At 34.4% G+C, this 72,089-nt stretch overlaps 4 protein-coding genes across 5 annotated transcripts; 1 reads left to right on the plus strand and 3 right to left on the minus strand.

The window, feature by feature from the left end:
- Positions 1 to 2,408: 2,408 nt before the first annotated feature.
- LOC127797681 (cation/H(+) antiporter 14) lies at positions 2,409 to 6,750 on the minus strand. Its single transcript, XM_052330783.1, has 3 exons — positions 5,333 to 6,750; positions 4,263 to 5,264; positions 2,409 to 3,935 (listed from the first exon to the last, which is right to left on the minus strand). Exons 1-3 carry the CDS (start codon positions 5,588 to 5,590, stop codon positions 2,691 to 2,693), a joined length of 2,505 nt encoding a protein of 834 aa, XP_052186743.1. The 5' UTR covers positions 5,591 to 6,750; the 3' UTR covers positions 2,409 to 2,690.
- A 138-nt stretch (positions 6,751 to 6,888) lies between these two features.
- Positions 6,889 to 14,629, minus strand: LOC127797682 (U2 small nuclear ribonucleoprotein B''). Of its 2 annotated transcripts, XM_052330785.1 has the most exons (6): positions 14,455 to 14,629; positions 11,986 to 12,158; positions 8,848 to 8,941; positions 8,194 to 8,276; positions 7,202 to 7,497; positions 6,889 to 7,087 (listed from the first exon to the last, which is right to left on the minus strand). In XM_052330785.1, the coding sequence occupies exons 1-5, from the start codon at positions 14,528 to 14,530 to the stop codon at positions 7,225 to 7,227; spliced, it is 699 nt and encodes a 232-aa protein (XP_052186745.1). In that variant the 5' UTR covers positions 14,531 to 14,629; the 3' UTR covers positions 6,889 to 7,087; positions 7,202 to 7,224. The 2 variants fall into 2 exon arrangements, with proteins under 2 accessions (XP_052186745.1, XP_052186744.1); XM_052330784.1 differs by having other exon boundaries at positions 7,078 to 7,497.
- A 507-nt stretch (positions 14,630 to 15,136) lies between these two features.
- LOC127796161 (RNA-directed DNA methylation 4) lies at positions 15,137 to 21,736 on the minus strand. The gene is made up of 10 exons (XM_052328158.1): positions 21,474 to 21,736; positions 21,274 to 21,354; positions 20,754 to 20,845; positions 20,497 to 20,568; positions 18,542 to 18,583; positions 16,668 to 16,822; positions 16,457 to 16,575; positions 16,062 to 16,149; positions 15,905 to 15,978; positions 15,137 to 15,814 (listed from the first exon to the last, which is right to left on the minus strand). The coding sequence occupies exons 1-10, from the start codon at positions 21,574 to 21,576 to the stop codon at positions 15,528 to 15,530; spliced, it is 1,113 nt and encodes a 370-aa protein (XP_052184118.1). The 5' UTR covers positions 21,577 to 21,736; the 3' UTR covers positions 15,137 to 15,527.
- Positions 21,737 to 25,116: 3,380 nt separating this feature from the next.
- Positions 25,117 to 33,956, plus strand: LOC127796937 (protein NUCLEAR FUSION DEFECTIVE 4-like). Its single transcript, XM_052329338.1, has 5 exons — positions 25,117 to 25,344; positions 25,491 to 25,800; positions 25,899 to 25,960; positions 31,309 to 32,480; positions 33,454 to 33,956. The coding sequence occupies exons 1-5, from the start codon at positions 25,117 to 25,119 to the stop codon at positions 33,887 to 33,889; spliced, it is 2,208 nt and encodes a 735-aa protein (XP_052185298.1). The 3' UTR covers positions 33,890 to 33,956.
- Positions 33,957 to 72,089: the final 38,133 nt, after the last annotated feature.

Here is a 72,089-nt window from a genome sequence, read left to right on the forward strand (position 1 = left end):
TAATATCTCTCTAGTTTAATTTAATTAGTCCTCTAATTAGATTGATTGCTTAAACCATATATACGTTTGTTCCCTCTATACAATCAATATATGGGGAACACACACAAAGAAAAGTACATATATTTTAATATATATAATTATGCTAAATCACATCCTCTAGTTGCTTCTAAATTAAGTTATTTATTAATTATATAACCTTTAAATCCATTTATAATTTGAGGTTCCTCACTTTATTTATAATAGGTGATGGGAGGGACGTGCGTATTAATTTGTATGCATGCAACATTTATTTGGTATTTTTATTTTTTTATAAAATTAAAACTATTCTCACCATTTTAAAATCATAATCTTTTAGTATAAAGATAACAAGGAGTTAAATAAGTTTTAAATATAATCCTAATAGAAAGAACAAATTGCCCTTTGATTCTATGTCAATTTTGGTTATGTAAAAAGAGGATGAAAATGTTTTTTCTTTGGATAATGATTTTTTAATGAAATCAAAAGCCAATCGATTTCGTCAAATGAAATAGATTTTGCACATGAATTTAAAACTTAAAAGGCTTTTTCTTCTTTTGTTTGCCAAGTAAAAAACTTGGACATTGTTGAGAAAGAAGTGTTAGTTTGATAAGTTTGTGAAGATATATATGAGACTAATTGGTGTTAGTCAGTTTGTTAGCTAGTTAAGCATGCAGTTTAATTAGCTTACCACAGTTAGTCTAGTATAGTACGTAGTTAGTGAGTAGTTAGAGAACAGAATCTTAATTATTATTTTAAAAAGCTCAAGCTCATGTACGTGCTGTCTATTCTCTTTTGATTAATGATTCTCTTCAATAGCAGTTTTAGGAGATCCTCTTCACTTACACAGTTGGTCTTCTTCTTGATAATTAAGTTTGCTCGAATTCAGCTTAATATCTTCACAAAGTTGCTGTGTTTCTTTGTATTTAATTGGGTTAATTAAGCTGTGTTGACAGCTAGATCTGTTAATTATAGTTTGTTATTGGGTTAAGGTTTTAGTTAACCTGTACATAAGGTTCGATTGTATTTAGTTTTTCATTTTTCTTTGTTTTCTCTTGCTCTTTCAAACATTTGATTTTGGTGGTATCTATCATTGTCCTTTTTCTTTTGTTTGGATTGAATTAAAATGTATATATAGATAAAACAAATGAGAGAGCAGAAAACAGATTATTTGAAACAAATTAAGGTCTGACTCGAAAACAAACTAATATTTTTATTGAATACGCTCTGATAAAATGCGATTTTCCAACTAACCTTAGCTAGCTAATAATACACCCTTCAACTCACTGCTGTCATTGTGGTTGTTCTAATTAATAATAATAATGTTCCTCAAACTCTACATCCACCCACTATTCTTAACTAGTTTAATATCTATCCAAAAATTATTATAAAAAATATCCTAGTTTAACAAAGAGAAATGGGTCGTTATTATCACTTCTATTGTATTTGGCATCATCATCTATTTAACAAAAGGAAAATCTTCTTTTTTCCTATACCTTCTATCGTTATCCAGCATCTTCTTCTTCCTCTTCAGAGACTGCTCCTCTATATTTTCCTCCTCCAGACTTTTCTCTCCCTATGTTTCCTTCTCCAACATCTTCTCTGAAACTGACCGCCGATTTTCTTCTCCAGAATCTTCTTTCTAGAGTAAAAATCGCCCTTCCTTCTCTACAATCTTTCACCGTCGACCTTGAAATAGTATAAAACAGAAGAACAGAGTGAAGAGAATTACAAAGAAGGAGATAAGAGAGATATTAAGGGGTGTGTGTGTGTGTGTGGTGTATGTGTTTGGGTGTGAGTGAGAGACAGAGATATTAAGGTGTGTTTTGGTGTAATCTCACTTACCAAGAACATTATCTAGTTCTTAATTTCTTCTGTAAAGATGATGTTTCATTTTTAGTGACTCTTGAATGCCATTGTCTGGCTGTACCTTTATCCTTGTTTCTATATATAGCCAAACAGTCTAGCCAAGTTTTAAGTAATACTGTCTTCTTTAGGGCTGGCAGACTGGCAGTTTGTACCCCCACAAAAGTGAACAAGATGGCTTCTTCTTCTTCTTCATCTTCTTTTTTTTTTTTTTTTTTTTTTAAATTAAGCCAAAAGTTGCTTAGGAATTGTTGCAATGTTACTTTTAGCATACACTAGACTGTTGACTCGTGAGTTGCAGATCTAAGGTGGGTTGTAATTAAAGGATTTTTGATACATTTGTGTCAAATTAATAATAAACGTTGTATCGATCTTAGCTAGGGAAAGAAAAGAAAGCCAGGCCGGACAGCTTCAAAAAAGACATTTTTAAAAATGTTTATATACACACAAACTTTGTGTATTGTATCAATACCTTAATTTGCTCGAGCATAGATATGAAGTTGGCATGCTGATTTGGGCTTGGAGTTCAAAGTAACGTTAACACGTGTAGACTCTTGCTTTTTTCTTTTTTTACAACAAAAATTTCATAGTAACGCTAATTAAATTAAAAAATGCTTTTAAGCTTGTGGATAAATTATATTTCCTTGCCATGCTTGCAATAAGGTAGGTAGTGTATAATTTCTCACTGATAATGCCTCCCCACCATTACAGTGGGCAGCCATTGCTGTGGAATATCCTTAATTCCTATGAAATTTTAGTTTAGTTCCAGTCCTTCCTTTAGTACGTACAATTTATGTAGAAGCCTGCATTCAGTGCATTGCATGATCAGTATACATATAAGAGCGATATGGATCAAATCCTGAACCTAAACTAACACTACTCCTAGTACTGCCACCAAAATTTAGCCACTTTAAGGACCTTTTTACCGGAAAAGCAGCTCTTGGTGGCTGTTGTTGCACGACCAAAACTGAAAACCCGAAATCAGAAGTCACCAACAAATCGCCTATAACTCCGAGCTCGGGGCACTCGCTCCATTCTATTAGGCCCGACACAAGAGGCGAATCGGGTTCATGGTGTCTACCAACCACGAACAAGTCGAAATCCTCCTTCATAGATCTGATCACTCTTGTAGTTCCCTCAGCATCTTCCACCATTTCCTCTTTGAAAGTAACCTTGCCCTTACCTTTGGAGTCAACATCAAACTCATTCATGAAACTTACATCGAATTTGTCCTCTATCGTTGTCCTCACCCTACCATGAGGCAATGCCTGCCTGATCCATACTGTTGTGAGGGTGACTTGGGGATGATCCGCCATTCTTCTGGCGTATGTGAGCGCCTCGCGGTCATCAGCACCGTCAAGGAAGAGCATGGCCACCCGAAACAGCGACCGCCTGGTCGAAAGCGACCAGCTGCCACCCATCTCCTGAGTCCGGTCCACCAGTACTCCGACGGAGCAGGGGGCCTTGTTGGTGACATTTTGGTTCACGACCCTTATGCACGGGAAAACAGCCCCCACTGTTCCATCAATGGTCCACTGCTTGTGATAGGGCACAATCACTAAGGTTACCCTTTTATCCACAGCCAGCATGCAAATATCATCATGCATGCTGGAATAAGGCGCCAAGGCTGTGAAATGCTCCAAGCAGAGGCTCCCCCGAACGCTCTGAGTGTACTGATTGAAGGCTTCTACGATGCGGCTAGAATGGTCGTATTTGGAGCTGAAGGTGCCCTTTTGATAATTGGGCACCAATACTGAAATAGCCCTGCCTTTGAGCTCCATGAGGCTCAGGACGAAGACCGAAAGCGGGTTGTCCTTGGTGGGATTGGAAGCTTCAAGCAGGTTAATCATGGCCGGGACATTGTCTTCTGTGTGTATGCAAACCAGTATTCGAAGATCAATATCGTGATTGCGAATCGACTGAAGAAGGGAACCCCTCGTTGGGATCATGTACCTTGTGGATGGATCGTAGAGGTGCCCTACCAGGGGTCTGGCTAGCCCTGATACAATCAGCATTGTGATTATCATAAGCGTATATTCTTTCTTGTCCAGAACCTGTACATGAACGAGTGAAGATACATAATATATACGTAAGATGAGATTGGATTTGTAGCTAGCCCCAGGGCAATCCCTACACATCTAATTGGTAATTTAGAAAAAAAAAAAAAAAAACCACCACCTTAACTTATGCTACAGATCAGGGCTATAGGCTTTTTCTCTCATAACTGTTTGGTTTGCGGGAAAATGTGGAGGGTGGAAAAGGGGGGCAAACAGGGAGCAATCAGATATGGCTTTTTCCCCACAAATTAGTGGCTGAAAACAAGTTTATGCATTAGATTATATTCTTACAATATGAATATATATAGGCAGAGATAGATTTACCCCATTATCGCGCCAACGATCACAGAGATGAATGTCGACGATGCCTTTGCAGCACATGATCAAAGCAAGAGACATAGCATCCACGCCCGGCAATCTACAGTAAAGGCCGGTGAGAAGAGTCCCCAAGAACTTGCCGATGTAGCCAAACGCGATGACAAGCTCTATCACCATCCCTTTGCTATTCCTCACCGAAAGTAAGTCCATGCTCATCCCTGTGAACGCATACTTCACCGGCAGAAACAGCCCGCTCGACACCGCCTCCAGCTTATACACCAAATTCTCCCCCACCGGCGGCCCCTCAGGCACTGCCAAGCCCAGCACGAACGCCCCGTACCCAGCGTTGGTGCCCATAATTTCCGAAAGCAGCCCGCATATCAACACCAAGCCGAGAATGGATATGACGTGAGAATCTGTCATCAGCTTCTGTTCATCTATCTGCCGTGACATCCTCAGCAGCCATGGCCGGAACACGTACGCGACGATGACTACGTAGATGAGGCCCCAGAGAATGGACCAGAGACCGCTCCATTCTGAGGTCCGCAGAGCTAGGGCTAACTTGGCCCCCACCCTCCCCACGAATACGCACCACATGTCAGCGATCATGGCGGTGAAGGTGGCCAGGCGGCCCATCTCCGAGTTGAGAATGTTGAGATCGGCGAGGATGCTGGTGATTACCGGGAACGAGGAAACGGAATTCAAGGTGATGAGAAGGGGGAGAGAGTGAATGAGGCCTTCGTCGACGGGCGTCATCCTGGACAGGGAGAACCAGGCGATGGAGGCGAGGAGGTAGGAGAGGGTGAAGCCGATGGTTGCTATTAGCAGAGAAGTCCTGGTGACCTTTTTGAACATGCTTGCGTCGATCTGGACTCCGAGTAGAAAGAGATGAAACATGAAGCCGACATCGGCCACCGTCCGGAGAATCAATCTGCAGCCCGGAGGAAGCAAGTGCTCTCTGTAAGTTGTGTCTCTTGCCAGAAAGGATGGCCCCATTATTATACCTGCCTGAAGAATTCAAAAATCGCACATTATTAATGAATTAGAAGGGATGAAGATAGAGTTGAATTACGTACGATGATTTGAGCGGTCATCTGGCTTTGTCCGAGAGGCTTTAGAAAGAGGTGAAGAGGTCGAGAGATGAAGAAGATGAGGATTAATTGGAGCATTAGAACAGGGGTGCTGAAGGCTAAAGGTGAGTTTCCGAACCATATAGAGCCAGAGAAGGTGTTCATACTGGCAAATTGGCACACCATCATCTCGTCGTGGTACGGCCCCGGCACCACTCCCGACGACGACGACGACGCTGCTCCTTCTCTGATCTCCGGCGCCATCTTCTAAACCTCTATAGAATTCAGCTCCCAATAAAGTTAGAATTTAATGGGAGATCCAGCAACCAGAGAAAGAGGCCCGAAGATAATAAACAGATCAGAACCAGTGACAATAATATTGAAGCATAAGACGTCGAGAAACAATGAGAGTTTTAAGAGGAATTTGCAGAAAAATGATGAACAAATCAATCTTTTCGCCTAATCATTATTTTAAAGTTTTGATTTTGCAAAGCTTTAATTCTTCAGCTTTTGGTTGGGTTCAAAGAGAGAAGTGCGGAGAGGCCAGAGAAATCTGAATTCAAGGGTGTTCGTGTCTGGTGCTTTGGCCATTGCCATTCGTGAAGTGTGGCCATTTGCCATTCATTCATGAAGCTGGCAGCTGGGTGCCCGGTAACGCAAATGTAGACAATTCAAGCTTTCTCAGATACAGATATTATTAGTTTTTTCTGCTTGCTTAAATTTCATCCTAAATAAATTGGCTTTATTATTATTATTTTTTAAATAACGTAAAAAACTCAAAAGATTCCCAAATCACAGTCAATCTCCGGCCCAACCATCCCACCTTCCCTAAACCCACAAACCGCCTGCTCTTGCATCAAAGTTTATTTTTATTTTTTTGTATTAATTAGAAATTAAAATAAATAGATAAAATGTTATCAGCTTTTATTTGCAGTAATTGATTGATTGATTTTGTGTTACATATTTTCTACACATTTATAAACATAACTTGCGTTTGGAATTTGTAGGGTCTTAAAATATAAAAACAAACATGCTATTTAGCAAAAAAAAAGAAAAGTACAAAGTTATTGTTGTCCTTTATATTAATGGTTCATTAACAAATTATAAAAGCATGCAGATGATCAAGAAAATATCCACCAAACAACCCCATTTAAAAAAATATTTACATACAAACCCGTGGTCAAGAAGACAAAATGCTGTATTATTAAATAGTATTCAATCCCAGTGGATCCCTATTCTTGGTTGAATCACCAGTCATTAGGGGCTAGGTTCTAACAACCGATCAGTGGTTCAGAACGCTATTTGAATCCTCCTTTTGTGACATTTTTTTATGACATTTTATGTATTAATATAGTATGCATTTCCAATGACATGACATAAAATATAACACATCAATACAGATATCATAAGTAAATATCTAAATAATATTTCCATTAATCCTGTGTGACCAGCCTGTCCAGTCCCATTTTCAGAACGGTGATTGAACACAAACCATCAAAATGAGGTTTAATTTGCCAAACAATCTAAAGCCCCCGAACAGAATCAAGCCAGCTTCCATGAGATTTTGGCGCAAATGGATCAGTCCATTGTTTTGTTTTTAATGATAACACAATTACCCAAATGCCTTTCGACAGTCCAATCGAACCATCATTTTTGTACTTTTTCAAACAAACTGCTCTCCCAATTCATTCTATATATAGAGGGAGAGCATTACGAGTTACCTCAACTTGAAATCAGACAAATGAGCAGTTTCTGCAGACACTGGAAAAGATGATGCGGTAATTAGTTAATTCCCGTAACTACATGCGGTAAGTGTTTTCAAATGTTGCAATCTCTCAGAAGGCACCTAACCAAATAGGGAAACACAACACTTACATTAAGGGAGAGGTGGATTTTGGTTACTTCTTGGCAAAAGTGATAGCCATGGGATTCTGTGGAGTGATTTTGAAGCCCTGAAGGGCCTGCATGGCAACCGATGACTGCACGTCATCTTCAAATTCTACAAAAGCGATACCTGGCTTTGCTTCAATCATCCGGACTTCCCTGAAACCGGGATATTGTTGGAAAAGCACTTGCAGCATCATACTTGTTGTCTCATGGGGCAAGTTCTGTATAAAGAGTATATTGTTTGGGGCTGCAGCTTCAGGCGCGCCTGGCTTTCCAAAAGAAGCCTGCATCTCACAAGCGTCAAGCAGTTCACTAGAGTCAGATTGGTCCGAAAATCACATGGGCAGCCACGATCAAAGCCTCTAAGAAACATGTACTTATGCCAGGGGATATACAATATGGCACAGGATATGCATTGCCAATGAGCACAGATGTGGAATGAAAACTTGAAATCTAGACTGGGAATTCCATTTTTCCAGGCCACAAAGCTAACCAAATTGTGATGGCAGAATTTATAGAAAAGCTTACGCATCAGAAATATCATAAGATTCATGAAAGAGTAGCAGTTTTCTAGAAGTTGATATGACTGCAAGATCCAATAGGCAAGGGCACTAACTGGAACAACAAATTTCCACATGGGTTAAAAAATCTTAAAATAACAAACGAACACATCTGAGCATCCCTCGCATCAGAGCTGACATAAAGAGTACACCAGCCCATCCTTTGGGGATGGCAACATAAATGATTCAGTATTGAAAGGTTTATTAATCACATTAATTGTCTTCTAAAACAAATAGAAGATCTCTGAATGGCTGAATAGATTTCTTAAGATTCAGTGTGGAGTGAACTTTAGCAGAGGAAATTTGAATTAGAGGGGTAGAGTTGAATCAAATCATGAGATCCAAATTGTGAATAGGAAGATTCTGATCTGACAACTACCCCCGTGAGAGATCATATCAATATAGATGCAGAAAACTTACAGTTGGGCCGCCATTGATGTCAGTTCTTGTACCATTGGCAGTAGCAGTTTGCTTAGCTTCTTCAGCACGTCTCTTTCTTTCAGCTGAGGGAAACACAAAGAAGAGTAGTCAACCTCAACCAGACAAAAACATTGAAACTCCAGGCATCAAACTATAACGGATTAAATCAATTCATTAAACCTTTGATACTTTTGGCCAATTTTCCAAATATTACCAGTTCAGTTGTAAAATCAGTAGGATTGTGCACAGCAGCATATAATAGTGGTTTGTAAAAACAATTTTGCAACAATAAGAGTATCTAGTCCCTCATCCAATATACTTCTACTAACATCACTTCAAAACTTATCACGTACAACCACTAATAAATTTAGTTTGTGTACTTGGTCAGGTAATGTTTATAAAATTTCATGCAACTAAAAGAAACATAAACTTAGATATATAGTTCAATATACACAACCTAAAGGTCATATAAGTAATTGTATTCGCATGAAAAAAGAAAAAGTAGGTCAGTCCTTTAGATTTCTGATATACAATTTAAGACGTGAAACAGAAGTTTGAAATAGCATGAGTATATATTCTGAACTTTCATATTAGCATTATTTCAAACCAAAAGACTGAGATGGTATATGAAGATGGCTTGTATCATGTATGCACCTTTTTCCTCTTGCTTCTTTTTCTTGTCTCTTGCAACAAAGGTTCCATCTTCTTTAGCCACACAATCTGACTTTGTTTTTGCATATTGTATCCGCTGCATGTTATCAACATTGAATTAGTACAAGACATCATCATATTAGAAATACTATAACAATGGTCACAAAAACACAATATAAAGGTACAAACAAATACCCACACTGGATATCAGAATCCCAGATCCCTGTAGTAGATCAGAGATTGCAAAGGAGATAGTACCCAGTGCTCTCTGAAAGTGCATCATGAAGGAATTCCATTGCACAATACATAATCAACCCATCCCCACCCTGATCAGCAATCTATCAAACTTTTTACACCAATTACTTGAGATGGCCACTACCTTACATTTGTAGACACTCTCCTAAGTTATTTCCATTACTTGAGATAGCTAGGCATTTATGTTTGCATATGCAGGGAAAATGACAACTTTAGTGAACATCAGAAAGATAAAGGGCACAGCGAAAGAATAATTTAAACACAGGAAGCATCATGTCACAGTCGTAGGGGTAGGAAGGGAATATTAATAAATTACAGTTGTAATAATTATATTTATTAATTAGTTATATTTGTAACAGTTAGTTAGATGGTGGTTGTTGTAATAGTCAGTTATTATAGTACTTAGACAATTAAGAAGAGGCTATACATGTAACCTAAGGTGATGGGAGAAGTGGGGGGAAAAATAACAGAAATCATCTTTTGCCTCTCTCTCTCTCTCTCTCTCTCTCTATTCCTATTCTATTATATGTCCAAAATTCCATAATTGTCCAAGCCCAACTCTAAGGACTTGACATTGTGGTATCAGAGCCAGGCGAGCTGGCTATGGGGTGATCGACAGGTAGTCTCTCAGTGAAGGGTAGGCTTTGAAGTGATTGGCAAAGTCTGTGTAGGTGATTGGAGAAGTACAGTGACAACAGTGGTGAATTGCGATGGCAGAAGGTATCAGATTGAAACAATTGGAGGGGCAGATGGAGACTTTGGAGCATGGGTTGCCACAAGCCCAGGAAACGTGGCCCAAAGTAGGGAGGACATGGCAGAATTAAGGGAAGTTGTGCGAAGGGCGTCAGAGAAAAACCAAGAAACAATTGAGAGGTGTAAAGAAATGGAGCAGCAAGGGCAGAGGATTAACAGCAAGATCAACATGCTGTCCTTCCTACCCCAATTCCAGTTGTCACCAGAATTTCCGCCCATGTAGACCTCTAATCCGATCCTGCCACACCAGCGCAATTGTCCAAGAATGCAGGGGGTTCTTGGAGTAAAGGACCAGCCTACAAATCAAGAGTCACAGGTGAGGGATATCCAGCCTTTGACTCATACTCATCCTCCGATGCCAAGATTGGAGATCCCAATGCTTGAGGGGATGAAACCAAGGTAGTGGACAAGGAGATGTGAAAGATTTTTCCAGTTCTATAGGATCCCAGAAGAGCAGAAAATCAATGTGGTTGTGGCTTACTTGAATGATGCAGCCAATTCTTGGTATCAAGGCTGGATCCAAAATGAAGGAAATCAGGGAAGTTGGGTAGAATTCGCGAAAGGATTATGTAAGTGATTTGGTGAAAGAAGCATGGCCGATGTGATCGAGGAATTTAGTAAATTGAAGCAAGAAGGGTCGATGGTGGAGTACCAAGCGAAGTTTGAAGAATTGAAATCTATTGTGTATATTGTACAACCGGGATTGACAGAACAATATTTGGTGTCCAGTTTCATTAGCAGTCTGAGGGAGGAACTAAGATTAATGGTGAAGAGGATGATGCTGACATCCGTGAGGCAAGCAGTTGAAAAGGCAAGATTGCAAGAGCTCACGTTGGAAGTGATCTACAATAAATATACAATGGCAAACAGAAATTCAGCCTTCGTTCTATCAACCTTTGGAAGGGGATCAAATGAATGTGCATTCTAAGGATTTCCCTAACCCTACTGCAGCTAAATCAAGTACTATGGAGCAGCAGCGGAAGTTAGGATTATGTTATAGGTGTGGCACCAAATTCAGCCCCGGCCACCAATGTCAAAAACAGTTACTCAACATGGAAGGTACAGAGGAAGAAAATGAAGAAGAACTAGCTGGAATTGGGTGAAGAACAGGGTTAACAAGTGCAAGTTCTTGGGGACAAGAACTCTCTCGAGAAGGGGGGAATTGTCACAATCTTAGGGGTAGGAAGGGAATATTAATAAATTACAGTTGTAATAATTATATTTATTAGTCAATTACATTTGTAAGAGTTAGTTAGATAGTAGTTGTTATAATAGTCAGTTATATGTTATTGTAATAATCAGTTATTGTAACATTTAGACAGTTAAGAAGAGGCTATACATATGTAACCTAAGGTGATAGGAGAAGTGGGGGGAAAAATAACAGAAATAATCTTTTGCCTCTCTCTCTCTCTCTCCCCCTCCCTATTCTATTATGTGTCTAGAATTCCATAATTGTCCAAGCCCAACTCTAGGGACTTGGACAATTAATCAATTTATCATTCATTCATATTCAACTTTGCATAGAGGCCATAGAAAATTCAATAGACTTTAGGAAAATGAAAAAGGGATCAACTGAAAACAATCAATTAAAGAAAATATTCAAGTCAACATAACTATGGTTACTGCCGAATAATTCCACTCCAAGAGAAGGATTTCACAAATAACTGTCTATATATTAGGTGTTTCCACTAGCCCTTTCCTAAACTTTCAGCAACCCAAAAACATCAAAAGTAGACCCTATATGCTCGTCATGATTCTTTACAGAACCTCATAAAGGCTAAGTAGAATATAATAACTTACAACTTTCTTTCATGATTAAAACCTAAAATCCCATATCTCACTGAATTCTTTTAGCCACATCAAGCTACTAGTAAAAAACCTGAAAAATCTAATGCTAGTGGCCTAAATAAATGTAGATGATACAGCTCCCATAATTTTCTGCAGCTGGACTGCATAAACTTTGGTATTGGAGCTCTGAGTATATTAATAGGTGCTGGTATAGCATCAAAGACATAATGAGGCCAGCCTAAGAATGAATTTAGGCCCTACAAGTTAAAAGTTCAAAACTTTTAACTGACACAAACATGTTAGCAAATGAAGCATTGACCAGAAATTTGTGTAATTTATACCTACCATTGGTTTATCATAAAACGGAAAGTTTTGCATCTGTCGCACTGCATTACTGGCAGCAGTCACTTCACTAAACACAACCCATGCTTGTCCTCTAAGCTTGGGAGTTTTCAACGCAACAACATCCAGAATTCTTCCATATTGTGAGAATAAGCCATAAAGAGATCTCTTCAATTCTGCACACACATGCACACACACACACCCCCCCCCCCAAAAAAAAATAAATAAATAATAATAATAATAGTAATAAAACACAGAAGAAGAAGAAAGATTGTATTAGTTCAATTGCCAGCAGTTAATTAACACATTATGTATGAATAAACTTATTTGAAGAAGCACTAAGAAAGGGTGGCATAAAATCCAATGAAACGCCAATTATATCTCCAAAAATTTTTATATTCTCTAAAACAATCCAAACAACATTAATAATTACAGAAATTTACTTTAAGCATAAAGAAGTTAATGGCAGATATGAATTCAATGCTTTATTTACATGGCAAAATTATGTTTTTTCCTTTGATAAATATAAAACAAAAGGCAACATTAATAACACCATAAAGGACAAAGGAAACAGATCCGCTACTGCAAGAACAATGATGGACTAAAGTGTGTAGGTGTAGTTTCTGACAAGAAAGCATCCACATATGAAAATATAAGAAAAAGACAGAGATAAGTATATTCAAGAAGATCAGAAAGAATCAGAAGAAACCAGTTAGCTAGATTGATGATATAACCAGAAATGAGTTAGTTAGGTTATTTAAGTCGGTTATGTAAGTGTAGAATAGACTTTGTGTTGGTTTTAAAATACCCTTGTAATTTCCGCCCCAACTCTCTATAAATAGACAGATAGGCGGACTGTTATGATCATCATGATCATTCATTTTACTTTCTGAATACGAGAGAATTGCTGCAAGAGGAAAGGCTTGATTAGAAGAAGTTCTTTGTAATCTCAGTGAAGGCAGTGTACTTGTGTGATAAGAGTGTGTAGATGGTTTCTTGTGCACTGATTCTTGATTGGAATTCTAGTGAAATTACTCTCGGACCACGGCTGGATGTAGGGCTGTTTCCACAGCCTGAATCAGGATAAATCCTTGTCTCTTTTGTGGTTTGGTTATCTCTTTCCCTTATTTTCTTACTGTTTTATATACTGGTTTTCATTTCTGTTGTTTGTGTTTGATATCTCGAGAGTGTTTGTGTGAAATTGGCATTGAATTGAGAAGATCCTAGTGCTCCTAATCATAACAGATAGGATAGAGGCATGGCAAAAAGTAATAAAAAGAATATGCCCATGCTGTGTACAGTAAACTATTCATTTACAAATTTAAAAATTAAAAAAAAAAAAAACAATACCTTTGCACCTTACCTTAAATCCTACTTTGGAGTTTGGTCCTTATACTTTTAAGAGCAAAAATTTAAACCTTGGATTTTAGGTTAGGTTAAGATATGACAAAAAATAGAAATACATGGAAGTCTAGAATTCATGTAGCCGACCCCACATAGTGGGATAAAGGCTGGATATGTTGTTGTTGTTGTATGGAAGAGCATTGTTCTATTGACCTTCTTAGTGTTAATTAAAAAAAGAAAAAAAATAGAGACCATCTTTTATAGACTACTCCATTTGTCAATTAATGTGTTTCTAACCGTCTAACCTTCCCTAACTTCAGTATCCACCACTACCATTGCAACCCATAGTAGTCAACATGAGGTGCATCCAAGCACATTGAACATTTAGCTGCATAGAGAATCAGAGATGCACCACAATAAATGGGAAGCAAGACACCATCCTCACGGCACATGCCTTAAATAAAAGGGAGCATAAGCAAGTTTAGTGGTTCAAACCCGTGATAAGCAATCAAGGGCAACCTTGAAGCCGTCTAACTAAATGATTAGAGATTAGCAGGCAGTTTGCCAGCTCTAAAATTCGTCTACGCTACCATTATACTCTTCCAGCCTGATTCTAACCAAACCAGAATTCCCTCTATTTTCTGGGAAGTTCAAGGAATGAAGGAAAAGATGACAAAGTTTCTAGGTATTATTCCCATTGCTTGAGGTCACACATAAGGTAGAACTGACAAGGAAGAGAGAATAAACCCACTTTTTAAAGCCAAATTACTTATGGTTGGGAGTCTGATCGTTCACGAGTCCTAATTTCCGAACAATTTCTAAGCCGCCAAGACAGGCACTAATGACCATACATGCAAATTCTAGAAACGTGCTCCGAGACGAGAAGCGCAAGAGCAGCAAGTGAAAACCTAGACAAAATGAAGCTAGTTCTGAAAATGGCAGAACATATCAAAGTAGAGACTTGTCCTAAACCGAGTGAAGAATTCATTCTGCCAGAGTTTGGAGCCACAACATATACAGAGTTTCAAGGGGCAATATGGATTCTCATTTTTCAGGGAAAAAAAAAAAGATAGCACGAGAGAACAATCAATCAATGACAAAAACCAAATTAACAGGAGGATCCTTTACCTTCTTTCTTGACCTTCTCGTTCAGATTCTTTATGTATATAGTCTGATTAGGTGGAATATCTCCAGTGAGCATCATCGCTCTCTACCTCTGTCTGCGGAAGTACACAGAATCTGTGCGAGAGAGAGAGAGAGAGAGCGAGCTGGAAGGAAGGAGAAGTTCTGAACCAACTGAGCCCTAATCGAATAAAAAGAGGTACCTTTGTTATATATAGTTTGGGCTGAAGGACAAGATTAGGATGGGCATGCCAGCCGAATTTCGAACCGAGTGGGCCGCATGGTTACGTCAATGGGCTTACCAACACCAGTAAGGACGAGTTTTTGATGGGCCTCCTCGGAACAAATTAAGTAAATTACCGGGAAGCCCCCAAATTGATCTCATGACCGAGAGGGTTGAATTGTCCCATTATTACCCAGCATTACTTGATGAGCCCCGAGGGTAGGATCGTCTCATTCACCCCTCATATTGCAAGGGCTCAAAAATGAACAGTAAAGGGTAAATGAGACAATTTAATCCCTCCGCTGCGGCGCTGCCCATTTCGCTTCCCCCCACTCTCCCTTAATGTATTGTCTCATCCTTTTTTATTCATTGTATATCCTCCAAACATTAAAAAAAAAAAACCTCAAAAGAAATAATGAAGTTACAATTACATAGCAACTGGAAATATAATTAGCCCTCGAGAAATACTGAAAAAAGGTTTCCCACGTACCCAAATAAATTAAAAAAAAAAATTTCTCTGGTCACTTCACTTACTGAGAGAGAGAGAGAGAGAGATTGACACTGAAATTCCGCTCCAATCAGAAAAGTGAAACTTCCAAAAATAGCATTAGCCAGCCACCAACTAGCACTATCCAACTCCTACAGTATTAAACCTTGAATATATGCGAATGTGTCGTCTTTTAAGGAGGCGGGCATTTCCAAAATGCAGGATTTATCTAAAGTTGTCTTGAAAGAATTATGTACAAGAATTAGTTTCATGGAAATTAGCTGCTGCTCACCAATCAACATAACCCTTGATTACCTACTCACAAGTTCAAGCCCAATTTTGGCGTAAAACAACATCCTGGTCAAGGACTTAAACAACGATAGCATCATCATCACCCTCATTATATTCCTCATCATAATAAACATCACCGTCTTCAAAATCATCGCCATAAATGTCATCTTCATACATGGAACCTGCATGATCTGACCAGTTTTCTTTATCTTCAGGATCGGAGGATTCACAAGCACTTGCACGATCATCAATCTCTTCAGATTCATCACAGGAGGTTTTACTTTTGCTTTCCTCATCATCTTCTGATGTTTCTACATTCTCCGATGTCTCCTCGTCAGGATAATCGTTCATAGGATTATCTTCGGCTAAGAACCCAAGAATATAATCATAAATACAAGAACATGCAATGGGAATATATTGAATTGCTGTAAAGAAATGATGCAGAAACTCTATACCATTAGAATCATCAGTTTCGTACTCGGAGTCAGCCGGCCCATCATAGAACTCATCATCTTCATCCACCTGCACCCTGCACCAAAGACATCCATCAATATAATGAACCAAGTTATAAACTTAAAAATTTATGAATATGTCAACCTATTAATTCCTTACAAAGGAAAAAATGAGTTCGAAGCATCTTCTGTTATTTTGACGTCATCCTTCATGGCATAAAAATCATAGACATAGCAATCATTCGATGCTGCAGAGCAATTAGAGAAATACATGAAAATGGGGAAAACAAAAAAAGGAAAAAAAAAAGAATTTGCAAGAAGGATTTAATTGTCAGGAATAGTAATGATAATTATGCAATGTGTCCTGAGAATTTTCTGTAACATTTGGCTGAAGGCAAAATATGCCTTTACTCACGCTTAAATTGCACCAAAAGACTCAGATCAGAAATGAGAGAGAAGAAGAGCTGAAGGCAAAATATGCCTTTACTCACGCTTAAATTCCACCAAAAGACTCAGATCAGAAAAGAGAAAGAAGAAGCAGAGGCAACATAAGACCTCGATCGGACAGGTAATCATGAATATTAGACTCAATTTCTGCAGCAGCACTTGGGATGAATTCTCTTAATAATGGAAGATAACTAGACATAATCCTGTGATCTTCCAAGTCACTAGACCTGCATCAAAATCCAGACAAAAAACCCAGAACGTTGGAAAATCTGTGCTTTTAGAGGCAGCAGTATAAATCATGTTTTATGATAAAACTTACTCCTGTTGTTGTCCATTATCAGCTTTTTCCTCAGCATCAATACGAACAACATCATAGAGACGACACATTTCATGAAGAACACTATCATGCACTGCTTCTCTTTTCCCTGTTCTGCTCCTCCATATTTGTTCAAAACGAGCATTTTTTGATAGAACCTGGTCAGATCAAAGAATACAGAAGTAACTTTTGATATGCACTTGGTTTAGTGAACTAACACAAAAAATCATGTAATGACAAAAGTTGTTTGCTCCTTACTCTTGAGTTTCTCACTAAAATAATATTTTTAAAAAATTGCCAAAACAGTATTGGGTTAAAAATAATTACCAATGGGTGCCAAGAGGGTGAAATTACACCTATCTTGTTTTAAAACCATTTAAAGCAAGAGGCCAAAATTGTAATTTCACCCTTTCAGCAAAATTTTCATTGTCCTATTAAGAAAGTGAGGAGGTAGGGCATTTGATATTTTAAAAATTCAGATCCAGCTTCATGGGCAAAGTGATTGTGTATTATGCTGAATGATAAAAGCAGTTCTATGGAATAGAGTGCCGGATCATGAATTTGGAATGGAATTTCTGGCCAGATACTTGGTGTAGGGCCCCCTCTTTCAGGGGTTCTTTGGTCTTGTACAGCATAGCAATTGACAAAAATACTGCTGCTACTGGTTTTTGAGCATTTTCTGATACAGGAATGATGCTGGAGTCCAGTTCAATAAAGCAATTCAGAATTGGTAGGTTAAAGCTGTGGATGAATTTCTTCAAATGGTAGATTAGGTAAATAACAGGGATGGGTAGGATGTCATGAAAGGGAAAAGGCAAAAAGAGACTCTCAGTGAAGTCTGTCACTCCTTCCTCAGGATGCTTTCAAAACTTAGTTCCATTGAAGATATTTGGAAGAATTGAATTTGTGAAAAGGTTTTGAGTTTTTCATGGTCTTCTCTATATTTTGTTGTTTACTGGAAGCTGCTAAGAACAGGTTGTAGCTCTCTATCCATGAAGAGGTTGTCAATTGAAGAAGATAAGAACAGCAATAGAAGGCAACATAAATGTATTTAATGCGGTCCCTCAGTAGGAAAAGAAACAACATGATTTTTGAAGATGCAGGGGAACAAATACATATAAATATTAAAGATATTGACTATATATTTACTATACAGTTTCTACTGGCTTCAGGGTAAGATTTTGTCAGGACCCTACGGATGTCTTAGGGGTATTTTCGTCCTTTGGGGTTACATTTGTAAGGTAGTTAGTAGCTGTTGTACTTAAGCAGCTACTAGAAGTTGTACCTTGGATAACCGCCAGTTAATTTGGCGCCAAGGAGAAGTTATAAAAGGCTAACTCAACTGATTCTCTCTCTCACTCAATTTCTCTCCCTCTCAATCCTTCTGTTCTCTCATCTCCCTTTGTTCTTTCTCCCCCTCCTGGCATTCTTCTCTCATCCTGCCCTAATTCTCTTCCTCATAAGAGAATTTCCATTGTCAGTCACAAGGTCCTGACAGATTTGTGAATCATCACTCTCTTTTATAGATTTTACCAAAAGCATTAGTATTATGATTGGTTCTTTACATTTCACCTTGTACCCTCAATTTATAAAGACTGACAGCTTGGCAATGCAGTGCACACAGAAAACGGTGACAGCACAGTCGAGTATGTTCATCATTGGTAACTGCATGGACTGGATCCATGATGGCGGCAGAGGAAACAGAAAGAAATAAATAAAATATCCTAAGCATGTATAGAACAAGGATAAAAATCTAACATATAAATGTATAACAAAAAGAACAATGATGTAAAAATGAAAACTTAACATGATAAAAATTTAACATGTAAATTTCAGTCTATGCAAATCAGTAGCAACAAAAAATTCCATCTGCATACCTCTTGCTTTTGTTTGGCTTTAACCAGCAACTGATCTTGTTTCTGCCATAAAATTCCATAGAAAAATGCAGTCATGTCAGTAACAAGAAGTATGCTGAAATTTCAATCATTTTTTAACAGTTTAACAATGTGCAAGATTCCAACAAGAGAAATCATGATGTGTAAGAGGGCAATAGCACAGCTCACATTTTGACCATCTTTATAAAAGGAGATGAAAAAAGGTCAAATAGTCGAGAGATGGACTACATCATAATCTAAAAAATTTGCTTGAGAATATCAACCAAAACAATCCGAAGAATAGCAACCAGTCTTAACAGTGTACACCAATTACAGAACCAGAGAATGGACATACAGGCCAAAAAGAAGCAATCATATGCAACTAAACATATGATCGATGTTAAGGACCTTATGGTCTTTACAGAACCCCAGATAGGGATGTGACAATAGCACAATGTCATCAAATTATGTAGTAGGCATCAAGAGTTTAAAAGTTAATACAATCAAAAATCAGTATTACAAATACTCCATATCATGACCTAAGAAAATATTAGGACACTAAAATAATATCCTAGAACTTCAGTAACCTAAGATTTTTGTTTCTTGTGATCAATTAGTTCTCTCATACAGAACTATATTAGGTTGGGCAGAAGCTGGAGTCTCCCACTGCCAGTGAAGAAGGCACTTATCTGACTCCCAAAATTATAATGGAATTGAAGTGAATTGAACGGTCTTAAGAATTTTTGTCACCTATCAACTTGTGCTTATTTAAGGCCAAAATTATGCCCACCAAAAAAAAAGGCTAGTCAAATTTCATAGTTCCTTCTTTTTTTGAGTTTTTTTTTTTTTACAATTACTCTGTTTTCATAAACATAAGAGGCTCTTTCTAATAAAGTGCAACAATATGGATGACGCAAATAATAGTAGATGCAGAGGACATATGCAGCAAGTTAATACAGACCATCCCTGTAACTATGCACCCATCTGCTGGAAACTCAGATTAAGTAAATCTGAGCCAAATTATTCTATTACCTCAATGGTTCAAAATATTGATGCAAGCAATATTGATATCAAAAATATGCATTCAAGGACGTGCCATTCATTACCAGGATTTCTGTTGCAATGTTCTCTGGTTAAAGAATCTATAGATTGAGATATTATTTCAATCACTACAGCATATTTTGTGACCCCGAGTATTTCTATGTGATAAGGGGAGAACAAAGGCTTTTGCACGTTGGCCACATAAGCTTTTTTGAGAACAAAATAGACTATGGTCTAATGCATCAATATAAAAGAATATGACTTCAACATAGCTTCACAAGTACCAACTCACTTCATTTTGTTTAACAAGTACTTCACAGCATGTTTAAGAGAAAAACCTAAAAGTAAGGACCATAAGCCCAGAATGCATAAAACCACTCAGAATCAAACAAACTATAGAGCATAGTCACATAATAATATAAATATAGTCGACATTATCAGTGCATTAACAGGTAATGGCCCACACTTCCTAACAATTTTGAATAATTGGTTCTGAATACTATGAAGATCATATGCAAGCCTTTCTCTATGATATTGACTGTAACAAACAACCACTCTCTTTTTCATTTTCTCTACAGCCCTGAATTTTTATAATTTGAAATATCTTGACCAATCCCACTTTAAAGAGATTCATCATGAGAATCAAATTCAACAAGATTATGTTCAAATGTCTTACCATATAGTCAATTTTAATGAGACACATTTTCAAAATAACCAATATTTCAGAGCTAATATATGTGGACCCCCTTGATAGAACATTGATCAAACTCACTTCATTTCATTTTATTAAATTTTGTTTGCTGGAGTAACAGAGAGTGATCAAACATTCCTGCCATAAGTTCTCTCTAACAAGTTATAACAATTGGTATTGTCTTACCATAATAATTAACAAGTGACTTAAGAAAGAGAGATCTTACACTTTCATTCTTAAACATGCACCTTTGTTCCCCATTTTTGCCCTTACTGCTAAATCCATCAGCAGATTTAGGCTGCTTAAGAAATATCAAATCATTAGAATACTTACTATTGGGTTCTTCCGAGGTTAAAAATGAGATGACTGAAACCACACACCAAAAAGAGATAAGTTTGGATAAGAATACATGAAAACCAGACTTCCAAGCACATGCCAATGAACAAATTAAAATGCAAGCGATTCGTGGAACAGTAACTGTACCCTAAAAGATAGAAAAACATCACTGGTGACCTCTGAGCTGCTTACTGTCTCAACATGTTGCACAAAGACCTTTCTAGTCTTCAATTCCTTGACTGCAAAATACTAAGTGCTTCAGGTATAGGTTGGCTCAAGCAAGTGTACAAGTTTGTATATTATTCTGTACCAAACAGGAAACTGGCCACAAGCAGAACATCTTTAGCATGCAATCTATATCTGAAGCATATAGGTTACGTTCATCCTGCTAGTTATCACCATAGCAGTTTAGGCACAAAGCTCCCTTGGGGCATTCCATAGTATGTAATAATCAAACAAATCTATCAATTCATACTCAATCTGAAACTTAGAGAGAGAGAGAGAGAGAGATGTACATATTCATGCGCAGAGAGAGGTCCAATGACGCAATTGAAAATGATCTTCTTATAGTCATCCATGCAGGCACCAGTTAAAATACATATGTGCTTGTATGCATGCATGTATGAGTGCATAGGTACACACAGGGAGAGAGAGAAGCTGAATGTACCTTTTGCAGGAGAATCAGAAATCGAGAGCTTCTGAAAGTCTATAAGCGGCCGCTTCAATGGCCTCTCGTTGATTTCAAGCCCTAAAAGCAGCAAGATTCGCAGTCAAACACTCAGAAACAGAGTTTCGAGATGAAGATGGAACAATGAGTCATAAAAAAAAACAACAAAAGAAAACGAAGGGAAATTCTAAACAACTCACAGAAGGCTTCAAGTGGAGACTGGTGAGCTTTTCGTTTAACCCTAACAATTATGGGCCTTTCGTTCTTCGATGGAGCCGAAGAGCTCGAGCCTGCGTCAGTCATCGCTGGTACAGCTAAATTAGGGTTTAGAATTGTTTCGTTTCAAAGGAAATGCTCGCGTGTAAGCAAGAGAGATAGACAGGACCGCTCCTTGCTCCGACTGAGAGAGAGAGAGAGAGAGAGAGAAGAGAGAGAGGACCGCTCCTTGCTCCGACTGCACGCACCCTCGGAGTGAGCATGTGACGAAATCTAAAATCGCATAGCATTTGGGCCTACTCCGACTTATTGGGCTCCGGCCGAAGCCTGACCCAACAACTAAACGCAGATTGAATTCGAGCCATTAGGCAAGATGTCATTTAAGTTTGGGAATGGTAAAGATAAATTTTAAAAATATTTTAAAATTTTTATTTAGTTATTTATTAATTTTTTTAAAACACATTTAAAGGTATATGGATCATTCTTTCTTAGTCATAAGGTTTTAAATAAATTTATTTGAATGAGATAAGATAAATTTATCTGAATAATCAAATAAAAGATGGTCTACTAGATAAATTTAAGAAATATAATAAAAATATTTATATATAATTTTTTTTTATTTTTTTAAATAATATTTTAATTAACAAACACTATTAAGAATATACGAAAAAATAGGAGAAATAGACTTAAATGGTGCGTTTAAAAAATTGAATAAAACTCTGTTGACATCCCTCGGGTTGAGAATTGAATTAAATAACAATTAAAAGAGTTCAAATAAGCGACTTATCGTGCACTGAAAATATTGAATCCGACGATTTTCTCAAAGGAATGCAGAATTTAGAGAGAGAGAAGGGGTTTTGTTCATAGAAAAAAAGGGGGAAAAAGAAAATGTTTGGATCAACAGTCGGCCTAAAACGAGCCCCCATGTAACCAAATTGGGCTTCTCCAGATCCAAGTCATTTAAAAATTGGATCAAAATTTCAGGCGCAAGCTTAACAGAATCGGATCGGATCGGATCGCCTGACTCTAGTTTAGGTCTGGGTGACCGATTGACCCAATACAAAACTTCAAGTAGAAGCTTTTCTGGGTAGCCCATATTCGAACTTTCGGGGTTTTATGTTGGGTTCCTTTCTTTTTCATAATCTCTAATTTTTAAATTTTAATTTATTTCATACATTTTTTAAAAAATTTGTAATAATGTTTCCTTCCCTTTTTTTTTCCTTATTTAGTCTCAGTTATCGGGGCAAATATTATTTGTGTATTATTGTAATGTTACAAAATATCGAAATCAAAAAAATAATAAAGAAGTAGAAATGCAACATGACGGCCCAAGGAAGTGCCACATGGCAAGTCAACTGTGGTGGTGTCTTGGGAGGTCACCCAAGGGTGGTAGAAAGGCGCATCCCCTCTCCCCCAAATCATGGCCAAGCAACACGTGGTTGTTTAGTGCGCGAGGGGTGGGGCCCGCACGCGACCCTGCCCCTGAGTGGGCTACTCGGGAAGCCACGCCTTAGCACGTGCAGTTGCTCCCACGTGCTCGACCACCCCATGCGCTCACACCCACAACCCTGTGTGCATGGCCATGCTCGCACACACTCATCTTTGCCCATGCTTGCTTCATTGCCCGCGCTCACACACACCCCCGAGTGAAGGTCATCTGAGGTTAGAAATGGCAAAATGGGCCTGGCCTGATGGGCTGGCTCGTTGGGGCCCAGCCCAGGACCGGGCTAGGGCCAGCAGTTTGTTGGCCCATTTAAGGCCGGGTCGATTTGGCCCAGCTCGCTTGGCCCGGCGGGCCAAATGGTGGCGGGGCGGGCCCGCCGGCCCGTTAATCGCCCACAAAACCCCCCACCCTCAGCCTCGCCTCTCGCCCTTGCCCTAACCCTCTGCCTCGCCCTCGCCCTTACCCTTGTCTCGCCCTCTATCATCCTCGCCCTCTGTCGCCCTTGCCCTCACCCTCTGCCTCGCCCTCACCCTCGTCTCGCCCTCTATCATCCTCGCCCTCGCCCGCGCCCGCGCCCCTCTGTCTCGCCCTCGCCCTCACCCTCACCCGCGCCCCTCGCTCTCGCCCTCTGTCTCGCCCGCGCCCCTCGCTCTCGCCCTCGCTCGCCACCCTCGCCCCTCTGTTGCCCGCGCCCCTTACCCTACCTCGCTCACGCCGCCTGCCTCTATTGCCTAGCTAAAGCAAGGTAAGTTAAGTTTTTTTGTTAATTATTTGCTTAGCTAAAGCCTAAAGTTTTGTGTTAATTATTTAAAATGAATTATTTTAATTATTTACAGTGAGGATTCTTCTGTTAGAAATTTAAAATGGATGGTGATGATCAAATTTCGAGAGGAATCCCTAGTAATGTTAATGAGGAATCCATCTCACAATCACAATAAAAAAAGCCTAAGATTTTAACCTCTGATGTGTGGAACCATTTTGTGAAAATTGGTGTTGGTAGTGATGGCAAACCAAGGTGTAAATACAAGGGGTGTGGTAAAGAATATTCATGTCCATCTAAATCAGGAACCTCTCATTTAAGTCGTCGTATTCCTAAATGTATGATGATTTCTAAGTATAATGATGCGGGAGATATGCTTATTGATTATGAAGGGAAGTTGAAGAGAAAAAAATTTGACCCTAAAGTAAATCGTGAACTTATTGCTCAGATGATTATTTCACATGGTGCTCCCTTTAATATGGTTGAGTGGAAGGGGTTTAGAAATTATCAAAAGTTTCTGAATGAACATTGTAAATTCATTTGTAGAAATACTGCTAAAGCGGATGTCTTGAGAACATATGAAATATAGAAAGAGAAGTTAAAACAACAATTGGCCCAAAATCCTGGTAGAATTTGTTTGACTTCTGATATTTGGACTGCATGCACTAATCATGGATTTATTTCTCTTACTGTTCATTATGTTGATGGCAATTGAAAGTTAAATAGTAAGATATTGTCATTTTCTCATATGAAGACACCACATAGTGGACATGAATTATCATTGAAGGTGTTAGAATTTTTAAAGGATTGGGGATTGGAGAAAAAAAAAATTTCCCTCATTTTGAACAATGCCACTTCAAATGACAACATGCAAAATATATTGAAAGAACATTTAAATTTGTCGACTACTTTGTTGCTTAATGGAGAGTTCTTTCACATTAGATATTGTGCTCATATACTGAACCTTATTGTTCAAGATGGTTTGAAGGTAGTTAGTGAGGCATTGCATAAAATAAGACAAAGTGTTCATTATGTGAGGGGTTCAGAAGCTAGAATGAGACAATTTTATCAATGTATTGAGCAAGTTGGTGGAATTGATACAGGAATTGGGTTGAGACCGGATGTTGTCATTAGATGGAACTCCACCTACATAATGCTTGAGAGTGCATTCAAGTATCATCGTGCATTTCATAGTTTAAGCTTATGTGATAAAAATTATAGGTGGTGTCCATCAAGTGATGAGTAGACAAGAGGGGAGATAATTTGTGAATTCTTGAAGCCATTTTATACTATCACTAATTTGATTTCTGGATCCTCTTACCCTACATCTAATTTGTATTTTGGAGAAATTTGGAGGATAGAGTGTCTCTTGACATCCAACTTGGAAAATGATGATAAGTTGATTGCAAGTATGAGTGCAAGGATGAAAGAAAAATTTGATAAGTATTGGAGTGATTATAGAGTGGTTCTTGCATTTGGAGCGATTCTTGATCCAACCAAGAAGTTTAACTTTTTGAGGTACACTTATTCAAAACTCAATCTTTATAACTATGAAGAGAAGTTGGAAAGGGTGAAGATGGCTTTGTATAGGCTTTATGGTGAATATGTTAACAATAGTTTATTAAGTTCAAGTTCAATGCTTTCCTCAAATGTTAGTGGATCACAAATTTCCATTGGAGGTGAACAAGCAAATAAGTCAAAAAATATATATGATGTAAGTCTATATTTTTTTAAAACACTTGTTCATATATAATTGATATAAATATTTGGTTGACTATTTTTTTGATTATTTGATAGGATTTTGAAGCATTTGATTGCCAAGTTTCTAACGATACCAAAAAATCCCAACTTGATCTTTATTTGGAAGAGCCAAGGATTCCAATATCGGGAGCATTTGATGTTTTGGCATATTGGAGAGAGCGAGCTAATAGAGGGAAAATTATTGCAAAGATGGCTTGTGATGTATTGAGTATTTCGATAACAACCGTAGCATCGAAGTCAGCTTTTAGCATTGGATCTCGTATTTTGAACAAGTATAGAAGTCGTTTGCATGATGAAACAGTTCAAGCTCTCTTGTGCACACGGAATTGGTTACATGGTTTTGGAGGTAATTTTTTTTAAACTTTCTAATATCTAGGATTTAACATAATATTAAACATTTCTCTTATATGATAAATAATTAACATATGTAATTTTTTATTATAGATGATGAGGAGGAGGAGGAGTCAAGCATTGATGATATAAGACTTTCTAAACAAGACTTAAATGTTGTTGTTGATGAAGATTAAAGGCATAATTTTTAATTTTTTTTTTCTTCTTATTTGTAATTTGGCCTCCAGAAATGACTTTTTGAGTAGGTTGTTTTTCTTCAAAGTGAGCTAAATGGCCAAATATGGTATCAAACAAAAAAAAAAAAAAATTGGGCAGGACCGATTAGCGCGGCCCGTGGCGAGCCGGGCTAGGGCCAACAATCTGCTGGCCCGTTTTTAAGCGGGCCGATTTGGACCGGCCCGCTTGGCCCGCGGGCCACTTGGTGGCTGGCCAGGCCGGCCCGTTTGCCATCTCTATCCGGGGTACCACGCTAGCATCCATGTGCCTCGCGCTCTCGTGTTAACACCTCCTAAATAATTAGTCTAAACTACCCCTGTGAGACTCGGTCAAAGCCTCTTTGAGATTCTTGCCGTGGAGATCGGGTCACACAACACATGGATGTCCCTCTTATCATTATAAATAGGGGATCTCTTCCCCTTATTCAGTACGTAAACTCAAATACTCAGATTGACTCTTTGTTTTTAAGTATTTCACTTCTACGAGAGTCTAACTTAAGCATCAGATAGTTCGTGTAAGGATTCTCACATGCGCCCCTAACCAATTTTCTTTCTATCAGGTAATCTATCGCCTGAAGGAGTCATCCATCCCTTGAGTGAGATCATCTATCGCTCAAACAAACCATACGTGAGTCATCCATCGACAATTTTCTATCTACAAATTTATGATTGTAACCGTGCAACAATAATTATTTTATGGTACTAATGACAAATCTAATCCTTTAGTTGTTACTTATGATAGTGACAATCGTGATTATTTAATAACATTAATAAATGTAATAACTCGAGACCACAATGGCAAGATTATCAAGTAATAAGTCAAACACATAATTAGTTGTTTTCTCGTCTTGTGGTTGAGTAATTGGCACATCACATTTGCAAAGAAGAAGAAGATAGAAATAGTTATTAGTTTTCTTCCTCTATAAAATAAGGTAAAAATTTCACCCACAAAGGTACCTACGAATCGTGGGCTTAAAATCTCCCACTCATCTAAGCTGCAATACATGCTCTCACGGATTCTTCATAAAATTAAATCACCCATTTAAGTTATCACTCTAGACCTTTATAGCAAAGTTAAATTATTAAAGATTTTTTAATAATAATATTATAAATCACAATTATTATTTAACTTGGGTTTAAGAGTGAGAGTGAGAAGATATTTTTTTATTAATTTAATTAATATGTCTCAATTAGTGAAAAATTGAAAAGGGTTTATAATGTTCTTTGATCGTCTCTTTAAAAAAGATATTCCCATTGAAAAGATCATATTTTTTAGGAAGTAAACGTTTTAAAGAATGATTATAACTTTTCCGGAATAATATAATTCTTAAAATTAAAGTAAATGTCTATTTAAATTTAACAGAAGATATATTTTAAATTTAAACCAAATAACATGTCTCTTAAAAATATAATTATCTGTATTCACGTGTTCCTTTTTTATAATATCTATTTATATATCTATTGTCTATTATTTAATGTTAAAAATTAAAAATTCATCTGTTAATTTTGCTAAATTTGTTTGGGCCTTTATTGATAAGCGTAATGAATGATGTGAATAGTTTTTAATAATTTGTTAATTTTTCATTTCAATTCCAATGTTCTTTTTTGAGAGAAAAAAAAATATTTGCTCCTCTTTGTTTTTTGTGCTTTGTGACTTTGTTGTTCCTTTTTTGTTATTTTTTCTATTCTATTAATTAATATCGGGGAATGCAATAAAACAATGAACGATCAATTTATAATGTGATTTATTTCATATTCACTATAATCAATCATAACTCACCCTATATGAATTGCAATCAGTTTTTTTTTTTAAAAAAAAAAGAGTATTATTAATGTATTAATAGAATAATTTATTGCATTTAAATACTTATTTACATAAGCACACATTAGTTATATTTAAATTAAATTTTAGGTATATTTGTCATTTATCTACCACATGTTTAATTTAATGCCTATATATTCTACATAAAGACATCCATCTACTGAAAAATAAATTAAATTTAGATTGAATAATTTTATTATTGCATGTCACACACGTGTTATTAATAAGATTAATATCATTCCATTTAATATTTTATTTAAATATAAGGACAATACTTTATTGCATTATTCATTTTTTCTTTAATGACGCATTCAATTAGATATTCTCTTTGTTGTTTTCTTAACTCTTAATAATTTTGATATCAATTATATAATTTATTCTAGGAAAACCCAATTTAATTTGTGTGCATCCTGTAGCTAAATTTGAATGGTGGTGAAACAATCCGCCATTAAGAATGAAGGGATGGCTCAACTGCCCATCCAAGCATTCGAGTGGTGCAACATGACTTGCGTACGATATGCCAACCCCAATTTTCAAACCTTCCTTCAAGCCGGACGCTGACTCCCAGGACTTTACCTCTTGGCCGCCGGGCAGATGTATATTAAACATAAATTAAAAATTAGTTCTTCTACGTATATATATATTGCATTTATTTGCCGCATTGCATGTGGACACCTTCGGATCGGGGCCATGCCATATTGCTATTGCTTGCTTTAATTGACTAAAGCACTCATGCTGTCCACAGGCCACAGAACACAATCAAGCCCCGAATTAACTCTCTTTTTTTTTATATATATATATATATTTTTTTGTGATTTGTTTGGAGAAATAATGTTTGATTTCGATAATTGCGTATCGCTGTTGAAGTTGACAAGGAATCGCGTTTAGTTTCACATGAATCCACTTTTGACTATTAGTAATATGACATAATTCGTTTTAAATTCTTCAATCCATTAGATGCATGCAGACATTCTTGTTTTCAATTTACGATGTTGAAATTTATTAATTAATTAATTAAATGTGCAGATCATATACATGCATGTTTTTTGCTCATTACTCGTGTAAATATTCACATAATGCAGCGTGAATCATTTGAATAATATTCATCAATATTCAAAGTTATATAATATACTTACGGTGCAGAGAATTAATATTACAAATTTGTAGCCATATTCAGTATCTTCTATGATAACTTATCTATTTTTATGGATAGTCTTGTACAATTCACATTAACAAAGAAATATCATTAATTATAACAAAATTATATAAATATATGTGTATATCCTCAATTTAATTAATCATCAATCTTAAGCCCCAACTATTCAATTACATAATAAAAATAAATTACAACGAATGCATAAATGTACCTTTATACCTGTTATGGGTATTTCCCGGACCACTTATTATGGGCTGAACTCGACCTAGCAAGTTGGCATAATTTTTCAAAACCCAATAGGTCTAAGGTCGAGGTCGTCAGAGCAAGGTCGCACATTGCTGAAACTCGAGCTCAGACCACAAAACCAAACGAGCTCCCAACGATACTTCCAACTTGTTGGTTTAACTCGTTAATCAGCTCGCATAACAACAAGGCCGTGGAATAAACGGAGGCGAGATCTACCTATTTTATTTGAGACAAACCAAATCCCTAGTAATGCGGAATCCACTCCAGATTTTATGACATTGATAATGACATATTGTTCTCATAATATTATCTTATTATTTTAGATTTTATGTAAATTGTAAACACCCCATTATAAATAGGGGTTAAAACACCATTGTAAGGGAGACGACAATAATGATATACTATTACTCTGCCGGAATAACTAAAGAACAGTTATGAACTAGGTATCATTCTAGGTGAACCATGTAAAAACTTCCCTGTGTGCGATTTAGCATTCTTTCTATTCGTTTCTTTTTTTTGCATTTATGCTTATTTTTCTTATTGCAGACCTACGAATCATGGTCAACTAATTTCAAACGTCGATAATACCTAAGTAGTTCTAGTTCTATGGCACCTCAAACTTTCAAAATATCTTATTAGACAACTTTACTTATAAAAAATAAAACTATTAAGCTTTTTTTAATTTGTATTAAATTAAATGTATCTCTATACTTTATCAAAACAAATTTCGTAACACTTTGAATTTTTTTTTTAAAAAATTAACAAGTAAAACTATTAAACACATTTTAAGCAAATTTGGGTGCTAGGAATGTTTTTGGTAAAGTATAAGAGTGAATTCAATTTAATATAAATTAAAAAATATTTAATAATTTAATTTTTTTGAAATAGATGTCTTTAATAAAATATTTGAAAATTTAAAATGTCATAAAACTTTTTTATTATATTTATGCCTTCCCTCCATTACAAGACATGCATGTATAAAGAATTATTATATAGACCATGTGTACTCACCGGTCACCATCGGTTTGATGGTGATGCCAACTTCGTGTCTTGTCCTCCCATCTTTAAAATCAAAACTGGACAATTTTCACGCCTATTTTGTTCATTAGGTCACCCAAAAATAAAAAATAAACCATTGATAGGAACTGTGGTGGCCATTATAAGACCACATTTTATGCTTAAGCACCACAATTATTCGCCCTTCTTCCATCCAACATTAATTCATTAAAATAATTTGTACCTGTCCGCCGAAAGAGTAATGTTTAGTGTCATCCCTATTTAAACAACATATTAAATTTCAATTTCTTAGTTCCATGAATTTTAGTTTATCAATTATTTTTAATATTTACGGTATGATTTTTCATAAATTCATATAATTATACGATTAAATTTAAGAGTCATCTACCAAAATTTAATTAATTTTTCTTCACCTCTTTTACCAAAGTCATGCATGCCACCCAAATCTTAATTATCACAAATAATTTTTTCTTCTCTTATATTGTCTTACATCAATGTTAATTAGTATACTTATATGAGTTACATTTATATTAGAGATAGGTTAGTGGTTCTTAGATATCATATAGCAAAAAATAGTTTGTACTGCCATGCATGGTATAAATTTTTTCTTAACTTTATATAATTAACGAGCTCTAATTATTTCATATAATTAGATATCAAATTTCATTTTCATCTTTATAATTGAATTAAGATATCTTTAACTTGTGATATTTTCACTTAATCTATTAGATTAACAAAAATCATACACACACATAATTATATTTTTACTAATCTTACATTTTAAATATTCAATTTTATATATATAATATATTCAACTTAAAACCTCTAAAATTTAAATTGTCCGTTCGGGCATTGCTTTGTCATCCACCAACATGATGGATCAAAATAATTTAAAATTATAAATGTATTATTATTAATTTTTAATAAATTTGTTCTACAAAATTCTGGAAAAAATATCCTTTTCTTTGACTATATCCGTCTCTTTTCACACTCTTCCACTTGAAAACACATAAGCAGTCGTCCACCTGCTATTATATAAATAAGCAGTTAGACGTGCACACTACCTGCAACTCCATCACCCTCGCCAGACCTCAAATGTCTTTTCAATGGCTGAGCTTGGTGGCAGCCGTCTGGCTCCAGTCCATCAACGGAACAAACTCCAACTTCCCAGCTTACTCCTCCCAGCTCAAGCGCCTCCTCTCCATGTCCCAGCTCCAGCTCAACAACCTGGCCTTAGCATCAGACGCCGGCAAGCTCCTTGGCTGGCTGGCGGGCGTCGCCGCCGTCTACCTCCCCCTCTGGCTCGTCCTCCTCATCGGTTCACTCCTCGGCTTCATCGGCTACGGAGTCCAGTACCTTGTCCTGATAAACAAAATCCCATCTTTATCTTATATCCTCGTTTTCTCGCTTACCGTTCTGGCCGGAAACAGCATTTGCTGGATCAACACAGTTTGCTATATCGTCATCATTCGAAACTTCCCCTTCGATCGCCAGGTCGCCGTGGCTTTATCCACGAGCTATCTAGGGTTAAGCGCCAAGATTTATACCGATTTAGTTGACGCCGTTTCTCCCTCTTCCGCCATTGAAAGAGCCAAAGCTTACCTTCTATTGAACTCCACGTTGCCTCTGCTGGTTTGCATTGCAGCCTCAGTGATAGTTCGGGTTGTCAATGGCGGAAAATCCAGAAAAATCCAAGGTGGGTTCGCTTTGATGTTTGCCATCACCATAGCCACCGGAACGTTCGCTGTGATCACCAGCTTCAATTCGATGTCATCAAGTGGATTGCTTCGGTTGATTATTGTGATCGGAATGGGGGTGTTTCTTCTGGCTCCATTGGCAATTCCATTTGCTGAAAAAGCCATGGAAACATTGCAGAAGAAGTGCTTGATAAGAAGGGATATAAAAGTCCATGATCTCACCAATATTGATGATCATATTGAAGAAGGGCCAAAAATCGAAAACGGTACTGTTGCTGAGATTAAGGAGGGGAGTGAAGTGGAGGAGACTGGGGTGAAGACGATGCTGATGAAGGTGGATTTCTGGCTGTATTTCTTCGTTTATCTCTGTGGCGCGACTCTTGGGCTGGTTTACATGAACAACTTGGGACAGATAGCAGAATCCCGTGGGTATTCCAGGACATCTTCTCTGGTCTCATTGTCGTCTTCATTTGGCTTCTTCGGTCGTCTCGTTCCTTCTCTTCTCGTTTACATTTCCACTAGGTCAGCGGCTTCTGTCACTCTACTTTTTTTTTTTTTTGGTTTTCCGACTACTAGTTAACCAAATGTCTTTTTAGATACATTTTGAGTTACGCTTAATATTAATGTTTAATATATATCATAATAACTACTCACTAGTGATTATTAATGTTAGTATTAAATTAATATCACTTAAAATAACATTTTTTGCTTATTAAACTTGGCCTGGCTGGCTTTTTTCTTCATCGACTTGCCCGTACTAATTAATTAATGCTGGCAATCTGTGCTAGTTTGCTGCCATAGTTGTTGCTTTTTTTTTATTATTTTTTATTTTGGATAGCAATGTGGCAGATTTCCAGTCCCTCATTTCAAATCAGACGAATTTGTTTCTTTCTTTTTAACAAACTCCGAATATTAATTGTTTTGCCTTAATTATATCTTGGAAATGCTGTTGTTAATTATTTACATCATTTTGCTTTTTAGTGTTTTGCAAAGAGTATGATATAAATAACCTAAGATTTTGGTGTGTGAGCTGATTCAAAAATACAATCTTTTAAGATTATTTATTACTTTCTATCGATTTTTAAGCTTATTTATGTCTTCTTCTTCAATTTTTTTTTTTGAGAAACGCATATATACAAGATACAAGATCAAGACCCTGAGATGAAAAGATATATACTAAAACATGCTCTGACTAGATGCGCTTGAGCATACAAGCTAAACACCCAACAAGCTCAAATGCAAAAACAATAACTAAACTAAACTAAACATGAAACTAAAACCCACTGACAAAAGACCAGCCATAATAAGAACAACACCAACTGAAACTTAAATCAACCGAATTATAGCTAAAATATCTACACAAGCTCCAAATAACAAACATTCAATCCATAGCTTGAGTGGCAAAATAGAAGCAAATGAACCAAGAAAACTAAAATCTACTGCTACTGGTTTCATGAACTTACTGGTTTGTTTCATGGTTTAATTGCTGCTACAGGAGTAAATGCATGGCATCATCACCATTTTCCATAGCAGCGATGATGGCCCCAATGGCGGCATCTTTCTTCTTGCTCCTCAACCCCACCAACCTCTCCCTCTGCATCAGCACCGCCATTATAGGCCTCTGCACTGGCGCAATTACTACTATCTCCGTCTCTACAACCACCCACCTCTTCGGCACCAAGAATTTCAGCGTCAACCACAACATTCTGATCGCCAACATTCCAATTGGATCCTTCATTTTCGGGGACTTGGCGGCTCTCATTTACAGGCGAGAAAGCAGCGCTGCTGGAAGCAGCATTAATGGCAGGTGCATGGGCGCGGAATGCTATGGAACGACGTTCATCATCTGGGGGTCCCTTTGCCTTCTCGGCACTTTCCTGGCTCTCGTCCTTCATGCAAGAACCAAGAAGTTCTTCTCAAATGCACTTTAATTTTGATATCGATATCTATATCTATATATATATTATAATAAAACAGCCGTCAAATTTTTTCCCGCCCGTTTCCAGTTACTATTTTGATATTTTATTATGTTTTTGTAATTTTTTTTGCTTACTTAAAATATAATTTTTATAGATCATTAATTAAGTCTTAGAGATGTAATTCTTGGAACATGTAGTTCTTGAAACATGTAAATGGTTTTTTCATAACTAAATAGTATTTGAAAAATGTGTAATCATGCTGGTATATGAAGAGCCAAGATAAATATTATTAATTTATCCATATTATTAATGTTTAAATATTAGCATAAAATTTTAATTGAAATAAATTACAGAAAAATGAAACTTTTTTAAATCGGGAGAAATCTTGAGATATTAGGTAATACTGTTGAATACTAACTGTCAAGTAAATTTTATATTTTATTTTTATTTATATATAGTTTAATTAATTTAAATTTATTTTTTATAATTTTAAATGTTATAATTTTATATATAAGTTAAATGTTATAATTTTATTTTTTAACTTTGTTTTTTTGGTTACTTTTTAAAAAATGCGCATGTTTTAAATATGATAATTGATTGTTAGGATAAATATGTAAAGTCATGTATGGATAATCAATTTTAAAATTTTGATTATTATTATTTATATAATTAATTAATTATTTAAATTGTCTTTATTTTATATATAGTTTAATTATTTTAAATTTATTTTTTTATAATTTTAAATGTTATAATTTTATTTTTTAACTTTATTTTTGTTTGTTATTTTCTTAAAAATGTGACATGTCTTAAATGTGATAATTGATTGCGAAGAGAAATATGTAAAGTCATATAATTAATTTTGAAAAATTAATTATTATCATTTATATAATTAATTAATTATTTAAATTATCTTTATTTTATATAGTTTAATTAATTTAAATTAAATTAAATTATAATTTTAAATGTTATAATTTTATATATAACTTAAATGTTATAATTTTATTTTTTAACTTTATTTTTGTTTTGGTTGCTTTCTTAAAAATTTGATCTGTCTTAAATATGATAATTAATTATCAGAAGAAATATGTAAAGTCATGTATGGATAATTAATTTTAAAAAATTGATTATTATCGTTTATATAATTAATTGATAATAATCAAAACAGCCGTCAAATTTTTTCCCGCCCATTTCCAGTTACTATATTGATATTTTATTATGTTTTTTTAATTTTTTTGCTTACTTGAAATAGAATTTTTATAGATCATTAATTAAGTCTTGGAGATGTAGTTCTTAGAACATGTAAATGATTTTTTCATAACTAAATAGTGTTCGGAGAATATGTAATCATGCTAGTATATGAAGAGTCAAGATAAATATTATTAAATTATCCATATTATTAATGTTTAAATATTAACATAAAATTTTAATTGAAATAAATTACAGAAAAATGTGACTTTTTTAAATCGGGAGAAATCTTGAGATATTAGGTAATACTGTTGAATACTGACTGTCAAGTAAATCTTATATTTTATTTTTATTTATATATAGTTTAATTAATTTAAATTTATTTTTTATAATTTTAAATGTTATAATTTTATATATAAATTAAATATTATAATTTTATTTTTTAACTTTATTTTTTTTGTTACTTTTTAAAAAATGTGATATATCTTAAATGTGATAATTGATTGCTATGATAAATATGTAAAGTCATGTATGGATAATTAATTTTAAAATTTTGATTATTATTATTTATATAATTAATTATTTATTTAAATTGTCTTTATTTTATATATAGTTTAATTATTTTAAATTTATTTTTTTATAATTTTAAATGTTATAATTTTATATATAACTTAAATGTTATAATTTTATTTTTTAACTTTATTTTTGTTTGTTATTTTTTTAAAAATGTGACATGTCTTAAATGTGATAATTGATTGCGAGGAGAAATATGTAAAATCATGTATGTATAATTAGTTTTGAAAAATTAATTATTATTATTTATATAATTAATTAATTATTTAAATTATCTTTATTTTATATAGTTTAATTAATTTAAATTTAATTAGATTATAATTTTAAATGTTATAATTTTATTTTTTAATTTTATTTTTTTTGTTACTTTCTTAAAAATTTGATCTGTATTAAATATGATAATTGATTATCAGAAGAAATATGTAAAGTCATGTATGGATAATTAATTTTGAAAATTTGATTATTATCATTTATATAATTAATTGATTATTTAAATTATTCTTATTTTATATATAGTTTAATTAATTTAAATTTATTTTTTAAATTTTTAAATGTTATAATTTTATATATAATTTAAATATTATAATTTTATTTTTTTAACTTTTTTTTGTTACTTTCTTAAAAATTTAACCTGTATTAAATGTGGTAATTGATTGCAAGGAGAAATATGTAAAGTCATGGATAATCAATTTTGAAAATTTGATTATTATTATTTATATAATTAATTGATTATTTAAATTATCTTTATTTTATATATAGTTTAATTAATTTAAATTATTTTTCTTATAATTTTAAATATTATAATTTTATATATAACTTAAATGTTATAATTTTTTTTTTTTTTTACTTTCTTAAAAATTTGACATGTCTTAAATGTGATAATTAATTGTTAGGAGAAATATGTAAAGTCATGTATGGATAATTAATTTTGAAAATTTGATTATTATTATTTTATATAATTAATTGATTATTTAAATTATCTTTATTTTACATACAATTTAATTAATTTAAAATTATTTTTTATAATTTTAAATGTCATAATTTTATTTTTCAATTTAATTAATTATTATCATTTATTTAATTTTCCTTTTTTCCATCAATCTACATTGAAGATGTGTTATATGTTGGACTTGGAGAAATTAAATGCAAATTAAGTTTGTGTTTTGAAAATTATGTTAAGTGAGTAAGATTCAAATTGTGTGACAAAGCATAGGAAAAAAGAGAAACTTAATGGTGGCATGTGATTTGATAAATTGAGAGAAATAGGAGAATTTGAATGAAGAGAAATTAATAAAATAAAGTAAATATCTCTCTCTTCTTCCTCTCCATTCCCGTTCAACCCTTCAATTTCTTCTCTTCTCCTTTCTCAATTATTCTTTTCAAATTTTCTCTTCTTCTTTACTTTTACTTATTAAATTTTAACCGTATTTTTTTACCCAGTTTGGTCTTCTGGTGTAACATAGCCTCACTATTCTGTCAAATGAGTGATGTAAATGTAACTAAGAAAAATTAGGCCTTGAGAGTTCATGTGGTTTGCACATATGAGACAAATACACGTAAAAATGCCCTCCAAGAAAAGTCTACCCTTGAATGCATATTTCAAAATAAAGAGGTTGGTTATCGTTTATTTTTTTTTCCTGTTATTGTGTAATTTTTTTATTTTTTACGCATTGCTTATTGTATTACATGTTAATTTAAGTTTATTTTTACATGGTTTCGAGATAGAGTTATGTTGTTTTAATTATTTGTCTACCCTTTAATGCATATAAGGAAATCTTTCAAAATTTATAATTTTTTTGTTGTATTTTCATGATTATAACACGGTTGTTTTATTTATTTTTTGCTTATTTATTGTGATTTTTATTTATTGTAACTATTAAATTATATAATTTTTACTTTAACAATTTTTATTTTTTTTTTTACGATATCCATTCATCCATGCATCGCATAGGTGATTCACTAGTATATAGTTATACACCAAATCCTACCCTCTTGTATACCGCCAATGCATTAAACTTTAGTTTGTCTGCAGATGTGATTATTGTGGGAACAAGATGGCATATATGCAGGGCTGGCCTGAGATTTTGGGCTGTAAGTGAGCCCATGAAGTAAAATTTTACATTGAATCGAATATGTTTTTGACGATTTACATGATTAATTTTTAAATTTAAAAAATTTAACTAAAACTTTTAAAGGTTTAATGATTAAAATATTATTTTTTTTTATAAAATTTCAATACAACAATGATATTTATTGTTTAAAAAATATTAAAATATAAAAAAATTCACTAAAACATTAATTTTTTTGTGGAGTAACTTAAACCAATGACCTAAGAAACTTTCAATTTACAACCCACCACTCTACCAACTAAACTCAATTAAAATTGATAAAAATTATGTATTTATCATATATTTAAAACTCGAACTTAATTTTTTAGGTATCTTCTTTGAATAGGTGGATTCTAGACGACTATCTTAGTTGACTACCTTTAGGGTCCTGCATAAATGCATTAGGGTTGTGCCATTTTAATTTTAAGTGTACTTTCGAACAACATGACATATATGCATTATAAAAACATCACCACCACCTCCTTCCCTTCCCCCCCCCCCCCAAAAAAAAAAAAAAAAAACTTTTTAAGACATTGAAGTCAAATGGCAACAAATATGGAGAAGCACCAAAGAGCAAGCTAGCAATATTAATGGGCTCTCTTACCACTATACATTTCCATCCATCTCTTGCATGACATCCTTGCATTGTATTATTATTGCATCTTACATTAGATCGTATTTTACTTAAGCATTAGAGGACTCGCATGAAAGAAATCTCCATGTGTTTCTTGATTGTCTTACAACTTGTTTTCAAGATAGAGAACTTCCTAAGCCGTCACGACATTCATCATTTTTCTAGTTCCTCCACAGTTTTTCTAGCCAACGAATCAAGCTCTTTCCAAGTTAGCAAATTGGGTCCGCCCTAGACAGTTTCCTTATCCTCTAGTGATGGCGAACCCGACAGGAAGACTAAGGAAAGCCTCTTGTTCTTCTGGTTCCTTGTTGAGTTTTCTCAAAACAAATAAATGTTAATTATTGTATTCCGCCAACAATATACATATATATTAACCAACTAATTTTCAAATAATTAACAAAATATAATAGAAGAAAGATATTTGCCTCCCATAAAAAAATTGAGATATTCTTTATTGAAGCAAAATGAGATACATAAAACATATAAAAGATTTTTATAAGGGACGCTCAATTCTATTGTGTCTGTACGTAGGCGTGAATTGATTGTTAATTGAGTTTAAAAATTTAAACTAAGATATGAATGATGAATCGAATTAGAAAAACAAACCAGAGAAAGTGCTTAGCTTTGGGTCGATTATGAGAGCAACCAAATCCATAAGCCAACAAAAATAATATCTGCAATTCCAAGACCACGAATAAACATTATTTTTCATGTTGAAGAAATAGTATGATTTATGACGTCATAACCAAAGTTAAAATCAACACTTAATTGGTGACTTACTCATTATAAATTATATAAAAATATTAATTATAAAATTTAAACATTTTGTGCTAAATTTAATATTAGTATTTAAAAAAGTCACTAACAATACATATTTACTATATAATAATAAAATAATTATTTGTAATTTTTTAATCATTAATAATAAATATCACAGTAGTATTAAATCTTCCCAACCAATTAACTTGATGGATGGATATTGTCCACCACCTTGGTAAGTGGGGACCATATGAATGGAAAAGGGGTGGCCCACAACTGGTCTACCGTGGTAGAGTGAGTAGTGTCTCGTTCTCTTTCCCAATATTTATTGCCCAAGTTTGTACTACACGGAAGCTCTTACCTCTTCAAACGGACAGCATCTCTTTGACTCTGAGCCATCCCCACCCATGCCTTTATTGCTTTTTTTTTAAATAGAAAATTGCGTGTCACAACCCACTTGTCCACTTATCAACGCCAATAACACCTATCTTACACGGAAATAAAAATGAGAAACGTTTCTGATAGAAAATAGAAACGTGAAAATGAACGTTTTTCTAAAAAATAAGCATAAATAAGATCCAAAATGAAAATAAAAAACGTTTTAGAAACATTTTAAAAATAGAGAAACGATACCTATAAAGTGTTTCCGTGTGACGTAAAAGAGCAAGACCTGTTGATTCTTACAAGCCAGTGGTCCAAGGGCAAGGGGGCTGGATTGGATTATCAAGAGAAAATATATTACTAAGCCAGAATTTTAGCCCAATATGACAGCAGAACAAAAATAATTGTGGGCACAGTTTCAGGAATAAGATTGTGACCTTCGATTGGGCCATCCACATTCGGAAGCCTTGCAGCCCAACGGAAGGAAATTAATCTCGATTTTCTCTTTCACAATTTGAAATTATATAAAAATGAATACGAAATATAAATCATTTTTATTAGTTTTTTTTTTTATTGAATTTGATCAACCCTATGAGTAGATGAAGATTGTACATTATCTGTTTATACTACTACCTGAACCAAATTCAGTCAAAAAAATATTTATAATTCTTTAAGTTCATGATCATATCAAGTTTATTTATTAGTTTACCAAATTGAGTAATATTTTCATAAAACAATGATTTTGTGTAAAATATTATTAAAATCTGTTAATAGAATGCTAGCAGTATGTTATATATATATATATATATATGTGCAGCCGGCTATCAAATGCCTCACAAGTAGAAATTTTATATAAAATTTTTAAATTGAAAATTGCGTCCGACTAATGATTTATATATTTAAAAATATATATTCACTACCAGTACGACGTAATATAACTATTACTACAAAAAATTCAACTTTTAGGGATAGATAAATCCAACTTATAACAATGAAAAAATTGGTCATTAAAATTAAAAATTTTGTCATTAAATTATTTAGTGACGAATTTAGTGACGGACAAATTTTGTCGCTAAGTTTTACTGATAGAATCGACAACAAGATTTTACCTGTTACTGATCATCGATGGTTTTACTTGTGGGTGATCAGCGACAGATTTTTTTCTGTCGCTATTTTCGTCGCTAATTCAAAAAAAATAAAATAAAAATTGTAACATAAATAAAAAATATAAATACTAAATTTTTATATTTATTTAATATAAATATATAAAAAAAATTCTAATAATTATTTATTTTTGATAAATAAATTTTTTGTTATTTATTTTAATTAATTGAATAGAAATTAAAATTTTATTTATATAATAATTAATTTAGAGACAAAAAATAAATATTAAAATATTTTAAATTTAAGTTCATATAAACATGAAAAATAACAAAAATAAATATAAAATTCAACTTGATTAATTCAATTAATGAATCATAAATATTCAATTACAATTATTAATCATCATTTTGTTCCTCCTCATCATCCTCGTTAGCCTAATTATCATAAAACGGGTCTCCACTCGAGCCTATTGACGGTGTAGTAGTAGTGGCAGATTGCTTTAACATTACAGATATCATATTATTCATCTGATTCTTCCACGCAATCATCTTTTGTTGCCACTGATGTAATTACACATTCTCAATGGTCATCTGGGTCATCACTAGTCTCATTTTCTCATTCTCGTTCCGAGTGGAATATAGCTCCTTGTTTATCTGGGTAAAATTTAGTCCCATTTTTTCTAAATCATGTGACATGGACCCATATGAACTACTAAAGGTGCTGCCGGATGCAACTGGGTAGGATTGATTAGCTTGAAAGCCGAGATCGTAGACACTACCATTCTTGTTCCTACCAGAAACAGCCTGATAAAAAATATGGTACTCGTTGACCGGAGTTGAAGAAGAGGAATTGCTATCGCCCGATATTGAAGATGCCTCTATAGTTAATATCTCGAACACCTCATGTATAAATTAAAACACTGATGTTAATTAATAAAAAATCATTAAATTTTAAAGATGTGCATAATAAATACAATTACCATAACGCCTTTTGATCTATTCTCAACCCATATTTCTTGTCCTTGATCATCCTTCTGAGTGTGGGTTTTTCTGAAAACCTCAAATTCATTGGGCTCACGGTTTAATTCCTTTGCCTGCATGGAAAATGTATGAAGTAAATAAGATAAAATACAAAACACTATATAAGTTCTTAAAATTAAAAATATTTAAGTAAAAAATTTAATTACCATCCTCCTACGACTTAGTGAAAAGAATGGATCCGTCTGTGTGGATTGACCAACTAGTTTCGGAGGCGCGATTCTTTTTGTTTTGTTCAACTATCTTCTTGTACTCTTCATCATCCCACTTTGCCCGCAATGCCCTCTACACGATCGGATCCATCCAATCATCCTTATCAGCACCACATTTAACCTTACTCAAATTGCTCCTAAAATTTCTCCGACCCGACTTATTCCAAGTGATCCATATACGATCACTCTCCTCAGTTTGCCACTTAAAGTCTTTCTATAACAAGTTAAAAAAGAATAAATATGTATATAATTTTAATTGAAACTTTATATAATTAAGAATTACAATTATACTAACGTTAAATTCTTCCAACCATATATGTTGTGTTATTTTTGGCACGCCATCCCAATGAAGTCAAGCATCAGTGTGCCTATAACGGCCCGCCTCTCGAAACCCTTGCCGGCGTAAAGGATCCGTAAAAGGGTCATTATATGGATGATATCGAATAATGACACAAGCCAAAACTAACACACAATTCTTATTAAAACTAGAACCTTTTTATCACACAATATTTAACAACCATCCTTACATAACCATTCCCCACACGAGCCCACCTGGGCTTACATAACCTACCTCAAGAACATAAAAAAAAAAAAATATCTTGACTGAACACAACGACACCCAAGACCTAGTCTCGAAAAAACTTTGCACTTGTTATCACGGCTCGACAACCTGGGCCCAAAGCTGTTGGACATTCCCGCCAACTCTGGCGGTTCCTCTACTTAGAAAGATGGAAAGCAAATGGTGAGTTACAAGACTCAACAAGTGAATACAAGAAACAAGGCTTGCATAGCTAAAGATATGAACCCAAACCACCCACACATCACGTGCAAAACAAGCAACAACCTACACCTCTGTGCCCAAGACATACACATCCACAACATGAACCACAAGTCAAATGAAAACTGCATAAATGAACATGCACATAATAGTCATTGGGGCCCACATAGAAGACACTAACACCCAAGTCCCCAACAAACTTGTCGCTGCCTTAAACTAACAACCATGAAACCATGGGCCAAATATAACCAATATAATCTCAGGTTGGTACTCCCGCCTGAAACGGTATGGTTCTCTCATTTGTGGTAATAATGCCAACCTCAGGTTGGTACTCCCGCCTGAAATGGTACGGTTCTCCCGCCCGAGATAAAAGCCTCGGATTGGTACTCTCGTCCGAAAGATGTACATCAAGAAATTAGAGTCACCTCGCGCATAGAACCATGCAATGCAACACATAATAAAATGTAATGGCTTCTGCAGCATAAACATGATGGCAAGGCCCCCATAAACCAAGCATTAGGCCATGCTACGCCCACATAAGAATACACACATGCAAAATACTCTAAATGCATATGCCCATCTAGTATACCCAAGTTGGCTCTTAGACCAACCGGGTCATGCCAATGCTCACACATTCCATCACACAAAGCATGTCTCCCCAATGAATACAACCCAACCTCGACACATATTGTCAACGTTAACTGTAATTAAATAAATAATAATCTCACACACAAAGACCCAAGATCCACAACTAGCACATACACACCCATCTGGAACCTAACTCAACCAAGTGCAGCATCATTCTTAAAAAAATGGGGCGATACAAAGCCCCATGTTGGTTAGCAAGAAATATTGCACTAATAATAAAAATGGTTGCCACGTGTAGTTATATAATTAATACGTGAAATCGAATAACAACAAGAGAGGAAATAAAATATGAATAACGACAAGGACTTGTAAAGAAATTAAAGCTCACGAAGAGAGGATTAGGAACTTGCCTGCGAATAACCGATCCTAGCTTATCTTGCACTTCTGTTGACCATTTTAAACGCGGATTAAACCAGGTTTTTCCCCCGGCCGAACCCCCTATCTTTTCCCACTTTTCTTTCTCTGTTTGCTGGTTTGGAGATGCCTAAAATGGACTTAAAAATGATACAAAATAAGTGGCTAAGAGAGAGCCACGTGGCTGCAGCGGAGGCAGCCACTGGAAGACACCACCGCCTCCTTGAAACGATGTTGTTTTGGGGAGGATTTTACTGAAAAATCGACAAATCCCCCCCAACCTCCCGTGCGTGCCCGCGGGTTTGATCCCACGTCCAGCCCCCGCCCCCCCTCGCGCTAGACCGCCCGCGCCACACTCCACCCTCAACCTACATGGGCGCCCCATTAAATTTAAAGCGATCATCAACCCTTTTTCCAGAATTGCACTATATCCCCAGAATTTCTAGGAACCTACACTTACACCCCACATCCGATTTTCCTTTTACTCCACTTTCACCCCAAAATTTCCAGAATTCCATCAAATCAATTTATTTTATTATGTACTTATTTCCATAAATATTTTCAGATAAAATAGTTAGTTACCCTAATTGCCTATTCCCTCAAAATAACATAAATTATTACTTTCCTTTAAATCTTCAAATACTCCATATCAATCTCAAATACTAAAATTAATAATTTCTATTTATCCCCAAAATTTTGGGATGTTATAGTACCAGTTTTTTCAAATCTTTGATTGTACACTTGGTGGGCCAACCTCAGGGAAAAAGCTATAAAATCGATATTTATCAAGTAAAAACATATGTATTTCTGTGTATAACAATTACAAACAATCAATTTAAAATAATATATAAGATACTCACTTATCACAATTCTAATTATATGATAACTCTAGTCGATGATTAACTTGGTCGGTATCTGTTGGCTTAGATGGAGACTGGTCGACATTCTACATAGAAGAAGAGGACGAAGGATGTGCATAGGGTGTCGGTATAATGAGTAGGGGGTAGGATCCCTCTAAGTGATGAAAAGTCGACCTAGGAGAGAGGGCAGATTATGGTGCAACCTCGAGTGGGTGAGATGTGGGTAGAATTGTAGTATAACCCATAAGATATGGCATCACGCCAAAAGGTTGTTGGAACTGAGTCACGGGAACAAAAGCTTGTGGGTGCGATGACTGGGATATAATGGAGTAGAAGAGACAAAATGTGTAAAAATAGAAGGAGAAAACTGCAAACCAACATTACTGGGATCTGGAGAAAGTATGTGCTGGTCCCTTAGGGTATGGCTACTCAAGAGATGGTGAATTAAGTAATTAAATTTTTTCTTTCTTTTAATAAATATTATTGATTAATGATTTTAATTAAGAATATATATTTGATAAATATAATCAATTATATTTGAGATTAATAATTGATGCAAGCCATAAAATATAACAAGAATAAATAATATGAGACACAACACAATTCATAGTGGTTCGGTACTTCCACACACACCTAATCCACTCTTTCAAGGTCTAACCACCCTTAGGATTCTATTAAATCAATTTCACCAAGGTTTCTACACTAATTCACCTTGAAACTAGATACACACCTAGATTACAATGTGTAATACCCCGGGAGCCCAGAGAATGATAGTATATATCGAGGATAAGTAAGGAAGGAAACAACACCAACTAGATACCTTTTGGGCTGAATGCGGGCAAAGAACTCCAAGGTTAAGAGTGTTTGACTTGGGAAAATCCAAGAATGGGTGACCTCCTGGGAAGTTCGCGTAAGCCCATCAGGGTAAGTTGTTCCAATCCTTTCTATCGCTCAATGCGGGATGTTACAGGTGGTATCAGAGTTGACCCTTGGAGAAGGCGGTCCAATGAGGGCGGGAGTGGCGCCGAGGCGCGATGCCTGATCAAGGAATGGCTCCTGGTAGGTTTCTAAGATGACAGCCTCCAAAAGTGAGAAAGTCTGGAACCAATTATAAGGTTGCATGACGAGAATGTCATGTGCTCAAGAGGGGGATAATGTACCTCAGGAGCCCAGAGAAAGATAGTATATATCGAGGATAAGTAAGGAAGGAAACAACACCAGCTGGATACTTTTTGGGCTAAATGCAGGTAAAGAACTCCAGAGTTAAGCATACTTGACCTGAAAAAATCCAATGATGGGTGACCCTCCTGGGAAATTCGTGTAGGCCTATCAGAATAAGTTGTTCTAATTCTTCCTATCGCTCGAAACAGGATGTTACACAATGAATTTTAGGAAACCACTATACCAAGGTTTTCTCCCTATCTTACATTGGAAAATAGATACACCTAAATATTAATGGTTCTAGAAAACCTATACAATTCTTTAAATGTTTACAAATAATTTGTCCACATTTGGACACAAATAAATAATTAAGCACAAAAATATACAAGGCAATAATATCTAAATAAAATAAATAAATTAGTGATCTCGGAGAAATTCATAGTAGACTTGAAAATATTTTTTTTCTCTTGCCTTATGCCTCTTCAGTTGATGTGCAATAATATTTTGTGAGTCTCAGATTATTTGGATGATGGCTTTTCCAACAATTAAAAATATGACCGTTATGGTAGGAAAGTTTAGAAATATACTTAAAATTAATTTATACACTCATATAATCAATGAGGCCTGTAGATTAGCTGGCACAGGCGAGCAAAGACAATTTCGAGGTGCTGGGTTCAAATAAAGGGGTATGGGTCTAATTTGTTAAATTCTTTTTATGATACATATGCTATAAAAATATTTTATAAATTAATTTAAAATATATTTAAAAAATATCTTTGATAATACATATGCTATAAAAAAATATTTAATAAATTAATCCTAAAAAATATTTTTAATAGAAAATAATATTTTTGGTAATACATATACTATGAAAAATATTTTATAAATTAATCTAAAAATTATATAAAAGATATTTTTAATTAAAAATAATATTTTTGATAATAAATATGATATGAAAAAAATATTTTATAAATTAATCAAAAATAATTTGGTACTATAATTAATATATTTAATAAAAATACTCTTTTTGTTAATCACTAAAAATACTATAATTTATATATTAAAAATTTATTTTTTGTTAATCATTAAAACTTAATTAATATGAACAAGTTGATTCAATATTCTCTCCATTTTTTATGATGATAAAAAAATAATTTATGCGATGATTAATTTAATAAAATATTTTTGAACTCTCTTAATTTTATACTATAAGCTTTCTCTTTCAAAAATACTAATAGCATATAAGTGTTTTGGATATAATTTAATAGATAAAATAATTTTTAGGAGTGTTTATAAGAATCAAACCTGATTTTCTTGATTGCACATTCTTGTCTTGAATGCCTAGACTGATTTCCTATCTTTCAGATATACAATTTACTTGCATATAAGGTATCTCAAAAAACAATTCATACATTCTTCTTCTTCATACAAAAATAATTTACAATTTAAAATTACAACTCACTTTTATACATATAATCTTTCATCACATAACATCTCATTCTACTCCCCATTTTTATCATAATCAAAAACACATTGTTAATGGAGAGAATAAAGTTATAAACAATATAGTCCAATATAGAAATTGACCAAGCATGATCCACATTTCAATATGATGAATGATGAATAGAAAATACTAAAAATATAGATGTAACATTAAGTATTAAAAATAGTACATCATATCCATAATGAAAAATATTACTGCATGAAAAAATTTTAAAATTATGATATAGTATAAAACTATTTGATAATAGTATTTTTTATAAAAATATTTTCGCATTTTGCACATATTTATCATTCATATACAGGAGAACTCATTTAGACATTTTGAAATAATCAAACAACGCATCAATGGTCAAAATTGTTCTATTTTTTATACTCTAAGTAATGACTATATTTTTCAAAATCAGATGCTAGTTACTCAACGAGCATGCTCAATTGGATTTTACAAGGAATTATATGTCAGTTTCACTTGGCTTGACAAAAACATATACTTGATTAAAAATACATTAAAATTTTGATCCTAATAATATACTCAAAAATCCTTACTCGATAGATTTTAGAAAAGTATGGTGTTTAAATTACTCAAGTAGAAAATTTTAATAGTTGATTGAAACAATTAGTTAAAATACATAATCGATTGCTTTGAAAATCATACAAGACATTACTCAATTGAGCATTTTGCTTGATATACAAAGATTCCTTCTTTTATGTAGTCACTCAAAATTGCACTCTTCTCATCCCGTTAATATATCATGAAATTAATATGAGAAGCTAAAAGCATTCCAATTGCTTCTAACCTGGCTACGAGGGCATATAATTTTTCAAAATCAATGCTTTCCTCTTGACAAAATTTTTTGACTACAAGCCTTGCTTCATTTCTTACTACAATCCTATTTTCATCTAATTCTTAAAAACCCATTGCGTTCCAATTAAAGATTTATCTTTTAGTTTTGAAACTAATTTCTAAACTTCTTTTTTCTTGCACAACATTGATCTAAAATTCATCTTCTAAGTCTTGATCCATGTAATTTGGCTCAATCATTAGATATGAATGTCACATTATTACAATATTGATGTAAGGATGTCCTAATCCTCACACCTTGACATGGTTCTCCAATATTTTGATCCATAGGATAATTACAAACTTGTATTCTTAGGAAACTCACTTAAATCTCCTTAGATGGATGTATTACTATCTCATCTTCACCTTCATTATTTCTCTTTGGCTCAAAGGATTCATTAAATGTAACATGAATGGATTCTTTCAAAGAGTTTGTCCTAAGATTATATATTCTATAAGCCTTATTGGTATTTGAATATCCAAATAAGATTTCTTAGTCACTTTTAGCTTCAAATTTTTCTATATTGTCTTTTGTGTTCAAGATATAACATTTACATCCAACGACTCTAACATAGAATACGATAGACTATTTCTCTAATATATCTCAAATGGTGTTTTCTAATGCCTTGCTTCAAATTAAACATATTTAAAATGTAACAAGTGATATTAGTCGTTATGGACCAAAAATAGGTAGGTAATCTATTATCTAAAAGCATGGTTCTAGCTATCTCTTGAAAAGTTCTATTTTTTATTTCAACAACATTATTTTGTTGTAAGATTCTAGATGTGGAAAATTTATGAAAAATCACATGCTCTTCTCAACTCCATGAATAATCTATTCTCAAAAATTCCCACTATGATCATATCTTAGAGAGATAATTTTATCATCTTACTGTCTTTGAATTCTCCTAGCTTTCTTTCCAAAGATTTGAAAATTTTTATCATTAGAAAACAAAAGCACAACCCAAGTAATCCTAGAAAAAATTATGTATTATAACATATACATAATACTTTTCACCCAAACTTCTAGTTTGTGGGGATCCAAATAAATCTAAGTGTAAAAGTTATAGTGACTTACTGATTGATAATTCATTCTTAGATTTAAGCTCTAGTTTGCTTACTTTGACAGCAAGCATCACGGAAAATTTCTTCACTAATTTTCATCTTAGGAAGCCCGATAACTAGATCGAAATTTTTATGATTCGGTTTGGATTTGCATGACCTCATATATCTCTTTATGCCACAAAAATGATATCTTCATTCTTTACTATTAGGTATTATCTTTAGAATATGACATGCCTTTCTTTTTTGAGAGTGAGATTTATAAATCTCTCCTACTAATCATGTGCTATGAGCATCTACTATCCATATATCATTTGTTGTTCATTATGATCCTCAAGCACATCTACACATTCAAAAGATCACGATTTAAGTTTGGGTACCCATCTATAGACAGATCCTTTGAATCTCTCTTCATTAAGATCAAATGATTTAATTATTCTTGATGTATATGGATGAGGAGTAACATTTAAAATTTTGTGATCTAAATCATTCATTATTTGTATTCCCCCTTTGAGTATCCACATTTACACTATATTACTTCTCTTAGATTGGGGTCTCTATCTAGGTTGTTTCCATTCTCTCTTAACTGCTTTGTACCTTGGTTTGGATTTTGATTTTTTTTTTTAAATCAATGTGCCTAAGCTTTTCTCTATTGCATTTTTTTCTACTAATAATTTATTATTTTGAGTTTTTAAAATTTTGTTTTCTTCTTGAAGTTTAGTTAATTGATCTTTTAATTTATTTTTATTTTTTTCTTGACTTCTTTTGATTTCTCTTCTAAGATTTTTATTTCACTTTTTAATTTTTCATTTTCTTCTTTATGATTCTTTCTTAATATATTGATATTTTATATATTATTTTTTGTATGCTTTTTGTAATTCTTCTAACTCCATATCTTTTTTTTTTTCTTATAGCCATGAAACACATTTATGCTTGTTCCTCTTTGGATTGAGATGAATCATCCGTATCCCATGTCGAGAAATTAAGCATGATTTTTTAATTTTTTAAATATATATGTATTTTTTATTTCGTATCCCCCGTGCAATCAAATTACATGTGCCCACTCTTATTACATTTAAAGCAAGTAGAATGAATTTTCTTATGCTTCTTTTCTCTTTTTCTCATTATATTCTAGCAAATGCTTTTGATAGAAGAGTTGTTTCATCATCATCTTCTTCTTCACTAGACTTAGTTTCTTCATTTGCTTTTAAGACTAATGTTTCTTTTTCTTTAGTATCTTCATTAGTTTTGTTTAATATTAATTCATAAGTTAAAAGTATTCATATTAATTCTTTTAAATATTTAGCTTGAGAAATAACAGTCACTAAAGGCTATCAATCTACTGTTAGAGATATAAGAATTTTATTAATTTGATCTTCTTCTAAAATTATTTTCTTAACATTTTAAAATTATTTATAATCTTTTGATTCTGAAAAATTCTTTTAATCATATCACTAATATTTTCATTCTGGAAAATTCTTCATATTGTAACATTAGAAAATTAATCTTTGTATCTTTTATTGATTGATACCTTCCTATACTATTTTTAATTTTCTCCAAATTCCATGTGATTTAGAATAATTAACGGGATAATTTTTCATATTCACTAGGAAGAATTGAACAAAAAATTATGTATTTTGCTTTATGATCCATTTAGTATTTCTTAATATCTTCTTTAGTTGAAGTTGTGACAAAATCATCTATAACTATTTTCCAAAAATAATAATCTATTAAAAATAAATATAACTTCATCATCATCTTTTAATAGGCAAAATTTAAGCCATCAAAGAATGGTGGTTTAGACGATGAGGGTCCTTCGACTATAGTTTGATTGGTGAATAAGGCCATCTAGATTTCTTCTAAGTTAAAGTATAAACTAAGGATTTAACTATTTTAGAAGTCTGCTTTGATACCAATTGTTGATCCCTTAGGGTATGGCTACTCAAAAGAAAGGTGAATTGAGTAATTAATTTTTTTTCTCTTTTAATAAATATTCTTAATTAATGATTTTATTTAAGAATATATATTTGATAAATATAATAAATTATGTTTGAGATTAATAATTAATGCAAGCCACAAAATATAACAAGAATAAATAATATGAGACACAAACACAATTTATAGTGATTCGGTGTTTCCACACACCTAATCCACTATTCCAAGGTCTAACCACCTTTGGGGTTCCACTAAATCAATTTCACCAAGATTTTCATATTAGCTTATATTAAAAACTAAATGCACACTTAAATTACAATGGATTTTAGGAAACCACTACATCAAGATTTTCTCCCTATCTTATCTTAAAAACTAGATACACTTAGATTTTAATGGTTAAGAAAACATATATAATTACTTAAATATTTACAAATAATTTGTTCACACTTGGACACAAATAAAAAATTAAGCACAAAAATATACAAGACAATAATATTTAAATAAAATAAATAAATTAGTGATCTCGGAGAAATTTGTAGTAGACTCAAAAATATTTTCTCTTCTTGCCTTCTAGCTCTTCGGTTGATTTGCAATAATATTTTGTGAGCCTCGAATTGCTTGAATGATAGTTTGAGAGTGTTTGAAATCTTTGGAGTACTTTGGATTTGTAATAGAAGCACTTGACATCTCAAAAATGAGATTGAGAGAATATTTATTGGCATTTTCACCACTTTTCCAACGGTCATAAATCTGATCGTTTTGGTAGGAAAGTTTCGAAATATACTTAAAATTAATATGTGCACTTATATAATAAATGAGGTTCACAAATCAATTGCCACATGCGCGTAAGGACAACCTTGAGGTGCTGGGTTCGAATCAAGGACAACCTTGGGGTGCTGGGTTCGAATCAAGGGGTATGCACATCCAGTTTGTTAAATTCTTTTTGTGATACATATGTTATAAAAATATTTTATAAATTAATCTAAAATATTTTTAAAAAATATTTTTAATAGAAAAATAATATTTTTGATAATACATATATTATGAAAATATTTTATAAGTTAATCTAAAATATATTTAAAAAATATTTTTCATAAAAAAATAATATTTTTGATAATACATATGCTATAAAAAATATTTAATAAATTAATCTTAAACAAATATTTTTAATAGAAAATAATATTTTTTGATAGTACATATGCTATGAAAAGAATATTTTATAAATTAATAAAAAATTTGGTACTATAATTAATATATTTAATAAAAATACTTTTTTTGTTAATCATCAAAATACTATAATTTGTATATTAAAAATTCACCTTTTATTAATCATCAAAACTTAATTTATATGAGTAAGTTGGGTCAACAGTATATCCCTATAGGATTGATTTCTACCATAATTGTAACGGCCCGCCTCCCGGAGTCCCCGTGCACCAAGAGGATCCGTGAGAGGGTCATTACTAAAATGATATCGAACAACACACAACTACAACTCATGAAAAATCCTTATTAAAATCATATTCTTTTATCATTTCACACCTCATAATCATTTTTACAAAATCATCCATTACTTGGGCCCACCTGGGCTTACATAATATATATCTAATTCAAAATTATAGATCTTACACAAAAACACCCAGGACCTAGATTTGAGAGAGAGCTGCACCTGCTATCGCGACTCGACGGTCTGGACCCAAACCCCGCGGGACGTACCTGCGATCTCAGGATATGCTGACTTGGAATGATGTAAAACAAACATGAGTCGCGAGACTCAGCAATCTCATGAAAGGAAGGTTGAGGGTTTAGGGTAGGACTCTTCCCATGACAACCCATGCGATTCATGCCAATGCAATCACGCCATGTCATGATCCATACATACCTTACTTCTACATGCATAGCATAAAATTTAACTGCACATAAGGAACCAGGGGCCCACATAAGTCACACATTGGCGCCCAGGTTTCGCATACAAACCTGCTGCAGCCTAACATAGGCTACCATTTCATCATTCTCTTAGACCAGCCTTTTCCTGACATGGTCGGCTTTTCTTGACATTCAACATTTGTCTTTTCCTGATACTGTTACATACTTTTCCTGATTCCCATCATATTCTCATGTGTTCATCATGTCATACATCACATAATCATATACTTCCGCGATCTTGGTCTTCCCTCGGGCCAACCCCGAGCTAATATCTAAGTCGAGCCGAAGCTCACATGAGTCGGTACTCCCGACACCTGGCACGGTACTCCCGTCCAGAATAATAGTAACATTAGAACCATGCAATGCAGCACATAAGAAATGCAAGGGCTTCTATAGCATAAACGTGATGACAAGGCCCCCATAAACCAAGCATCAGGCCCTGCTACGCCCACACATAAGAATTCACACATGCGACATGCTCTAAATGCATATGCTCATCTAGGATACCCAAATTGGCTCTTAGACCAACCAGGTCGTGCAAATGCTCATACAACCCATCACATACAAAGCATGTCCCCACGTGAATGCAACCCAGCCCTTTGAAGCACACACATCGTGAAATGCACAAACCAATGCGGGAATTTGGAGTACCAGCTCTTCTGGCCCGTCTAGCGCTTATCGTAACAACCGATGACTGACGCCCATACATCTAGCCATCAACTGCCACGACCCACGATCAACAGTCAGTGGCTTTGTATCCATACCCTTAGACACACTTACTGACCCTATTAACTTTAGATTCTCTAAACTTAACATTACACAACATTTCTCCATAACTTTTCATGTACATAATCACATAGCATCATGACATCATTCTCATTCTTCCTCATTCATAGAAAACCATCTCCACATACATAATAGACTCTTTAACACATTTTCCTAATTCTGACTATAACCAATTTCTCTAAGAACCTAACCCCAACGGGTTCGGCATCATTCCTAAGGAAAGCGGAGCGATACGAAGCTCCGTAACGGTTGAAATAAAAGACTCCATGAGATCCTTATTTAGCTTATCCCATTAACAATAAACTCATTAATAAAATAAAAGTCGTAATGGTTACTACGCGGATTATTATTATTTATGCGTAGAACCGAGTCATGGTAAGGGAGAGTTTAGAGTACAAGAAACCTCAAGGACTTTCAAGGGAAATAAATAACGCGAAGAGAGGGTTAAGAACTTGCCTTCCAATAATAGATTCCAACTTCCTCGCTCAACCACTGCAAAATAATAACTTTTTACTAATACTTCAAAGCCACAGTCTAGATACTAAATTTATCTTTCTAAAAATTAAATCCATCGCACAGTGTCTAATATACTTATTTCCTACTTACCTGATTATACAGACGCTAATTAAAATCCAAACTTCTTCACCCCAAATTTCTCCACTTCTTCGCTGCTACTCGTTGCTCTTCTTCTTCAATCTTCTTCTCTAATTTGCTCCCTTAATTTCTCTCTTTTAACTGGCTTGGCTTGCTGCCCACGTCGTGCGGCCTCCTCTATTACCTTCTCTCCTCTTAACATAAATATATTTATATACATGGATAGCGACTAGAAGGCTTGACAGACGCGAGGGAGGAGCAGACAAATAGAATTGTAATTTTATTTGCACCACAAATTAATTTTTAGCGATATGGGGGTTAGATTTCCAATTGAAGTTCCCTAGGAGTATCATGACGCCTGCCTGCTTCTATCCAATCCATTTGACCACACTTGACAATTTTTCCGCACCCAATATGGACATCCCTTCTTCCAAGATCATCTTTTCCCACACTTGACAATAATTTACCTTGACTTGCCTTACATTTAATTTTATTATAATATTCACTAATTCAAGTTATCACACACATCTTATATATATATATATATATATAACTATAAAGTGAACTCGGCAGCCACTGCTTCACCATTTTATTTTCTTAATTTTTGACTTTTCTACAAACATATCCCTTCCTCAATTGCCATCATTATTCACAATTAATTCCTCTGATTTCTTCTTCTCCAACGCTAATCCAAGCTTCCACGTTTATGGCTGGAATTACATTAAAATTGGAGAGTAATTGCTTGGTCCAAAATCACATTGAAATTGGTGAAAAAGTAAGGCTATATTAACATATATATATATATGCATTATGCCATTGATATAATATATGATAAAATTATATATGTATATAATTTACTCATTTATGAGAACAAATCAGGCACAGCAACATGCTCCAATTTACAATCTCTTATTTATTTATTTATTTAATTATTTAGTTATTTTATTTTATATATATACATATTAATTAATTTTTTTTATAATATTTAATTTACTTTAAACACTTAATAATTTAAGTCCTAAGAATTCTACAAATTTTCGATCACTTCCTCATTTAGAAATACAATAAATTTAATATCCTCTCTTATATTTTTTTAACTCGCAAGTATTCCATATATCACCAATTGCTCTAAACACTGGAATTAACAGTTAATATTTATTTTCGAAATTTCGGATGTTACAATAATCTTGAAAATGTTATATTTTAAATATTAATTAGTATTGAAAAACTCATGCATTTGATTATCCTAAATAATTTTGTATGAATTTGTTAAGACATCACATTTTTAGGGCTATTATAATATAATAAATGATTTTCTTTATAATTATTAAAGTAAAATTAATAATTAATCAATCATTACATTTGTTTTTATGCAAATTTTGAAGAAAAAACAATTCACAATTAATGGTCACTTGGCAAAATATTTATAAATTTATTTATTTATTATATTATATTTATTTATAAATAAATATTATAAAATTTATAATATATTCACTTAAAAACGTTTGTTATTTTTTATTTATTATATTATATTAATTTATAAATTTTATAAATATAAATTAATACTCTTAAATGTGAGGGACATTTAGTTTTTCAATGCATGGATTTTTTAATAATAATAAAATATTAAAAAGATGGATTTTAATTTCTTCTATAGTCTTGAAATGTAATACCTTAAATATTAATTAGTATTGAAAAACCTAAGCATTTGACTACTTTAAATAATTTTTTATGAATTTATTTAGATATCACATCTTCCAGATTATAATATAATTATTAAAGTAAAATTAATAATTAATTAATCACTACCTTAGATTTGATGCAAGTTTTGGAGGGAAAAAAATTTACCATTAATTGCCACTTGGCAAAATACTTTACTATCATAATTTAATGTATTCTATATATAGGAATTAAAGATAAGATTTTATACAAATTGACTATTTTTTATAACTTATTTAATAGTTTAAGTTCTTTATTCATATTCCACATAAATAATATTTATTTTTGATTGATGGAGAGATTAATTGATAAGACTATATGACAAAAAATATGTAACGGCCCGCCTCCCGGAGCCCCCGTTAGCATAGAGGATCCGTGAAATGGTCATTACTTGAATGATATAGAACAATAACATATAAACTAAAAACTCAGACACCATCCTTATTAAAACCATACATTTTTAATCACATATCATCTTATAGTCATTCTTACATAAACATTCATACTGGTTGTGAGCCCATCTGGCTCACATAACATATATCCATCTCAAAATTATAAAACATTACTCTAACACAAGCACAACGACCCCCAGATCCAGTCTCGAGAGAACTCGACACTTGCTATCATAACTCGACGATTTGGACCCAACTCTGTCGTACGCACCTGCGATCTCAGGATACTCTTACCTAGAATGATGGAAAACAAACGCGAGTCACAAAACTCAACAAACTCTAGAAAAGAAGGCTGCAAGTTAAAGACATAACTCTTCCCATAACACTCCATGCAATTCATGTCAATGCAACATCATACTATGCCATATCCAACACTTGCCTTATCTCTAGATGCATAAACATATAGTAAACTTCACATAAACGGACCTTGAGGCCCATACCAAACATACACTGGCGCCCAAGTTCAACATACAAACTTGTTAGCAGCCTATTATAAGCCATTACACATTTTCCCTTACACGCCTCTTCCTGTCACTCACAACATAATTTGTTGTCGTGGGTCTCACCCCAATGTCTTGTTGTGGGCCACTTCCACGGCCTACGTTCCGTGGTGGGCGCCACCCATCACCCATACTAATAATTTAAACTTGCACATTCTTACCATGCAATGCGACAAATAAAAAATGCAATATAAGCACCCCCACCCGGATATCCCAACCACCCGGACTACCTGAAAGAGAGCGCTTACGGAAGGAGAAAGAATGGAACACAAGACAAGAAATACCCCAGCATGCATACACGAAAATAAGGACATCGAAAGCGAAGCTAAACACATGCATGCACTACGGGTACCCCGCTAACACAGCGGTCACATGATAAATAAATGAACATAGACACTTGTGCCAATATACACGAGGCTTGAGGAAAGACCTGGTATAGTAAAAATAATAGAGTAAATCCTACTCAGACATTAGAGTTGACAGGGACAAACGAGACTGCCTGTACATCATACCGACTATGCCGCTAAAAGCTGACTCCCTTGCCATGGCCCACGCTGCCACTACTTGGAATGATGGAAAGCAAAGTGAGTCGAGAGACTCAGCAAGCATGAGAAAAGAAAGGCTGAAGGCTAATCATATCCAATAGACTCTCCCTAGGACACCAACCCCTAAGCACACACAAGCCATGAGACGCTACCACGCAATAGTATAACATAATAAAAGCACATAACGGTCCTTGGGGCCCACACACGGCACCCAAGTCCCATACCAACCTGTCGTTGCCCGGAAAGGCAACAAGTATCTCCAATAAACCTGCGCGCACTGTCCAGGGTCGATGCTCCCGTTACCCGTGTGTCCGTGTCGGTACTCCCGACACCCGAGCTATAGGCTCCCTCGAAACGGTCATTCCATCTGAGAACTGATAACTACCAGTAACCATGCAATGCACATAAAAATGCAATGGCGTAGTGAGCATCAACATGATACACTAGCGCCCATACATCCAAGCATCAGGCCATGCTCTGCCCACATAGTAAACCACACGCGATACATATGCCCGTGCTGGATGCAACCTAACGAAGCTAGAATGTCCGCGTCCAAGCATACTCAATAAATGAATATCCCAACATACAACCCGTATCCATGTGCATATCAAATCATGAACAGTAATACAACGAATCTAATCGTGCAGTAAATCACATACTGGCAGAGCTAGTCAGCAGTGCCCGGCACCAGTCAACGGCCAGTGACTAGGAGTGTCCACCCGATGGTCCACTTCAGGGCCGTACAATAGTCTACCCCAACGTCACCAAACAGCCGACCCTTGCCCCACTGCTCGATAACTCTAACCGAACCATAAATAAATCTGAGAAAATCATAAATAAACCCGCACGTCTAGGAACCTAGTCCTCAAGCCGGCTCAGCATCATTCCCAAAAGGAGTAGGGGAGGTACAAACCCTCGTAACCTCACAACAAATAAAGTTTTAGAAGTCTCGGATTTAATTTAAATCAAAACAAATGAAAAAAAACTCAATAAATAATGCTAGGTGCCAAATTAGAGTAAGGGAGAGGATAGAATACGAGAAATTACGGAGTCTCTCACGGGAATTAAAGAGTAGGAGGAATGGGTTAAGAACTTGCCTTTACACGACTATTTCTTGCTTTTCTTGCACTCTCGTTGCGAAGTAAAACGTTTAATAACGATTAATAAAATCGTGGCTTGCATTAATTAAATGTAACCGTGTAATATAAATAATTTAACCGTCAAAAATCCCACCTAAGCGCACCACAAATAAAATCCCAATAAGCTTCATATTTATTTTAAATTAAATCATGCCAATAATATCCTTAATTCATATAATTAATACACGAAACCGAAACGAATTAAGAGAAGGCAAGGGATTCACAAAATGGAAAGAAATCGTAAGGGTAGATGAGAGCTTGCCTATATCTAGTCGTTTACAGCGTTTTCACACTTGAACACCACCAAATTAATACACATTGTAAATTAATATACACTCCAAAAATTAATAAAATTGGACCCAAAACAAAATTCCAACCTTACAGAATGATTTATACACATTTCTTTACTTACCTGGCTGATTAAAACCCATTTAAACCAAGTTTAATCTTGGATTTCTCCTAAAAAATGGCCCCTGCGTGCACTGTTCTTCTTCTTCCTATCTTATTCTCTGTTCGTTGCTAAATTTCGGGCAAAACTTCGCTGAACTTGGCTTTTAAAAAGAAAAAGAATTGGGCCACCAGAAGCTGCAGTGTGGCAGCCAATTGGTGCCACCGCCCAGCCCCAAAACACTGGGTTTACTGAAAAATCAGTAACTTTTCCTTCCCAGCGTACGCTGCGCCCTAACCTCGAACCCGCAACTGCCTGGCTGGTCCCTCACGCGTGCGACCAGCTGGGCTGGCTGCCTCCTTCATCCACTAAGCATTCTTAATTAAATTTAAGGGATTCTCAACCAACTTTCGAGATTTGCACTAGTGCCCCAACACTTTGGAAAACTTCACTTGCACCCCACATTTAATTACACTAACACCCCGAATTTTCCTAAAACTTCACCTAATTATTTCTTTCATTTCCATAAATATTCCTAATTAATTTAATTAATTACCCTTAATTTCCTATTTTCTCAAAACAACATAAATTATTATTTTTCCTTAACTCTCCAAATAATTTAATATTTCCTTTAAACTCCAAGACAAATAATTATTTTCTTTAAACAATAGATACTTAATAATCACTGAAATAAAAATTAAATCAATATTTCCTTTGAACCCACAAATATTCAATAATCACCACAAATGCAATAATTAATACTTATTAACCATTTTTCAAATAATTTAATTAATTAGCTTTAATTCCTTATTTTCCTCAAAACCACCTAAATAAATACTTTCTCTTAAATTCTCAAATATTCAATAATGTCCTCAAACACCAATTTGAATAATTATTATTTATTTTCAAATTTCGGGATATTACATGTAATGTCTTCTGCAGCATCAACGTGATGACAAGGCTCCAATAAATCAAGCATCAGGCCATGCTATGCCCACATAGGAATTCACACATGCGATATGCTCTAAGTGCACCGGCTCACCGAGAGTACCCAAGTTGTCTCTTAGACCAATCAGGTCATGCGAATGCTCACACATCTCATCACACACAAAGCATATCCCCAAATAAATGCAACTCAATTCCTATGCAACACACACATCATGGTATGCACAACCCAAGGCGGGAATCTAGCAGTACCAGCTCCTTTGGCTCGTCTAGCGCTTATCGTAACAGCCAATTACTGGCGCCCATATGTCCAACCATCAACTGTCACGACCTACAGTCGACAGCTAGTGGCTTTGTACCCTATATCCTTAAGACATTCTCTTAGATGACATTAACTTATCCGCACTACACTTAGCATTTCATAAGCATTCACCATAACTCTTCATGCTACTGACAATACAGACACCGTTGTATTATTCGCGCTCTCATTTCTGCTCATACATGGGAACCCGTCTCCACATTCATAATAAATTATTAACATAACCACATAATCTTGACCATGACCATTTTCTAAGAACCTAGCCCCAATGGGTTCGACATTATTCTCAAGGAAAGCGGATCGATACAAAGCCCCGTGATGAACAAAATAAACGACTCCAAAACATCATTTACTTAACTTATTTAATCACCAATAAACTCATTATTAACATACAAGTTATGGAATGGTTGCCATGCGGATTATCGTTATTAATGCATGGAACCGAATCATGATAAGGGAAGGATTAAGGTATGAAAAATCACGGAGACTTTCACGAGAAATAAAGAACATGAGGAGAGGGTTACGAGCTTGCCTTTTTTGTGCTCCCGTTGTGAAGTAAAATGTTCTACAGAAAATAATGAGATTGCGACTCAAATTAATTAAATCTAATCGCGTAAAATTAATAATTTAAACATGTAACGCTTCTACAAATTTTTACCCACGTACCTAATCACTTTTTATGTCAAAACAATTCCAAAACCCATTTATTTTTTTCCCATATTCTTCATTTCTTTCTTTCATTTTTCTTTCCTTTCTTTTTCCTCCTCCTCTTCTTCTCCTTCTTCTTCCCCGCGCCTTCTTCCCTGCACGCACTAGCGACCACCCGCCGCTGCTTAGCCCCACTAGTTGCCCCCGCCTCTTGCCAGAGGCACCACACTACAAAAAAATCAGCATTTAGCGACGATTTTTTTTGCATTTAAGTAATTTAGCGGCGGTTTTGAAAACCGCCGCTAAGTCAGCCGTCTCGGAGCGTTTAGCGGCAGTTTTTAGTAACCGCTGGAATAATCGCCGCTAATTTTAAATTTTGCGCCGGTTTTAAAAACCCTCGCAAATGTTAATTTAATTTTAATTTTAATTTTTTTTTAATTTAGCGGTGGTTTCTAAAAAACCACTGTGAAACAGAATTTAATTTTTTTATAGATTTAGCGATGATTTTTTGAAAACCGCCGCAAAAAAACATATTTTACTAAATTTTGCGGTGGTTTTATGAAACTGCTACAAAATTTTAAAAAAACTACCGCAAAAATCATATTTTGTGACACTTTCAAAATCGCCGCAAAATACCATCTTTTGCGGCGATTTTTAGAATCGCCGCAAAAAAATTGTCGCAAAAAATCAACTTTTTTGAAGTGCTATCAGCCACCCCTATTGCAGGCTCCCCCATCGACGGCCGCAACCACGCCGCTGCAGCTGCGTCGCCCCACTTCAGCGTCAGCTATGACAGCCGCAACCGCACCAACACGCGGCCGTAGCCGCCTTGCGCTGCAACCAGCTGCCCTCGGCCTTCTCCCAACTCTCTTTCTCAATCTCCTTCTCCTTTCATCGGCCATACTCCGCTCCCAGCTCTCTCTCAATCTCTCGACTCATCTGCTCCCACGAGCTCCCTCTCTCCCTCTTTCTTTCTTCTCTGTTTTAAGAGAAAATGGCCTCCTGTAGCATGCTTGGGGCCCACTCACCTGCATACCTATATATATATACATATTAAATAATTTAATTTAATTTACTCATTTGTTGTTATTATTGTCATTATCCTTATTATTATTATTATTATCATTATTATTATTATTATTATTATTATTATTATTATTTATCTCCCTTAAATCTTCAAATACTCAACATTGATCTCAAATACCATAATTGAATAACTACTATTGTCTCCAAAATTTCGGGATGTTACAAATTATTTATTTTTGATTAATTAATAGTATTGAAAAACCCATGCAAATTTTAGAAGTAAAGAATAGTCTAGCATATTTTTGGAGGAAAAAATGTTTACAAACTATTATACTTTAATATATTATAAAGATAAAGACAAAGATATGTATTATTGTACGAAACATATTGAATTATTAATTCCATGAATCTTTAGGCAAGAAACTGTGTTTATTTGTAAGTAACTCTAAGTTTATTTATACTAATAATTTTTGTACAGATAAATAATGATTGAGTGCCTTTCATAATATTTGAATATGCAAATATATGTTTGGATCTTGTATCCAGATATGTTTTTTTCTTTGTGTCTTGTATCTAGATATGTTTTACTTGTATTTATCTTATATTTGAATATGTTTTATTTTTTTATTTTTGTTTTTGCCTTGTATTCGAGTATGGGCTTCTTTATTTGTCTTGTATTCAAATGCAGGCAGAATATTTCATCACCAATTCAAATACATATTAATTTTAAATTTAATTTTATTAATTTTATTCCGTTACTAATTCAAATAGAAGTTTTATAAATTATTATATTTGTGGCAAAAAGTTTATATGAAAATTTTGCAACTTAACGCTAAAATATTTTGTCAATAATTTTGAATTTAATTCAAATTTTTATAAATTATACATTTAACTATGAAAAATTTCTTTATCAAATTAGATTTTAAAATTAATTTAAATATTTTATGAATTTTACATTTTTGCAACTAAATAATTTGGTCGTTAACAGAAATAAATTTTAATTTAATTATTTTCCTATTTAGCGACAAATTTTATTCCATCACTAAATTATTTTAAATTAAGTTTTGATTTTATTTTCTTTTGGCATTGGAATTATTCTGTTCTTAAAAGATTTTAATTTTATTTTAATTTTTTTTATTTAGAGACAGATATATTTTTTGGTTAAATAATTTTAAATTAAGTTTTAATTTTATTTTTTTAGCGACGAAATGATTTCGTTGCTAAAAGATTTTAATTTTAATTTAATTTTTTTTCTCATTTAGCGATGGATTTATTTCTTCCTAAATAATTTTAAATTAAGTTTTAATTTTATTTTCTTTTAGAGACGAAATTATTCTGTCGCTAAAAGTTTTTAATATTATTTTAAATATTTTTCATTTAGCTACAGGTTTATTCTGTTCCTAAATAATTTTACATTAATTTTTAATTTTATTTTCTTTTAACAAAGAATTTATTCTGTTGCTAAAAGTTTTTAATTTTTTTTCCCATTTAGTGACGAAATTCTTCTATCGCTAAAATATTTTAATTTTAATTTAATTTTTTTATTTATCGACGGATTTATTTCATTTCTAAATAATTTTAGATTAAGTTTTAATTTTATTTTCTTTTAGCAATTGAATTAAATTTAAATTAAGTTTTAATATGTATGCTATTAATTTAAAAAATTAATAAAAATTTCAAATTAAAAGTTATATTTTAAATTTAGAATTACAAAAAATATTTAGTCATGGGCATATCCATTGCTAAATTTTAAAAATATTTAGCGATGGAAAGACTCATCGCTAATTTTTTCATTAAATTAAAAAAATATTAAAAAAAATTAGCGACAGAATATCCATCGCTAGCCTATCGCTAATTAGTGACGAAAAAATTTCATCATTAAATTTTTTTTTCTTATAGTGTATTTTGTTTCCGTATAATTTTGATGACATTTTTACATAAAAGATACAAGAATATTAAGGGTGATATATATATATGAATTTTTTATCCACTAAGTTATTTTTTAATATATAATATGGTTTAATATTTGTAGTTTATATTTTTTTAACAAGCAAAAATGATAATAGGTATCTTAATATGTGAGTACCAGGCAAAACCTAATCCTATAGGAGAGGGCTTAGGTTACAAAGTGAAATATTTAAAATACTTATTGGTATGGTTGGAGGGATAGACTCCTTTATCTAATATCTATAGAGTGGAATAGCATAGCAAAGCCACATACTATGAGCTTTGACCTGCCTTGCCATGGGCTGGTGGATCAAACCTGTAGAGCCTACAAAACAATTAGGGTTCCTTAATCCACAACATTAAAAATTAATAGGGTAGATTTGTTAGGATTTATGATTCAAATTGTATTTTTCATATAATTGATGTGTTGTTTGTATGCATTTTGTTATATATTTAGGTTTCATCTTATGTTCATTTAGATAACATTTAAATGTGTATATGATCTGCTAATTATTTTGTGGGCCATTAGCCATTGGGTTGAGATCTATTTTATGTGCCAAGCCCATTTGTCATGCAGCCCATGCGATTTTTCTTAGCCCAGCCCGGTTGCCCGTTGCTATATAAGGGCAGCTTCATGCCCTAATTGCATCAGATCTTCTATTGCTCTCATTTTGAAACCTTATGTTCGGCGCACTCGAAGTGAGACTCTCTCTCGTAAATCCTTCTCTCGTTCGATTAACTTCGGTTTGTTGGTAAGATCACTCGGTAAGGTTGTATTGCTTTAATCTCTCTTGTTAAATCGCCTGAGGCGTGAGAGATTTGGTGTAACTGATAGATCAGATTCTTAACACGATCTTGAGATCGGAAGAACATATCCTATACTTGTTCTTGTATTTTCTTTTCTGATTTCAGTTTATGTATTTGCAATACGTTTTTGTTCTTGTTGGGATCTTGTAATCCGGTTGTAATCGAAAGCTATTAATGGATTGACTAGAGGCGGAGCCTCTGCCGTAAGTAGGATCTATTGATCCGAACACGTAAAAGCTTTGTATTCTTGTTTTCTTTACTTTTCTCGATTTATGCTTGTTCTTGGTTGGTTTGGATGATTAAAACATGGTTAATACATTAACAAGTGGTATCAGAGCCCTTTGGATTCAAGATCCGGGCCGAATCGTTTTAGATCTAGAAAGGTAAACGCGAAGATTTTTTCGGATCTTCGATTGGATAAGAAATTTCGCGTTTGCCTTAATTTCATAATCATTACTATTTTTCAGTAATTGTGTATGTGTGATTCTGAGTTGCTTAAATTCCTTGTCTCGAGTTATTTAAAGCATGCTCAAATCTGCTTAATTCCTGTATTTTTTTTTCCCTAACTCTTTCTGAAGTTCTTGATTCTGTTTATCATCTAATAAGTCTTTCGTTCTATTTTGGCCTAATATTGTATTGATTTCTTGATTTTGTGTTTAAATCCATAATTGTTTTTCTTTAAAACCAGTGTCTAAAATCTGATTTGTCTAAAGGTTTAGAGCTTGTTTAATAGGACTGCTTATCTTGTTCGATTCTTGATTAACCTGTTTTTAGCCTGCTTATATTTTTTCTATATGGCTCCATCTAAATTGGAAGTGATAAATTTGATGGCCATGGTAATTTTAGCATGTGGCAGAAAAAAATGAAAGCAGTGCTTGTCCAACATCGATGCGTGAAGGCTCTGTTGGAAATAAATGAGGAGAAGGATAAGCAACTCTTCATGACCGCCCAAGAAAGGCATGAGATGGCTTTTTCCTTGATCATCCTCAGCTTAGCAGATAATGTCCTACGCCAGGTAAATGAAGAAGAATCAACTACAAAGGTATGGTTTAAGTTGGAGTCCTTGTATATGACTAAGTCTCTTATTAATAAAATATTTTGAAAGAACAGTTGTTTGGATTTAAAATGAACCCTGCAAAAACCCTAGAGGAAAATCTAGATGAATTTAAAGTAATTACAATAGAATTGGCCAATGTTGATGAAAAAATTTATGATGAGAATCAAGCTATTATTTTGTTAAACTCTTTGCCAAAAGCTTATAAAGATCTTAAAACAACAATTAAATATGGTAGATCTTCTTTGACCTTAGACGATGTGTTGTCAGTTCTTAGATCTAGGGATCTTGAAGTTTGTTGTAGTTTATTTTAAATTAAACTAAAGGAAGAAGTATAGGGAACAAGAGAAGGAGAGGAATATAATCTAAAAGATAGCCTTCTATTAATCTGGAAGAAGAGAACAGAAAAAACTTCCGCACAGAAAGCTGATTGCAGCTAGCCTATTTATAATAGGCAGAGACTCCTACTTTCATGCCACTACTAACAAAATAGCTTAAGACTAGAACTTACAAATTAACTGAATTCAATCAGAAAAACTAATAAGTAGATAAGACTAAAGATTTATTCAACTACCTAACTAGCACAGAATCAGGATTACACATCAACATCCTCCCTTAATCCTGATTCGACAAAGTAGTCATTCCCATCTTCTGCTTCAACTTGATGAAAGCTTCATACTTCAGTGGCTTGGTGAGGATGTCAGCCACTTGATCTTCAGACTTGCAGTACTCCAATTTTATCTCACTTTTGGCAACCTGATCTCTCAAAAAATGATAGCGTATGTCTATATGCTTGCTTCTTCCATGTATAACAGGATTCTTGGCCAGATTAATTGTAGAAACATTATCAATAAAAATCTTCGTAGACTCTCTCTGTGGAATATAAATATGACCCATTAAATAACGCAACCAGATTGCTTGACATGCACTTGATGTTGCCGCTACATACTCTGCTTCACAGGTTGAAAGTGCAACAATTGATTGCTTCTTAGAGGACCATGAGCAAGCTGTATTTCCGAAATTAAAACAGTAACCAGATGTGCTTTTACGGTCATCTAAATCTCCTCCCCAGTCACTGTCTGAGTATCCTACAAGAGTACACTGGTTAGTTGAAGCATAAAACAGACCATGATCATAAGTACCTTTTAGGTACCGCATAATTCTCTTGGCAACTTGCATATGAGATTGTCGAGGAGATTCCATAAACCTACTAATCAAACCAACTCCATAAGAGATATCAGGTCTTGTGCATGTCAAATATCGAAGGCTGCCAACAATTTGCTTAAAATAAGTTGAATCAATAGGAGCCCCGTCATCATTCTTTGATACTTTCGTTCCAACTTCCACAGGGGTTCTCACAGGATTGCATTCAAACATATGAAACTTCTTTAAGAGATCAATAGCATACTTCTTTTGGGAAATAAAAATCCCATCTTCTCTCTGAACTACTTCTATTCCAAGATAATATGACATTAGACCAAGGTCTGTCATTTCAAATTCATCCAACATAGATCTCTTAAATTCTGAAATCATTCTGGGATTATTGCTTGTAAAGACTAAATCATCAACATAAAGACACAGCAATAATATATCACCAGAATTATTAACTTTAACATATAAAGAGTGCTCAGAGGGGCATTTTCCAAAACCTGTTTTACTGAAGAAATAATCAATGCACTTGTTCCATGCTCTCGGTGCTTGTTTCAGGCCATACAAAGCTTTCTTCAGTCTATAAACTTTATCTTCCTTTCCCTTCTTCACAAATCCTGGAGGTTGCTTGACATAGACTTCTTCTTCCAATGGACCATTTAAAAATGCCGACTTCACATCCATTTGGTGAACCTTCCAATGATTCTGTGCAGCCAAAGCAATAATCAATCTAATAGTTTCAATTCGAGCAACAGGAGAGAATACCTCTTGATAGTCATAACCCGGACGTTGCTCATATCCCTTCGCCACCAATCTTGCCTTATGCTTTTCTAACTTGCCATCTGACTTTCTCTTTGTCTTGAAAACCCACTTCACATCAATGGCATTGTGACCTTGTGGAATATCAGTAAGCTCCCATGTGTCATTTCTTTCTATTGCGTTTATTTCTTCAGTCATAGCCTTCACCCACTTGTATTCTCGATTTGCTTCCTCAAAAGTCATTGGTTCACAATCTGCGAACATTGCGAAATGCACAAAATTTCCATCATCATCAATAGCATTGTCAGAAATTACCTCAAAATCACGCAAGGTAATTGATGGCTGCCATTGTCTCCTTGGTCTTTCTGTTTCCAAAGGAGCAGATCTTTCTTGGGCAGAGATTGGTGAAGCCTCAAAATTTCTGATGGGAGCAGCAACTTCAGAGACCTCTTCAAGGTCAGTAATGAGGTGTCTTCTTGAATCATCATGTATTTCTTCATCCCATTTCCAGATCTCATCTTCGGCAAACCTCACATCCCTGCTTAAAATCACCTTCTTTGTTACTGGATTATATAGCTTGTAGCCACCACGCTTGTAGCCAATAAAGATGGTTTTCACCCCTCGATCATCAAGCTTTGTCCTTGTTTGTGCTGGAACATAAGCATAAGCAACTGATCCAAACACCTTTAGGTGTTTTACACTTGGCTTGTAACCACTCCATGCTTCTGCAGGAGTAATATCCTGGACACTCCTTGTTGGAGACCTATTTAATAAATAAACAGAACACGATATAGCTTCTGCCCAAAAAGAATTAGGCATACCTTTGGCCTTTAACATGCTCCTTGTCATATTCATTATCGTTCTGTTCTTTCGTTCGGCAACTCCATTGTGCTGTGGAGTGTAAGGAAATGTGACTTCATGCTTGATTCCCTGTTCTTCACAAAACTTGTTAAATTCAGCAGATACATATTCACCCCCACCATCAGTTCGCAAAATCTTAATAAAATGACCGCTTTCCTTTTCGACATGAGCCTTGAATTTCTTAAAATATCCAAAAACATCGGATTTCCTTTGCAGAAAATAAACCCAGATTTTTCTGCTATAATCATCAATAAAAGTGAGAAAATACCTATTGTTTCCAATAGTTAGTGTGTTCATCGGGCCACATACATCGGAGTGAATGAGCTCAAGTGGTTGTACTGCACGCTGATTTCTTACAGCAAAGGGCATCCTACTTTGCTTTCCAAGAGTACAGGCTTCACATAACTGATCATGATGTTTAATGCTTGGCAAACCAGTCACCATATTTTTCTGAGCAAGCAACCTTAAACTACGAAAATTTAAATGCCCAAAACGAAGATGCCACAGCCAAGATTCATCATTTATTATAGCATTAAGGCAGGTATAACTACCACTAGAAATATCAACTCGAAACATTCTATTCATGGTCAGAGGAGCCTTAAGAATGAGTGTACCTCTCTTATCAAGAATGGAGAGTTGTTTGTTCCGGATACTCATGTCATACCCTTTTTCCAGCAGCTGACCAATACTTAGCAGGTTACTTTTCATGCCCGGCACATAAAAAACATCAGAGATGTATTTATGATCTCCATTCTTCAAATTTATGAGAATCTTCCCTTTCCCCATTACTGGAATTGTGCTGTCATCGGCAAATTTGACCTTGGATTTTACTGATTCATCAAGGTCAGTAAACAACTCCTTCTTGCCACACATATGATTTGTACATCCGGTGTCAAGAAACCAGGTGTGATAGCTTGGTGCTTCATCAGCTGCTGTAACCATCAAGAGGGCATGACTCTCATCATCTTCACTTCCTTGTACATACTGAGCCCTTTGATCATCTTTTTTGTATCTGCACTCACTCGCATAATGTCCAAATCTATGACATGAGTAGCATTCAACATTAGACTTGTCATACCTCTCTTTACCACGTCCTCGACCTCGGCTTCTGGAGTTCGAGTTGCGTTGATGGTGGTTATCTGATCTCTCCTTCTTGTCATTTCCTTGAAAATTGTTCTGACTTCCGCGGCCTCTGTTGTTGTTGTGACCCCCACGTCCTCGTCCTTTACCACACAAACTACCTTGTCCTAAATTGGTGTCACTGCTTCGTTCCGCTTTGGTGGAGACTTGACTTTGAAAGGCCTGCTCAATAGGCTTTTCAATTTGCTTCTCATTCATACGTTGCTCATGGGCTTGCAACGTACCTGATAGCGCATTAGTTGTCATCTCGGACAAATTATGAGCTTCTTCTATCGCCACCACTATATGCTCAAATCTGGGTGTTAGTGTCCGCAAAATTTTTTCAACTTTTAACTGCTCTGTATATTCCTCCCCATAAATTTTCATTTGATTTGTCAAAGCAAGAACTCGACTTACATAATCAGAAACACTTTCAGAAGATTCCATTTGTAAGAGTTCATATTGACGTCTTAGTGTTTGGAGTCTCACCTTCTTAACTTTATCCTCACCTTTAAATGACGTCATCAGGGTATCCCAAGCTTTCTTTGACGTTGTTGCAGCTTCAATCTTCTCAAAGACCTCATCATTCACCCCTTGATGAATGAGATACAGTGCCTTCTTGTCCTTCTTCTTCTGTTCGCGATGAGCATTTCGCTGTGCTTCAGTTGCTGTTTCAGCAATTGCCGAAACTCCAGCCTCTACCACACTTAGCAGTTCGTGGTAGTCAAAAAGCACTCTCATCTGAACACTCCATCGGTGGTAGTTTTTCCCAGTCAAAATGGGAACAGAAATCTGAGTTGAGCCGTTCATCAACTTGGCTCTGATACCACTGTTGTAGTTTATTTTAAATTAAACTAAAGGAAGAAGTATAGGGAACAAGAGAAGGAGAGGAATATAATCTAAAAGATAGCCTTCTATTAATCTGGAAGAAGAGAACAGAAAAAACTTCCGCACAGAAAGCTGATTGCAGCTAGCCTGTTTATAATAGGCAGAGACTCCTACTTTCATGCCACTACTAACAAAATAGCTTAAGACTAGAACTTACAAATTAACTGAATTCAATCAGAAAAACTAAAAAGTAGATAAGACTAAAGATTTATTCAACTACCTAACTAGCACAGAATCAGGATTACACATCAACAAAGTTAAGAAGGACAATAGATCAAGTCCTGCAGAGGATCTGCAGGTTAGTGGTTAAGTGGATAGATATACCACTAGGGATAAACCTATGTTTGGAGGGTCAAGAAAAGGATCCTCAAGAACCAAGACTTGCTGGTACTGTAAGAAAGATGGTCACTTAAGGAAATAGTGTTTCAAAATGAAGAAAGATCTTAAGAAAAATAAAGTTAAAGAAGGATCATCCAACCTGCTTGATGGTTATGAGAGTACAGAAGCTCTATAGGCTTGGAGTCTAGGCATTAAAAGGCTAGGGCATATTGGTCATAAGAGAACTGTTAGAGTTAAGCATGTTGGGCATGGATGGATTTGTTTAGGTTTGTAACCTAGAGGGCTGTATAAATCCTGTTTTATTATATGGGGTAGAGTTTCCCATAGATGTCTGTGTTTTGATTCCCATGGGTTGTAAGTTGCTTTCTCTGTCTTTTTATTGGGAGTTGTTCTGAGTTCTTGGTTTCTGTCTAGGACTTGTTTCTAGATGTTGATGTGTGCCTAGTCTTGTAGTATTTGATGGCCTTGTAGAATTAGACTAACCTGAACAAACTAATAATGTAGAGCTAGTTTGAGGTGAAAATTTGTCAGTCTTAAGGTGGAACCTTAGGAAATTTCTGTGTCTAATGGAAGGTTGAGCGTTATCCCTAATGTCTTGTTTATAGAAGTCTTGATAGAGGTTTCTGTTGTTTTAAATGAGGCATGTATTAGTCGTGTCGGTCTCGAGTTTTAAGTTTGAGCAAGTTGTGTCGTTGCTCATGCTCCTGTTGTAGCTGGGAGAGTTTGTAGAGGTCTCTAGTCAAGTCCACTATTAATCCATTCTTGAATCAAGGTGGAATTTGTTAGGATTTATGATTCAAAATGTATTTTTCATATAATTGATATGTGTTGTTTGTATGCATTTTGTTATATATTTGGGTTTCATCTTATGTTCATTTAGCTAACATTTAAATGTGTATATGATCTACTAATTATTTTGTGGGCCATTAGCCATTGGGCCGAGATCTATTTTATGAGCCAAACCCATTTGTCATGCGGCCCATGCGATTTGCCTCAACCCAGCCCAGTTACCCGCTGTTATATAAGGGCAACTTCATGTCCTAATTGCATCGAATCTACTATTGGTCTCATTTTGAAACCTTATGTTCGGTGCACTCGAAGTGAGACTCTCTCTCACTTGTAAATCCTTCTCTCGTTCGATTGATTTCGATTTGTTGGTAAGATCACACGGTA

Source organism: Diospyros lotus, chromosome 3 (genome assembly GCF_014633365.1).
Source record: "Diospyros lotus cultivar Yz01 chromosome 3, ASM1463336v1, whole genome shotgun sequence".
Classification (NCBI taxonomy): domain Eukaryota; kingdom Viridiplantae; phylum Streptophyta; class Magnoliopsida; order Ericales; family Ebenaceae; genus Diospyros; species Diospyros lotus.

Excerpts from the sequence above, each read along its gene's own strand:
- LOC127796161 (XM_052328158.1), bottom strand. The coding sequence starts at position 21,576 with ATGACTGACGCAGGCTCGAGCTCTTCGGCTCCATCGAAGAACGAAAGG. Across the intron at positions 16,150-16,456 it reads TGATTACCTGTCCGATCGAG|CATCGAATGATTGCTATGTC; the intron begins GTCTTATGTTGC and ends ATTGCTCTGCAG. Across the intron at positions 15,979-16,061 it reads TCGAACTCATTTTTTCCTTT|GGTGCAGGTGGATGAAGATG; the intron begins GTAAGGAATTAA and ends TCTTTGGTGCAG.
- LOC127797681 (XM_052330783.1), bottom strand. The coding sequence starts at position 5,590 with ATGGCGCCGGAGATCAGAGAAGGAGCAGCGTCGTCGTCGTCGTCGGGA. Across the intron at positions 5,265-5,332 it reads AGATGACCGCTCAAATCATC|GCAGGTATAATAATGGGGCC; the intron begins GTACGTAATTCA and ends TGAATTCTTCAG. Across the intron at positions 3,936-4,262 it reads ATCGTTGGCGCGATAATGGG|GTTCTGGACAAGAAAGAATA; the intron begins GTAAATCTATCT and ends GTTCATGTACAG.
- LOC127797682 (XM_052330785.1), bottom strand. The coding sequence starts at position 14,530 with ATGATGCTCACTGGAGATATTCCACCTAATCAGACTATATACATAAAG. Across the intron at positions 12,159-14,454 it reads CGAGAAGGTCAAGAAAGAAG|AATTGAAGAGATCTCTTTAT; the intron begins GTAAAGGATCCT and ends ATGTGTGTGCAG. Across the intron at positions 8,277-8,847 it reads AAAGAAGCAAGAGGAAAAAG|CTGAAAGAAAGAGACGTGCT; the intron begins GTGCATACATGA and ends TGTTTCCCTCAG.
- LOC127796937 (XM_052329338.1), top strand. The coding sequence starts at position 25,117 with ATGAAAGAAAAATTTGATAAGTATTGGAGTGATTATAGAGTGGTTCTT. Across the intron at positions 25,801-25,898 it reads TTGGTTACATGGTTTTGGAG|ATGATGAGGAGGAGGAGGAG; the intron begins GTAATTTTTTTT and ends TTTTTATTATAG. Across the intron at positions 25,961-31,308 it reads TTTCTAAACAAGACTTAAAT|TTAGACGTGCACACTACCTG; the intron begins GTTGTTGTTGAT and ends ATAAATAAGCAG.